Below are 72,089 nucleotides of genomic sequence, written 5' to 3' on the forward strand. Positions count from 1 at the left end.
TCATTACGTCCCATGGGACTAAGATTCAACATGGTCAGCTAGTTAACGACCTGTTGGAATCTCTAACCTTGCCGACTGAAGTTGCGATTGTGAAATGCAGTGCTCATAAAGCAATCACGGATGATGTTGGTCGTAGAAATGCTTTTGCTGATGAAACCGCTAAACAGACAGCTAGAAATATGATGAGTAGAATGTATGTTGCTACGTCTGCGAGATGGATTTCGGAGTCTGGAATGTGTGAGGACACAGTGGAAAGTGTGAAAGAAATTCAGAAAGAGGCGACTGAGGAAGAAAAGCTTGTATGGAAAGAGAGTACGGGTAAATTGGACTTGAGTGGATGTTGGATTGATTTGTCGGAACAACAGCGTTGGATGTTGCCTGATGTGTACGTACTTGCAGTAGTAACGATGGCGCATGGAGCAGCGCACATCAGTTCTAAAGGGATTTGTAAGATGTTGGCTCCAGTCTGGAAGAATGATGGAATTAGTAAGTGTGCAGAGAGAGTGGTGAAAAATTGTATGGTATGCCTGATGCATAATCCTGGCAAGGGAGTCCCAACACCTGCTGGTCACTTCGCTCCTCCTTCCTGCCCCTTTGAAGTGATTCAGTTAGACTTCATTCACATGGATCGTTGCAACAACCTAAAGTACGTCCTAGTGGTAGTTTGTGCTTTCTCCAGATGGATCGAAGCATATCCACTGAAGGACAACACTGCCCTGTCAACTGCCAAAATTCTTCTCAAGGAATACTTCCCTAGGTACGGTATGCCACGGATTGTCTGGTCAGATAACGGAAGTGAGTTCGTAGGGAAAGTTATGCAGAGTGTGTGTGCCGGTTTAGGGATCAAGCAGAAATTTCACAGTGCGAACCATCCCCAGTCTGCTGGTTTAGTTGAGGGTTACAATGGCACCCTCAAACTAAAACTTGCTAAAATACAAGCGTCCACGGGTTTGTCCTGGCCAGACGCACTACCCTTGGCTTTGTTATCTACGAGAGCGACTGTACATTCTAGAGTAGGGCTTAGTCCTTATGAGATAGTTTTTGGTCGTCCCGCTAATGTTTGGGGAGTGCCAAGGCCAAAAGAATTCTGTTCTCTGGAATATCCAATGTTGATTGATTACCTTTACGACTTGACTGCTAAATTGAGTCTTATTCACCAACAGGTTTTCGATGCATTGCCAAAGCCACCGGAGAGTCCAGGTCATCAGCTGAAACCTGGAGACCAGGTCGTCGTGAGCAACTTTGCAAGGACGAAAAATCTTCAACCCAGATTCGTCGGCCCCTACCAGGTGCTGCTAGCAACGAGAACTGCTATTCGTGTGGCTGGTCGAAAAAATTGGATACACACGACACACGTCAAACGTGTGCCCTTGCCACTTCCTTACGATAACTGGGTTAAAACAGGAATTGGTGCCTCTGAGTTTGAACGTACACCCAGGTTTATCCCTTTCAGCGATGCCGAACTAATAACTGACACATCGAACTCTGGCTCTCCTCCTGAAACTGCTCCTTTGAATTCTGAACATTTGTCCTCTGCATAAGAAACTTTGCCATCTGCGAACTTGAACATTGCAACCCCTGCTGAAAATACACTGTTTCCAGATCAAACAGCTCCTGCAAAACTGAGATACAATTTACGGTCTCGCAATATGGACAAATAAAGCAGGAAACTGCCTATTTTACACATTTGAATTTTAACACTTTTTGCCTCCAGCCAGGAAGTTTGCTATTGTTTTGTTGTTTTAAAATTGCCTTGCCGTCTGGGTAGCCGTAGGGTCGTGGCTGTGTGCCTAGTTGAATCTGCGGGGGTCAGACACTAGGTCGATCTTTCTGTTAGTTCTGGGAACTCCCAGAGCTGATAGAGGCATTTTCATCTACGTACACATCATCAGTGGTCGCGAGCGGATTGTAGAAGATGGAGCTTCCTGAGCTGCAAAGAGAAAATGTAATTTATGTTCGCAGAAACAGACTTTACAAAATTCTTCACAGCAAATGTTTTCTAATGCAATGTGCCATTACATTTTTGATTGTTTTGATAACGTTGGTGGGTGGAATCGTCTTTGGTGTGAATTTAATTTTTATGCCAGTAACTACAGTACCTCCCCTTGATCCTGCTACTTCTACTGTTTCTTCTATGCATTCTTTTCACTCGTTTCCTGAACACGAGCAAGCTCGACGCTCAGAATTCATTAATAACACATTTGTACAGCTCTTGCATCAACACCAACTGGTAGTTAACACTACAGACTGCTGGGTGTGTGGCTTGATACCCCACACTATGGATAAAGGCATTCCCTATCTAGTTTTGCCTTTTAGCTATAATGGATCATTTCAGGCCTTCCAGACCATTTTTGCCTATGCCCTTGAGACCTATCCTCCGCGTCCACCACGTTCCACTAAATACAACTCTGTCAACAAAGCTTTAGTCCAGGGAATTATTGACATGATTCAAGACGTCAATAATACTCCATCTTACCCTAGAGACGAATTACGGGTATATTTGAGTTGGAACTCTACAGAGTATCGCCTTAGTTTGGGAGAAAGCAAGCGTAAAAGCTCCACTCCAGTCTGGGTCGTACCTCACCGAGGTCAAGTCTATTTGCAGGGAAATGGGAGGAATCCGAGAGCTCAGCTAGGGAGGAGTGAGTGCGTCGAGACCTACGTGTTTCCGTCTAACTCTTCCCCTGCCTTTCTTACTGCTAGGGGTACCTACTTCATCTGTCAGGACAGAGCGTATACATGGTTGCCTGCTGACTTTTCAGGCTCATGTTATATTGCTCGACTGTTGCCTCCAACGTACACTGCTTCTTCTGATTATCACAAAACCAGAGTAGCAAGAGGTGTCTTCAGCAAGGAAGATACCGCTGGTCAGGAGGCTGGAGACTTCTTTAAAGGTTTCCTTCCGTTCTGGGGGCCTATGGCCAATAGTAGAAATCTACGTCAGCTAACACGGGTAGTTGAATCTACTATTACAGAAACTGCTGGTGCCCATAGTAACTTAACAGCTGAGCTTCAGGCGGATCGTCTCATGACGTTGCAGAACCGTATGGTTCTAGACGTAATACTTGCAGATCGAGGTGGGGTATGCAGAATGATCCAATCGAGCTTGCTGTGTTTTTATTCCCAATAATGCTCCAACTGTCTATGAGGCGATCTCTAAGCTACACAAGATTTCCGACTCTATACATGTAGACAAGGGAAACTGGTCCTTCATGGAGTGGTTTTGGACTCTGATATCAGCGTGGGGATGGAAGGTTCTGATGGTCATTGGTGTCATCTTAGTATTCCTATTCTCGTGCTGCCTGATTATCCAGTGTGGTCCAGCTTTGTGTAGTCTTTGTGCTGCAACCTGTTTCAGAAAACCACCTGCGTTTGGAGAAAAGGCGCGAGAGAGGATGATGATACAGCAACATGTCACTGACCTGATGAGCATAGAGTTAGACTCTGACATAGACTAAGTAATTGCCTATGTAAGGGCAAAAGGAGGGTCTGAGGTTCCGTGACGATTTGAACCCGTGTTTTCAACATTGTCGTAAATACATAATTTTGGTATCAGTGAACCGCAAATGGTCCATTTAGCATATCCTGGTGTTTTCGCTATGCTACGAGCAAGAGTACTTCTGTTACAAACACATTTCTCATCTACCCATGGCATCCATCTTAGATTATGGCAGCCATTTTGTGTTTCTTGCCCTCACATAGACAATGGACACGCAATGACCTCTGATTACTTCATTTCGATTAAGGACACGTAGGCTTTAGCAGGAGATTCACCTCTTGAGTAACACGTGCATCTTAGAACAGAACACGCCATGGCTGCATGACTCGACAGAAACTGCCTCCTCTGCCTGAGGCCAGTCCTGCTATACTGGTTCTCGTGTTCGTTGGCCTGATCATGATTAGGCGGCCGAAGCTGGTAGCCTTGCCCATTTACGACCTACAAACATCTCTTATCCTGTTTTTCTATCTTCTACACCTGGCTCTGCTCCTTTCCTTCTGGGCCTTTATTAGGGGGAGGTAACAAAATTTACGATGAGGCGGTCCGGCTCTTGAATGAGAAGTTGACAAGGGATTATGATGGAACAGTGGGAACCCCTCGTTCGTAATGTTGTGACATCAGATATTGTCGACGATTCCTGTGCAACGCCAAATATTTATTGTTTAGGACACAAAGGTTTGGGAATGTACTAACAAGTAAAGAATTTGCCTGAAGCCCAATTTTTACTATATAAGGAGCAACCCTTTCTGTACAAATCGAACAGGCTCCTAGAATCTGCCCGTGTGTAGTTTCTGTGACTTCTGTGTCCCTGCAGTAATAAACCTTTGGTCTTTGACGCCACCATCGAGAAGCCCGTGTTTCTGTTTATTTGTGCACCGAGACAGGTAGAACTCCGGGGTCTTCGGGTGTTATCCCTGACACCTCTGGACGGAACCAAAAAGTCCAGAACTCCAGGTGCAAGTCGGTACTTGTAGGACTGATGACTCTCTAGACCCGATACATGTCCCGGGTTTTAGGATATCGCCCAAGACATGTCTCGGGTTTCGGGATAACTTCCATCATCAGTAGAGAAAGATCGTTAGGGGTGGAAGAGAAGGCTAATGAGTAACTACTCGCACCAACTGTGGTGAACTACTTTTTACTCGTCCATCTACATGCACTACATGTACCAGAGTGCTAAGGGGCGACCCGGAGGAGAGGCTAGTGGTGTGCAATCCATCTTGGTTGTACTTAAACGGCACCCATGAGCCCTGAGCTGACGAGCTCTTGGAGACGCACCTGCGTGCCGGAGAGGCATCAGGGCCTGTGACGGTTACTTGGCGGCCTTCTCATCCACCCCAAACACTGCTCTGCTGACCAGGGAAACTGTCCCGAAACCCGGGCCATGTCTCGGGTCCAGAGAACTTGGGGATAATGAGTAACTACTCGCACCAACTGTGGTGAACTACTTTTTACTCGTCCATCTACATGCACTACATGTACCAGAGTGCTAAGGGGCGACCCGGAGGAGCGGCTAGTGGTGTGCGATCCATCTTGGTTGTACTTAAACGGCTCCTGTGAGCCCTGAGCTGACGAGCTCTTGGAGACGCACCTGCGCGCCGGAGAGGCATCAGGGCCTGTGACGGTTACTTGGCGGCCTTCTCATCCACCCCAAACACTGCTCTACTGACGAGGGAAACTGTCCCGAAACCCGGGCCATGTATCGGGTCCAGAGAACTTGGGGATAATGAGTGACTACTCGCACCAACTGTGGTGAACTACTTTTTACTCGTCCATCTACATGCACTACATGTACCAGAGTGCTAAGGGACGACCCGGAGGAGAGGCTAGTGGTGTGCGATCCATCTTGGTTGTACTTAAACGGCTCCCGTGAGCCCTGAGCTGACGAGCTCTTGGAGACCCACCTGCGCGCCGGAGAGGCATCAGGGCCTGTGACGGTTACTTGGCAGCCTTCTCATCCACCCCAAACACTGCTCTGCTGATGAGGGAAACTGTCCCGAAACCCGGGCCATGTCTCGGGTCCAGAGAACTTGGGGATAATGAGTAACTACTCGCACCAACTGTGGTGAACTATTTTTTACTCGTCCATCTACATGCACTACATTTACCAGAGTGCTAAGGGGTGACCCGGAGGCGAGGCTAGTGGTGTGCGATCCATCTTGGTTGTACTGAAACGGCTCCCGTGAGCCCTGAGCTGACGAGCTCTTGGAGACGCACCTGCGCGCCAGAGAGGCATCAGGGCCTGTGACGGTTACTTGGCGGCCTTCTCATCCACCCTAAACACTGCTCTGCTGACAAGGGAAACTGTCCCGAAACCCGGGCCATGTCTCGGGTCCAGAGAACTTGGGGATAATGAGTAACTACTCGCACCAACTGTGGTGAACTACTTTTTACTCGTCCATCTACATGCACTACATGTACCAGAGTGCTACGGGGCGACCCGGAGGAGAGGCTAGTGGTGTGCGATCCATCTTGGTTGTACTTAAACGGCTCCCGTGAGCCCTGAGCTGACGAGCTCTTGGAGACGCACCTGCGCACCGGAGAGGCATCAGGGCCTGTGACGGTTACTTGGCGGCCTTCTCATCCACCCCAAACACTGCTCTGCTGACGAGGGAAACTGTCCCGAAACCCGGGCCATGTCTCGGGTCCAGAGAACTTGGGGATAGTGAGTAACTACTCGCACCAACTGTGGTGAACTACTTTTTACTCATCCATCTACATTCACTACATGTACCAGAGTGCTAAGGGGCGACCCGGAGGAGAGGCTAGTGGTGTGCGATCCATCTTGGTTGTACTTAAATGGCTTCAGTGAGCCCTGAGCTGACGAGCTCTTGGAGACGCACCTGCGCGCCGGAGAGGCATCAGGGCCTGTGACGGTTACTTGGCGGCCTTCTCATCCACCCCAAACACTGCTCTGCTGATGAGGGAAACTGTCCCGAAACCCGGGCCATGTCTCGGGTCCAGAGAACTTGGGGATTATGAGTAACTACTCGCACCAACTGTGGTGAACTACTTTTTACTCGTCCATCTACATGCACTACATGTACCAGAGTGCTAAGGGGCGACCTTGAGGAGAGGCTAGTGGTGTGCGATCCATCTTGGTTGTACTTAAACGGCTCCCGTGAGCCCTGAGCTGACGAGCTCTTGGAGACGCACCTGCGCGCCGGAGAGGCATCAGGGCCTGTGACGGTTACTTGGCGGCCTTCTCATCCACCTCAAACACTGCTCTGCTGACGAGGGAAACTGTCCCGAAACCCGGGCCATGTCTCGGGTCCAGAGAACTTGGGGATAGTGAGTAACTACTCGCACCAACTGTGGTGAACTACTTTTTACTCGTCCATCTACATTCACTACATGTACCAGAGGCTAAGGGGCGACCCGGAGGAGAGGCTGGTGGTGTGCGATCCATCTTGGTTGTACTTAAACGGCTCCAGTGAGCCCTGAGCTGACGAGCTCTTGGAGACGCACCTGCGCGCCGGAGAGGCATCAGGGCCTGTGACGGTTACTTGGCGGCCTTCTCATCCACCCCAAACACTGCTCTGCTGACGAGGGAAACTGTCCCGAAACCCGGGCCATGTCTCGGGTCTAGAGAACTTGGGGACAATGAGTAACTACTCGCACCAACTGTGGTGAACTACTTTTTACTCGTCCATCTACATGCACTACATGTACCAGAGTGCTAAGGGGCGACCCGGAGGAGAGGCTAGTGGTGTGCGATCCATCTTGGTTGTGAGAAGTTTAGGAGCTCAGGTCCAAATGAAATTCCCGGCATTCCTGAAAGTAGTCTGGAGGAACAAAACCCATAATTTCCTATCCCCCATGAAGTTGACTCTTTTATCACTTTAATGAAAGAGAGCCCTAAGTAGGATATCTGTACGGAAAATAGATGAAAGACAAAGAGAGAGGAAAGGTAGTAGGGAGAGCTGGGGGGTCAATGATAGTATGTCTTAAAGGGAAAAAAAAAGAGGGAAAAAAGGGAAAAAAAACGAGAAAAAAAAACCGAATTGAAAACAAAACACTATCTATATCACTCTATTTTCATTGTTTGACGGGTTAGGGGGGACATATCTCTGAAATAGAAGGTAGACACTGTTTTTTTTCCACTTAGTTTTATACTTAGGTGTCTGTTTTTCCTTTAAACGGCGGGAGGGGTCCTGACCGGATCACATGAGTACCCAATAGGCGACAAGATCGCCAACGTAGGTATGGGAGGGGTTCCTTATGGGAGGTGGGTGGCTATCGATGTGGTAGGGGGTAAAAAAAGGGAAAAAATAATATTCCTCATGTACTTATTAAGGAGCGTAGCGGATATGGAAGGGAGTAGGGCAACTTATCTTAGAATTGGTTGGTATGGTCAACACGATCAACAAAATTAAGTTTATTAGCTGGAACGTCAATGGCCTTAGAGACAGGAGGAAACTGTCCAGGGTTAACGAATATTTATTGCCGTCTGGGGCACACGTATGTTTGCTCGAGGAGACTCATTTAGAGAGACGAGAGTGTGAGTCAGGGCTGGAAAAACGAGGGTGGGTACAAGATATTCTATGTTCAGACCAGAGTTCTAGCACGAGAGGTTTGGCAATATTGATCAGAGCCAATGCAGGTATCAGAGTTGTTAAATTTGATACGGATCAATCGGGGAGGTGGTTGGTGGCATCCCTACAATGTCAGAGTACCTCATTTGTATGCGCTGTATACTATGGTCCTAACCGAGATGTGCTTGGAGCACTTGTGAAGCTTAAAACTAGCCTTTTAGATCACCCGGGCCTGTAATCTTAGGAGGTGACTTCAACTTGATCTTTGATGAAAAGTTGGATCGCACATCCAGAGTTAAATTTACACCCCCACTGAAATCACGGTTGGAGCTTAAGAACTTAATTAAAGATTACAACCTTATAGATGTTTGGAGAGCCAAAAACAGCACAAAAGGAACTTTTCCTTTTACAGTCGTAGACACGGTCACCATTCCAGAATAGACTTCTTCCTCTTAGATCAGTTTACTTGCCTCTGTTGATTCTATCTCTTATACTCCTGCTATCCTGTCAGACCATTCGACTGTTGAGTTAGTGATCAGCTTTAAACAAAAAGAACTGCAGAGGAGGTGGACCCTAGATAGAGCTTTAATACTAGAAGAGGGGATGAGGCAGGAACTGATAACTCTGACCGAGGATTTCTTTAAAACTAATAACAGCTCTATTACCCAGCAGGTGATCTGGGAAACCTTTAAAGCTTTCCTGAGAGGCTTGTTGACTACTGGGTCGATCAGAAGGAACACGTTGAATAAAAAGAAAAAGGAAGAAGACCTCCTTAAACTCAAACTAAAAGAACAGGAACTTCAGGCAGCCTCTGTTAACCAGTCAAGCATCAAACCTCAATTGCAAAAAGAGCTAGATGCCCTACGGGCAGATTATCAGGCAGGACTGGATAAGGTTCTAAAAAGCAGATGGGATGCCAGCAAGCTCCAAAATTTCTCATACGGGGAGAAATGCGGTCGCCTCCTTGCATGGAAATCACGTACGGACAGAAGTAGAAACCAGATCAATAGTCTATTCCTGCAAAGCACAGGTAAAATTTCATCTGAGGATGAGCAAATCAGGGAGGAGGCCGAATCTTTTTTTCAAACGTTATATACTGCTAAAGCAAATCTTTCCCCTCTGACGGTAGAAAGCTGGTCAAGCAAAAGACAGCTTCCCTGTCTGGCAGAAGACGATAACATCTATCTTTCTTCAGACATTAGAGAAGGCGAGATAAGAACCCAGCTTATGAAAATGGCTAAAGGGAAGGCAGCTGGGCCTGACGGACTTCCTGTGGAAGTTTATAGGATAGTTCTTGATCAAATAATACCTATCCTCACAACTCTGTTTAATAAAATCTTAAAAGAGGGGGAGAGTGCCCCAGACTCGTGGGCAGAGGCTACCGTAACCTTGATCCTGAAGCCAAACAAAGATCCTACCAAAATCGAATCTTAAAGACCGATTTCTTTGTTAAATACGGACTATAAAGTCTTTGCTGGAGTTTTAGCAGCTAGATTATCTAAAATAGTTAAAACAATTATCCATCAAGACCAGAGGGGCTTTATCCCAGATAGACAACTCAACAAATTGACATTTCAAGCAATCGCAGAGATAGATGTTGCAGTCAATTAGAAGCTCCCCCTGACCTTGGCGGCGGTGGATGCCGCCAAGGCGTTTGACCAAGTAGACTGGCTGTATCTATGGAAGGCTCTGGCTGGTTTTGGTTTTCCCAAAAACTTTATAATGGCGATAAAATCTCTATACTGCTCACCGCGTGCAAAGATCTTAATTAATGGTTCTTTAACCAAGTGGGTACCTATTGCCCGTGGGATTAGGCAGGGCTGTCCATTGTCACCTCTGTTGTTTATTTTGTATATCGAGCCTTTTATCTGTTTGCTTAGATCTGATTTGGCGTTTAAATCCTTTATGATTTCTGATCTAGAGTTAAAATTTGCGTTACATGCAGATGACCTGCTTATGTTCACTCCAAACCCGGGGGATGCCCTGCCTAGATTAGTAGACTTGGCTGAAGAGTTTGGAGAGGTCTCTGGCTACTCTATTAATATGGATAAAACGGAAATCATAGAGTGGAACCAAGATCCGGGGACTGTGGGAGCCAAGTCTAAAATGAGGTACCTGGGGGTCCATCTGGCCCAAAAAATTGAAGATATAACAAAAATTAACCTAGAGAGGGTCTCAAGGGATGTCTGTGCCCTTTTGCAAAGATGGTCATCTCTTCCTTTAAACATCATTGGAAGAGTAAATCTGATTAAAATGATCATCCTCCCTAAGCTCACTTTTTTATTTAATTCTATCCCTTTAATATTTCACACATTATCTATCAAAAACTTACAAGGGAAACTTGGCTCCTTTATCTGGAATTCAAAATCGCCAAGAATATCTTGGAAAAAACTCAGGAGATCATTAAAATCAGGAGGACTGGCCTTTCCAGACCTACTGATTTACTGCCACGCTTTCCATTTTAAAAACTTTAGGCCACTGGCGGATAAAACTGATGCATCATCCCTAGGCCTATTATTTCAAGCGCTGCTGCAGGATGTACCGCAGGGCCAGGCACACTTTTTGTTTAAATATGGAGACCCGAAGTTAAAAAAAAAAATAAGACTTAAGATCTTGGGGATAGCTCTAAGGAATTGGGTTTTTGTTAGGCAGAGGCTCGATATCCCCTACTATGCAGTGCAGGCCAATATCTGGGAGTCCCCCGGCACGCCGCCTTGCCTCGAAGACCAACTATCCCGGCCTCTCAGGATAGCGGGGATCGAGTATTGGGGAGACCTCCAGGAAGACTCACAGCTTTTAAACTGGGAGGTTTTATCAAGTCTAACTGGGGGAACTCTCACCAAATTCAAATATCACCAGCTGTCTAGGTGGTGGCTATCCAGACCCTGGAATCTTAATAAACCTTATCCCAAATTCGATCTCATATTTAGGACTGGCAGGTGGAAAAAACAAATTTCGTATTGGTACGCAGCTATGTTAGAAGTTGATAATATTGCAGAACCGGAGTTACATAAACTTTGGGACAATGTATCAAATCTCGATAGTGAACTCTCCGTGGGCATGTGGATCGATTCCTTTACCATTTTGCAGGCTGTGGTAAAGCCTGCAACACTGAAGCGGAACCATCTCTACACTATGTATAGGGCATATTTAACTCCCAAAAAATTAATTAAATATTCTAACTCAGAGTATTATTGTCCTAGGTGTAGACAGTTGGCCGCAGATGATGTACATATGTTTGCTGACTGCCCAGAGATAAGAAAATATTGGGATATGGTCCAGGGTTTTTTGGAAGATGTTCTCCAACTACCGTTGGAAATTACCATCTGCACCATTCTTTTCGGGTTGAGCCCTGCCTATAATATTAACGATTCCCATACAAGATTTATTTTTTATGTCATGCTTCTTGCTAGACGCAAAATCTGTAGAGCATGGAAAGACCCAATATCCCCCACTTTTCCAAACTGCCTCAAACATGTTATTTTTACCAGCAAATCAGAAATGGCATGTGATCCTTCAAGTTTTGATAAAATCTGGGCGCCCTTAGTGGCTTGGCAGGATAGGTGAAAGGTGAAAGGTCATTTGGTCTTCCTATGATTTATCCTGGGCCCTGTCAGTTCCCTTATCTTCCTAGTAATGCAGTGTGTCAGCTACAGCGTGAACAGGAGTGGATTGGGAAAGCAGTGGCAACTTGAAAGATCAGGCACGCTTTTTTTATCTGAGAATGGTCTTCAACAACAGGGCCAGACAAGGTTGATCAACTCATTTTTTGAGCTGTCAAGTTTCCCTTCAAGAATTCCATAATGGTATATGAGGAAAACCAAGAAAAAAACCAAAAAAAAAAACAAAAGGAAATGCGGCCAGTAGAGACGTATGAGTCTGCTTCATACGGCTCGGTCATTCCAAATGCCGTCGGTTTCGGTTTGGGATATTCCTAACGTTAACTCTCATCGTACTCAGTAGATCGGAAACCTTTCAGATTCGGTCGGAAATACACGTTCCTGATCAGATTCGGACGGAGCAAATGCCGTTAGAAGGCCTTCCTAACCGCATCAGAATCGGGCCCTGTGTATGAAGTGAGCTGCAACAGAGAACTAGGGCTTCAAAGCTATCTGATCCAGCTGTGACTGCTGAATGCTCAAGTTGCTACGCAGATTATTCACTAAAAAAGTTTGTTATGATTTTTGTCAGATGCAATTCAGGTATGCCATACTTTTCGCACCTTACCGTAAATTGGAATTTTACTACGAATGAGCCCAATGCAATACGTAGCTGCTGTTTTACATGCGTGGGTGTCCGCTCAACAAAAGAAAGCAAAAGTAATATAGAGGCAAAATTTGCTAGTGCAGACAGGGGGTTTTAAATTAACCATCAGATCTGCAGAACTGTCCAGGACAGTGTAAGTTAGCAAACTAGTATTGTTAACACCTGGAAATAGCTTTGGATATGCAAACTGCAAGGAGGGCCACTAGAAAGTATTTTTTTTGTATTATCATATGTAGAGTTTGAGAAAAAGGAACCCACCACTTATACTTGTGGAAAATAATTGGATCAAAATTTACCAGCAGTGAGCTAAACTAAGTAAACACAGCTAGCAGTGATAATGAATGGCAAAAAGCTTCACAATAAGCAGAAAAGCGCCCTAATAATTGAGTAGGTAATGCAAAACTATGTATAGTAAAGGAATTGCTGAAAATTCAGACACTGAATACTAGAACAATCATGCCACTCTAAAGGATACAATATTATTAAAAAAATGCTACAAAAGGATACAATATTATTTAAAAAAGCTACTTACTGAATTTCCTATATTGGCTGCTACATCTGCCTACACGCCCAATGATGAGCAACACAAACACAAACGTGGGGCGTTGTTGTGCACACACACTAAGAGTCATGGTCCTTAAAAATAAAAAGCTCTGCTCTGAACATAAATGCTCCCAAATCACTGGGTGGGCAATGTAAACCTACATACGGTAAAAAAAATAACAGAGACTTCTGTGTTTAGGACAGACTACTAAGGGAATTATGTTTGTAAAAGATACATTTTTAGGAAAAAATAAGCTTTTTGACAAATGTCCTGTATGTAACTGGAATATTTATATTTGTATATTGGCACAATGATGAAGAGCAGTAAACAAATGCACATGCTTGCATGTGCACCTCCCGCTTCAGTCCAGAATGATACTAACTCTCTTTATCCAACTCAGCACAGCAGACCAAGGATGAGGGCCAAGTCAATTATCGAGCTCCCTACATTCTTATACGTCATTTCGGTCAATTTGACCATAAAAGCTACATTCAAAAAACACTTCATAAAATTGCCGCATACCTGATACATTACATAGATACAAGGGAAGTAGTACACAAGCACAGGGAGTTAACAATGTAATGGTTCGTCGAGTAATCAGCCTCTACACGCTCTGAATTGCTATGTCATGATTCGTTATATAAAATTAGTGTTAAAAGCAATATAAATATATCGTCATTTAAAAAAGGTTAAAAGCATACATAAGATTTCATAAATGAATTGATGTGGGTCACATACAATTTAACTCTCTTACAACGAGGTTAGCATATTTACCAACGTACGGTTTGAAACACAATTTAAAATTTAAAATAACACCTAGAATTTGAGCCCCATTCTCTTCCTAACCAGGAATACATTGAAAAAAAACCTGCTTACAGAAAAAACTATGGGTTGTGATGAGTCAGTTTTCAATATGCGCTCAACAGTACTGCAGCACCTACTGTCTAGGGCCCAGCAGAGAGGTATAATCCAGCGTTTTCTAGCTATAGTGTACGCTGGACAAAAGAATAATATGTGAGCTTCATTTTCTTTTTCTGACACATCACAAAGGGGACAAATATCGCTTCTAGGACTCCCCCTATTTCCATTCCATCTGGATGTGTTGATGCCTATTTGCAAAATACCATATTGAAATTGAAGTTATAGAGATTTCGCTAACGGAGGCTCTTTCTCGTAAAGGAAGGTCTCTAAATTTGCTACGTCTTTGAAAGCCAGAAACTTCGCGGTTAAGGACCCAACGGTCGTATTATTTACTAAATTGGACATTATGTGGGCCCAGAATATCTCTTTTAGATGTTTTTTGCAAGATACTGTTAGCTGTCCAGGGTCATTCCAATAATGGGGTAGACCCAACTTTTGCTTCCATGACATAACGTGGGTTAACCACGGAATGTCTTTGGGTCTTCTCACCTTTAAAATTTCCTCCAGGCCAGTTTTATAACGAGTCAGTTCAGGGGTTGACCAGATCCTGATCCAGAATAAGAGAGGCCTTAATGCCGCATGGTGGGATATTCGTTTTATATTCAGGTCCAGGGTTACAGGCAACAGCGGCGTCCTGTTGGGAAGTTTTAATAGTTGTCTGTAAAATATGTTTTCTTCCTGCTCAAAGTTTTTCTTGCACTGTGGGCCCCAGATCTCGGCCCCGTATAGCGCTGCCGCTTGTGCTTTAATTTTATATACCCCCAGTGCAGGAGAAATTGCCCTGCATGAGCTGACCTCATGTTTTTTTAAGATAGGTTTTGAGTTCTGAACCAGCATTATCCTGCTCTTTTCGATTTGGCCTTTCCAAGTCATTTTACTATCCAGTTTTATTCCCAGGTAATTGAAGCTATCTACATTTTCTAGTGGTTGATTGTTTAAAACAAGGTTCTTTTTAAATGTTCTATGGGGGTTTAGTGCCATATATTTAGTCTTGCTGGAGTTTATTTCAAGGCCCTTCTGCGAGCAATATCTCTCAAAGGTATCCACTAGGGATTGAAGTCCCTTGGGGGTTTGTGATATTAAAATAGTGTAATCGGCGAATAATAGGGCCGATACCACTTCGCCCCCAAGGCGAGGGGAATCATGTTTGCAGTCTAACAAAAACTCGGAGATGTCGTTGACATAAAGTGAGAAGAGGGTTGGTGCCAGGACGCATCCCGTCTTACTCCTCTTCTCACTGGAATTGGTTTGGTTAATTCTCCCCTTGGTCCCCAGCGTACCGTAGCAAAGTTTCCTGCATGTAACTTTACCATTTGTATTAATATTTCCAGTGGTACCCAAATTTTACTTAATGTCTCCCATAACTGGGACCAAGGGACTAAATCAAATGCAGCCCTTAAATCTATAAAAGCAACATAAAGGCTGCCCTTCCTATAGATAATGTATTTCCAGTAAATGCACATAAACCTAAATACTTGATCAAGTGTACTTGTTTTGATCTGAACCCTGCTTGGTATTTAGTTAAAATATCCACCTCATCCATCCAATCTATCAATCTATTTAAAATAAGCCTAGCATACATTTTCTGGAGTATGTCTTATAAACTAATTGGGCGGTAGTTTGCTGGGTCCTGTCGATTACCCTTTTTAAAAATAGTGACAATCTCCGCCCCTTTCCACGTGTGGGGAATTGGTGTTCCGGCAGCTATCGAGTTACATACAAAATTTACATAAGGACTCCAGACTTCTAAATCATGTTTTATTAGGTCGCCTGGAATCCTGTCTGGGCCTGGGGCCTTCCCAGCTTTGATAGCCCCTATTGCAATTTTTGTCTCCTCAAAACTAAAGTGCAGAACTGTATCTGAGGTTAAGTCCTCTGTTTCGTCATTGATGGCGGAGACGCCCTCGCTATAATCCTGCTAGAGGTTAGTGAAGTGGTCTACCCAGGTTTTCTCATCTAAGTAGAGATCTTGGTTGCTTTTCCCAGTTTTGTTTCCCTTGGCAATTAGGCACCAAAAGGCAGCCTGGTTCTTAGCTCTGGCAGCGACAATTAGATCTGTCCATATGTCGTTGTCCCAGGTTTTCTTTGCTTCTATTAAAATCTTTTTATACTTTTGCCTGTATGCACTGCTTTCCGTATGGCTCTTGTTTTTAATAGCATGTACAAGCTCCGTCTTTGCTACTCTGCATTCCTTACTGTACCAGGGATTGGCTAAATCATAATGCTTACTTGTCTCTGAATCTTCCTTTTTGTACAGCTTTGTCAATAACAGGAATAAATCTACTAAAGTGTAATGTAATTTTAGTATTCTTTCATCTCCTTCTTTAAATTCTTCGAGTGGGGCAGCAATGTCAGAAAATGTATTATAAAAATCTCCGATTTTGTAATCTTTAGCTAGGATGTAAGGCCACTTCAAGGCCCTTCTGTTGTTACTTGTTTGTAGCTTCCCATTTAATATAGTACCCCCTTCCACTTGTGGATTTTTGGTTTTAAATGGGCGAGGTTCTAATTGCAATTCTAAAGGGTAGTGATCGCTCTACTCCCTGTTCATAACCCTCAAGTCTATAGTAATGTACCATAAGTTCATAGACACCATTATGTAGTCTATCTGGCTTAATGAGTTACCCCTGTGGAATGTGCAACCTCTGGGTCTATCGGAGGGTAGGCGTCCGTTGCACGCCCGTAGTTCGTGTCCTACCTCAAATTTAAAAATCTGAGATGCCGCGACCGTGCATTTGACCTCGCTGCTGGCATCAAGGGTGGGGATCTTATATGCCGCGTCTTGCTCTTCAAAAAGGTCACTTATGCCAATCATGGGTTCATATTGAGATCTCAATGAGCTCTGAGATGAGATCTCTCCCGTCCTTACAGAACTTCCGCACTGCTTTAAAAACCCTTCTCTTTCAGCAAGCATATGTGTAAGGTTTCATGTCTTTTTCCCGATCAATCTCTGATCATTTTGCTAGGCGCCTTGATACCTGCGGGTTATTGTCTTGCGCATTACAAATCTCCTTTCAATTCAATTCAATTCAATATTTACAGTTGAAGTCCCCTCCACAGATTACACTGGACTCCGTCTCAACCGAATCTAGGAAAAAGTCAAGTTGTTCTATTACTGGCAATTTACTACAACTGCTATGTGGTCTATTATAAACATTAGGCAGATATATAATCCTTTTGTCCCGCGTTACAAGTTTTAATCCCAGTATATCCGGAGAATCAATATACACAGGAGTTATATCTACTTCCAAGGTAAAGCTTATCCATATGACCAGTCCACCGGAGGGTCTTCCTCTTCCGCACTGGGTGGCATTTACGCTGTATGTTTTGTAACCTGGTCTTTGTGGAGATTTTTGTGACCAAGTCTCCTGCAGGAGTACTACATCATACTGATCTATGTACTCGTTCCAGGAGCCGTCAGCTAAGTTCTAATTGAGTCCTGCGATGTTCCAGGATATCAACTTTGTGTCTAAACACGTAGTGTCACCCCTGGCTTCTACCATAACTTAAGGATCTATTGTTATTGGTTGGGTGTTCACTACCTCCTGCTCTATTTGTTGGTTTAGGTTTAAATTACCGTCTGCTAGGACTATTCTTGGTGAAACACCGTCGTTTGTTATGTTTTTTCCCGAGGCTCCCAGTGTTGTCTTATTTATATTCTCTGCTCTGGTAGGACTGTTTACCTTCAGACCTGCTGTTTCTTTTTTGTCACTTAGTCAATCCAGCTCATCTAAGGTGGATAGGTCCGAAAATCTGTTGGTTACTGCTAAATTGGGGGTCATCATGCTACACTTACCACCCTGAGCTGGTTTGTAAAAAATATCCCTGTGGAAGGGTGTGAATATCTGTGATCTGGTATGGGCTTTATTCCCGACAGTCTAATATCTTCTTTATGATTTGAGGTCTTCTAAAGTTTACCACCACACAATCCCCTCTGATGCTTTTGGGGCCTTCCCCCACCCAGCCAACTCTATGAATCATCAGTATTTCGTCTGCTTTTGTAGGGTGGAATCGTTTAAATTTTGCTAGCCAATTTACAGTTTTGTTCCGGAGGTCAATCCATGATTCTCTTTGGTTATGTCTTAAAGTTGGAACCCCAGTTAACATAGGTACGTAAGGACAGGAAGCAGGGGGGAGCTGCAACACATCTTCATTCGGTACTAGATCGGTGCCTTTGGGACTGTACATTTTTGATTTCCCCAGGTGACTACCTGCAATGTCTAGGGTTGGTGGTTAAGGTCTAGCACTTACTGTTCCTTCCTGAGTTGTCTCACTAACTGGGTGGCCATCCTTGGTTATCTGCTGCTTAGGATCCCCTGAGCTGATGTTGGGCACTGTGCTCGCGTTGGTAGTTCTACTATTTCCCCCAGCTGGTATTTTATTTTGTATGTTATTCCTAGAGGAATTACTGGATTTCTCTGTGAATGTGTCAGCCCTGCCTTTACTCTCCATTTGTTTATTCATTTTCTCGACCTTTGTTTCGAGGTTACTTAAACATGCTCTCAAGCTTTTTTCCATTTTTTCTAGTCTCTCTCTAAGTACATTTTCCATTAAAGTTGTAATTTTAGTCTCTATTTTCTCGGCCAACTGTTCAGCCCAGTGTTCACCATCACGGGGCTCTGTTTGGGTACTAATTGATTTCATTTGTGGATAGCTACCCGCGCACCAACGACCTTGTTTTTTCCATTCGCTACCACTAACTTCTTGTTTTTGTTGTTACGTGGTGGTGATCTCTTTGGTGGACCTGTGTGTCGATTCGTATTGTCTAGTGCAACCCTTTGATTATGCAGCCTAGATGCAAGGGGTGGACGGATAACGATGTTTGTTGGGTTCCTTGTATCGAGTATAAGTAAGTTAGGGGTAGTGGATAGCCTTGGATTATTGGTGATAATTATTGCGGGGCTTAGTGGAACTGTACCCGTTGTATTAATTAGCGAAAGAGATAGGTCTGTACTAGCTTCGCTGGAGTGAATAGATTCCAAAGTGCTATTAGGGTCTGGATTTGGCGCTTTTGGCTCCGTTTTCCCCTGCCCTGAATGACCAGACTCTGTGCTTGTTTGGACTAGCACTAAAGGCTTTGTTACAAGTGATATGGCTTTCCCTATTACTCCTAGGGATGACCTTTTGGCCGCAAGACCCATAGATAACTTTCTTTCAGTCAGAATCATCTCTTTCTCGAGGACTGATTCGGCTCTGTCCAGAAAAGCGTCAAGTGACTCGACCACACTAGACCCCCACCCTTGGCCCCATTTTCTGTCTTGAAGTCATAATTTGTTCCACACCTTATACTCGATAAAAGGTTAATGTCACGAACCAGTTTTCCAGCTACAGACTCCTCTTGGTACACAATGGGCTTGGAGTAGCAAGATTAAGGGGTGTGGCCCGGCCTGGCCTCCTCTGGCTCCGGATGGCGATAGATGGCCCCGCCCTTAAACCGGGCTAATCCCGTGCTCGATCCCGCGACGCGGAGTCTGCCCTCCTCTTATATACGCCTCCTGGCGCGAAAATACTGAGGTCAGCTGCCGCTGGGGAGTCTGGGATTTAGAGTCCCCACCTCCACTCGGCGGCCGCTTAAAGATGGTGCTGCAGCGGCGGGAGGGGGGACTGGATGGTCCAAAGTTTATGCTGGTGGCTCCCGTGGTCAGTTGACAGTCAAGTTTGATGCCCAGAGTTGTTTTCGCAAAAGTAAGTGAAGCGCCCGCTCTGCCGACTCTGCACTTCTATTAAATGAGCCTCCTGGCGCAGAAATACTGAGGTCAGTTGCCGTTGGGGAATCTGGGATTTGGAGTCCTCACCTCCACTCGGCGGCCGATTAAAGATGGTGCTGTGGCGGCGGGAGGGGGGACTGTGTCGTAAATCAGCAGCAATGGGTTAACGTTAGCAGAACCCATTTTGTCTTTCTGGCAGCCTTTTTTTCTGCTATGTGCTGCCATGTGCTCACCATGTGCTTTGTCCTACCTTCCTGTTAGCTGCGCCTGAAGTCTGCCCAGTAACAGGATATTTTTAGCCTCCTCCACTTTAACGCATGCTCAGAAATGCCCGGTAGGGTCTGCAGCTGTTACTGATTAGTTTCAGATAGGAATGTGTTTACTACGTTCTGAAAACTGTTAGCTCCTCCCACTTGGTTGAACAAAGAGAACTTGTATGTCCATATTAGGCATTTTTGTGTGCTCACACGAGCCAGGGCTGCCCCTTGCATTTATGCTTACTATGTAATTCTAAAACATATAAAAAGCTCCAGGTTTCTGCATTCTGCAGACTGCCTCATTCCGTTGCCACGGCTTCTGTGTGACACAGCTTCAACTCATGTGAGTTTAATAATATGTTTCTTTTGATATTTCAGTTTCTCTGCCAAATTTTGTTCAGCTTTTGAAGGACTAAGTATCAGCGAGACCCCTGAGAAGGAGTTTTGATTTCCACAAATGGCGCGCCAACGTGTGCCTCATCAGAGAGGTGGCTATCTGAAGGAGTGATCTTGTCAGGAGGCAGAAATCTACGGAGGAAGACAAGACAAGTTTCTACTAAGAAGGTACTCTGTGCACAGGAGATTCTGGGGATTCTTTGTCTGCAGCCCATTGTGTTTCTGATCTTCCTGATTTTGATCCTCCACATGATGTCACCCCTGACTGAGAACATTTTTGGCGTGAGTATTAAAAAAAAAAAAGAAAGAGACTGTTAGGTCATTCAGAACTTGGCAGTTAGAACCTGGACACTCTGGACTGGTAAGAACCGTTCTACGGTACTTGCTGCGAGCTTTTGGAAGCCTGGGTTGGCAAGGGAGGTTTAGGATACGCTTGCTGTGGCTATTTGGTTTTGTGGGACTAGTCGTATTTGGTTTGGGATTTGGGATATATGCGTTGCAACACATGTAGGCAGGTAATGAAGAGATTTTTCTCTACTTTGTATGAAATTTGAACGGTGCACGTACGAAGAGTACTTTAAGCACTACTTTAGGTATAATATTGTATATTCTGCAATTTTTTGGTCATGCCTGTTTTCAAGCTCACATCAAAGAATGTGTTGCTTTTTGGAAGGTACCATAGTGAGCTGTGAATTAAAATTAGCTAGCTCCCCTAGAGGGAATACCTGAATAGGTTTGGGTTTAAAAACATATTTCTTCCTTGGTGATTTTGTATCCCCAGGGCATTAAAATATGGACATAATACATATAAGGATCCTTTGTTCTGTGCAATTTTATGAATGGAGAAATGCAGAGCGATTGTTGGTGCTCTGCCAGTCAAAATTAGTGAATTGAGTGTATTTTGGCTTCTTGGATACACAGCAGTCTGTTGGACTGTTTTTTGCAGTCATTTGGAACACTATTGAGAAGCGTTTCTTGTAAATATGACTTACAACTAGTATTTACAAATGGTTTGGTTTAAGTACAGTCTGTGGGCTGTCCTTTGTTTCAGTCCTATGTGTTCATCTGTGGGTTAAATGTGTGTTTAAATGTCTATGTGGTTTTTCCCATTAGTGTAACTTCTGTATGTGAATAGCGATGGCGCAATTTATGAAACAAATGGCTAAAGCGCTGTATTGTGTTTCCTGAGTGTTTGAAACCTTTCTGTTTATGTTTGAAATTAGCTCAATGTGTGTTTGTGGGTTCTTGATGTTTCCAGTCTGTTAAGTAAAATGTTAGATTAATTAATATTAGGAAGAAATTAAATAAAAATGCAGCAATTTACCATGTCACATGCTAAAATCGCTATATGTTGCTATTTAATTTATAGACTAAGCAAAAACGTATATGTGCAAAATGTTAAGTGCTTAAAATGGATAAAGTTAAAATTCACATTCACTAGGAATGTGAAAGGCCTAAAAAAAAATTGTGTGTTTTGTAGAAAAACGAATTTATAGCATTTTTTACCTACATGCATTGTACTACATGTAAAAAGGCAAACACTTCAGCTAAAGTGAATCTTTGCTACATTTAAATGCATCTTATTGCACACGCATTTTAAAACTCAAAATGTCTGTTTTAAGTAAGATTGCCAGCGTGATCAGATTTCAACACTGTGCAGGGCTCTGACTGCCGTAAGGAAACAGATGTTGTTTTTCGAAGGCCATGAATAACATCGGAATGTTTATTTAGCCAGGACTTAGCCGAGGTTGGAATTTTGCATTTCAGAATAGTGTTTTAGAGGGTTACAAAAATAAGGTTCATTATTTTGTATCACAGGAAGACGTTTCAATTGCGGTTTTCCTCTCTTTAAGCATTTTTTTTTGTAAGCATTCTTGGTTCTCCTGCTAAATAAGAAAATCCTTTTTAAAAAAGTGGCGCGAAAATCTGTCATGTTTTAAGTTAGGCTTTTGTGCTTAGGCTCATAAATGACTGCGTCTAAAAATGATAGGCAAGAAATGCAGCTTGTTTTTATATGTGGATTTATCACAAATGATTGGGTTTAGTAAAAATATTTATTAATTATGAAAAATAATTATTAAAAAAATAAGTGCTTCTAAATTCGTTTTTTAATATTTATAAAGCTTAATACTCATACTATGACCTCCTAGCATTAATATTTAATTTAAGTTGTGTGTTACTGCATAATCAGGACATTTACATGTTGATTTTCACTTGGCGCAGGCGTGAAAACTCATTTTTCTAAGGAATTACATGAGATATGTCTAATGTCCAATCTTTGCAATCTGTAAAGAACATTCTGAGGATGCTTAATAAGTAATGCAATTGTAGGATCTTTATTTTTAAGTGCCCCAGATATCAAAGTCGAAATTGAGTTAAATACACTTTTAAATAGTATTCTTGCCATTTACAATAGCTTTAAAGTGTCTCAGGCTTCAGTGAATGTATACATTTGTGTATAATACAAACTTGCAGGTTGTTATTATTTGAGGTTGTTTTTCAAAGCTCAGTGAGCCAAGTTCCCGGTGCAGAAATTTTTGTGTTTAATATCAGGGTTGAAGGTTCTAACTTTAGCTGGGCCCATTTAGATGTTCATCCATTTAAGGTTGATAAAATGAGTACCATTGCATAGGGTGGTAGCAAACATTTGTTCTAAAGCTGGTATGCTATGTTATTATGTTCTGCGAGTTATTCATAGTAAATGTTTTAATAATCTAAGAATAAATGAATTTTAGACCCTAAAAGAAGTCATTTATATAACATGTGTTTTTCAATAGGGTTGATTATTGTAGGTTAGAAAGAGTTGGGAAGGCTTTTTGTCTTTGTCAGCTCAAGTGAGGGATTAGGAAGGGGGCCTGAGGAGCGCGGAGTGCGCCAGGCAGATTTTGACCTTAAGGTCAGTGAGATGGGGGTTTAGAAGTAAGTGAAAACAGATGGAGAAATGACTGCTTGGTAAAGCTTCTCTGACTAACAGAAATTAAAGCTCGCACATTAGAGGATTGTGCGAGGCTTTCACATCCACATCTGCAGCTTATTACATTAGGGCTTTGTCTCCAAGAAGTGCATACCTGACCAGCCTCGAAGAGAGAAAAATAGCAGGGCCTTAAGGGGGTTGGCACACGGGGCACGCAGAGCGTCTGTAAAAGAGTTTTATTTTTGGACAGTCAAAATTAAGGTGGTTTAGCATGTTTAAAAAAGATGTTTGGTTAACAGTTGAGATTTTGTGTATTATGTGCTGTGTCAGCAGTATGTTGAAAGGAGATTATGGGCCCGATTCACAGAATGAACTTAAGACTCAATCCTAAACTTACTACTGTTTTGGTATTCACAGATTGCACTTACTACTTTTGGTATTCACAGAATGAACTTACTACTTTTGGCATTCACAGAATGCACTTACTACTTTTGGTATTCACAGAATGAACTTACTCATTTCGGTATTCACAGAAATTGGGACTCCTAACTTTAGGACTCCTAAATGCCTTCTGTGAATACCGAAAGTCCAAAAAGTTCGATTTTTCTCAATTTAGTAGTTGTAAAGTTAGGACTACTAACTTTAGGACGCCTAAATGCCTTCTGTGAATACCGAAAGTCTTAAAATTACGATTTTTCTCAATTTAGTAGTAGTAAAGTTAGGACTACTAACTTTAGGACTCCTAAATGCCTTCTGTGAATACCGAAAGTCTTAAAATTACAATTTTTCTCAATTTAGTAGTAGTAAAGTTAGGACTACTAACTTTAGGACTCCAAAATGCCTTCTGTGAATACCGAAAGTCTTAAAATTTGGATTTTTCTCAATTTAGTAGTAGTAAAGTTAGGAGTCCTAACTTTACTACTACTAAATTGAGAAAAATCATAATTTTAAGACTTTCGGTATTCACAGAAGGCATTTAGGAGTCCTAAAGTTAGTAGTCCTAACTTTACTACTACTAAATTGAGAAAAATCCTAATTTTAAGACTTTCGGTATTCACAGAAGGCATTTAGGAGTCCTAAAGTTAGGAGTCCTAACTTCTGTGAATACCGAAATGAGTAAGTTCATTCTGTGAATACCAAAAGTAGTAAGTGCATTCTGTGAATGCCAAAAGTAGTAAGTTCATTCTGTGAATACCAAAACTAGTAAGTGCAATCTGTGAATACCAAAACAGTAGTAAATTTAGGATTGAGTCTTAAGTTCATTCTGTGAATCGGGCCCGTTTTTTTTTATTATGACTTCTTTGAAAAGAAATGTTGGTGTATTTTTTCATGATTTTGCATTTTATCCTTTTATGAATTGTTCTTGCTAGTCCTGTGTGTCAGAAGCGACACAGTGTTGTATTTGACAGCTGATCTCCATTGACTGGTGATCTGCTGTCAAACGGCCGGTGATGAACGTAAAGGAAAGTATTTTTGGTGTAAATCAGATTTTAAGCCTGACAAATTAAGCAGGCCAGAATATTGGGTTTTGGGCTGCAGGTTCACAGTGTATAAAGTGCATGCAATGGTGTTGTGTGTCACCGCTTATTTACATATGCTATTGTACTTTGTCTATGCTTTTTGTGCTTGATATACAGCGCGTATATCTGATGGCTTAGCATGTGTGTGTTTTTTATCTTATGCATGTTTTGGTTTTATGTTGTTGCTTTTGATAATATTACAAGTTCCCTTGTGTTGTGAAGGGATTTTTCATGATGATGCATAATCGCTGCACAACAGTTGGGTAAATGTTCGCTGATACTAAATTTCACTGATATGATTTTTCATGTTGTGATCAAGACAGACAACACTTTACCAGTGTATGTCAAATTTGGCTATAAGTATTGAGGAAAAATAAAAAAAAGATATACAGGATCAAATTGTGTCACCTGTAGTCACGTTACTGCCCTCTCCCTCAAGGAATAGGCAGGCCTAGATTTATGTATCCTTGATTGGACCTAAGGAGTAAATTATAGATTTGTGGCTCTTGCTAAAGGTGACCTAAACTTTTCATTTTTTTCCCTTGAAGAAGGAACTGGACCATTAACTGAGATTACCGTATCTGGTGTAGGGGCCAGCGGTAGAGTTCAAATTTCTGCACTACTGTGACTTTTGTGTACTACCCATACTCTTGGTATTATGTCACAAACTTGACTATCACTTGAGTAATTTTTTTGTTCTTGCTATAGATTTTCCTTTTGCCGCTTCTCCCCTGACTGATGTTGCATTGTGCGTAGTTATTGGGGATTTTAGCTGTGTCCTACTCCTTTTTCCCTTTTCCGTATTCCTTTCACCAGTCAACTCATTTTTTTTATGATTGATGTATTGTTCAGGTTCACACTTCCAGACTGCAGTGATGTAACAGGGACCGCCATATTATGTATAATTCCCTTTTGTATGACCAGACTGGTTTTCAAGAATTTTCTTTAGGCCTATTTCGATGTTTTCCAGTCTGACTGTCAGGGTAGTGATAGGCTGGTTAACTGACTTAATAGTATAGTAAGACAAGTTTTCCATCTCAATAGGAGATACCTTATGTTTATATATTTTTTTGAATATGACAAATTCAATGCCTATTCTAATTTGGTTCTCAGTTCTTTTTTCTGCTGCTTTAATTTTTGATGGACCAGATGTGTTTTAATAATGGAAACACAGGGGGGGCGTGGCCGAGCGAGAAGCGAGATGGCTGCTTAGTCTGCGAGCTCCGCTCACCATGGCATGAATCCTGTTAAAATCCTGCCTTCCCCTGCTTGCACAAGCTCAGAGCCGACTTGACGCGACGTCGGAAGAATTGGGGAATAGCGGGCGGCAACTTTGGAGTCTGGACGTGACCGGCAACCCTTTCTCTGAGTCGGGCTGCTAGCTGAGGGGCCGGAGGTTGACGCCGGCCGCTGCTGCTACTTGAGGACGCGGCTGTGCGGGCCAAGTCGCCATTGCTCGGCGCTGCGGGAGAAGGCACTGGACCTGCACTGATGGAGGTGGTGAACGAGCGCTGCCCCAGAAACGAACGCACACACTGGAGATTCCACTCCGCCAGCCCGTAAGACTGTTTCTTTGTTCTGGAGGCTGCTTGTGTGGGTCGACTGGATGGGGGGGGTCGCCATTTTGGATTGGGCACAGCATCACGAACACTTTTGGGCTTGGGGCAGACCTGTGCATTATGTTTCTCGGACCTCGGTGACATGGAGGTCAGCGATCTTGCACGCGTTTGGTGGGTCTATCCTTGATATTATGACCCCGTGCCACACAGCACAATTATTGCCTGCGCTTCCCATAAGTTGTCCAAAGACTGAGTGACCTGTATACGGCCATGGTGGAAATGGCGGATTGCCCCTAACTGCTGAGTTTGTTGCCGGCCCCCGTTTGGTGGACCTACTAATAGCTCTTCGGCTAGGTGGAATTGTGTGGGCTTCTAGTGCTGAGTTGGGGAAGGAACTACATTGAGTGCGAGAGAGATTGGACCGGACACGCAGGATGGAGCCCACGGTCCGGGACCTCTTTGTTGCTCTGGGCTCCCTCCATACTGCTTGGGTGGGAGGAGCCAGAGAACTTGGACGGAGACTGGATGCCATTATTGCCCCACCGATGGATGAGAGCCCCGACGATCCAAGGAAGAGTGGTGCCGCATGCGGCTCTGCACTGGCACCCGGTGGAACTGCTATGCATCTACAGGTGGTTCCGTGGGGGGCCCTGGCTGGTGTTGGAGACGGGTTCAAGTCGACCGATCGCGTGAGTGCGACATTGGGGCCTGAAACTGCAATGCAGGCAGATTGCTTCCACGGAACGGTTATTTTGCCCACCCAACCTGCGTTGCCCTTGTTGTGTCGCGATTTGGGAGGATGGCCCGGAACCTTGCTGTTGCGCCTGCATGTCTGGAAGGGCTGTTTTTTCAGCCCCTTGATGCTGGTGTCTCCCATGGAGTCGGCTTTGCCTTGCTTGCCTGGTTACCCTGATCGTTTGAGGTTGTACTGCATTGCTAACATTCAGCTGCCACGTACTGATGGAAGGGTCAAAGTGGGTCAGGGGTGAATTCTTCTTCCATATGTCAAAGGACGGATGCCCGGCCAGCTACTGCGATGAAGATGCTTTATTGCTCTGTATTACAACGCCACCATTGATTGTTGATTTGTGGGCTTATTTGTGATCGAGCCTGAGCTATTTGGTGCGAGGGGGGGGGAGGGCAGGGGTCTGGTTTTAATGACTCTCCCCCGTCTTTTCCCTTTCTTTGGGGTTATTTCTGGGGCGACAGGCACGTTGGTTGGGGGGTGGGCCATAGCCTCTTCAGACGTGCAGGGTGGGGGGTTGGGGGGGTGGGGTTCTTGGTTTCGTATACTCTTTACTCTATGGCCCTTTTCTTGATTAAGTCTTTTCTTTCTAAATTTCGGGTATCCGTTTTGAGGGCGACAGGCACGCTGTCAGGGGAGGTAGGCCGTAGCCTCTGCAGGGGTGCAGGGTGGGGGGTTGGGGGCTGGGGTTATTGTTTTGTTTTCCCTTAGTTACTATGGGCCCCTTTTTTTTTTTTTTTTTTAATTTCTTCCTCTTTTTCTCTTGTGTTTCCTATCTTTTTTCTTTTCTTGGATCAATGTGCTGGGTCAGTGGGGTACCTCTCGTTGTCTTCCGCTTATTGCGGTCCTGTGGGGGGTACTAGGGTTGTCCTACGTTCATGGGATGGGCGATGACTGGTGTGATACTCGTATAGCTGCCTTTTATCTTGTTGATAGATTTAGCACCGGTATCCTGAATATTTGCTGCTTAGCTGCCCTGTTGTACGCATTGCCCACTCGGTACTTATTGTTAGACTGTGCAGCATTTGATCCTTTATATTTTATCAATTTAAAAAAATGAACCTTATTTCCTCCTGTATCTTAGTGATCGCTTTGTCTCCAGCGCAACTTGACATGCTTGCTGTTTTTATTGGTGTGCTACTGAGTTACCGTACATTTGCTAATGTGCTACATACTGTAGCCGAGGCCGGCCAGGTAGTTGTAGGCCTGTAACTGTCCGCTGATACTGCACAATAAAGGTTTTCAAAAAAAAATAAATAATGGAAACACAAGGACTCTCTAGTTCTTGTCTTTTGTTTCCACATTTTGATAATTAGCCTTTGTCTACATGTCCCTGATAATCTGTATTATGTGATTTCGCTTTTGAGGTGTTCTAGATGAGGAATTTAGGAACACTTAGACTTAATCATTGAGAAAAATGTTTACCCAATTAGACGATGTCACTATGTGTGAAGACATCCATTCATAAATTCTGATGTAGTTATCTACCCTTAGATGATAGAGGATATGCTCTCATATGGAAACCCAATTGAAAAGGCTAAAGTCATTATTTTGCCTTTGCCTTTGTATTCTATGAGAATGACAGTGTATTTTAGATCATAAAGTTCCATGGCGTATGGCCACTCTTTTGAAGATTGCAGGCCACCTGTTTGCAGTCCCCTTGTTAAATATTGAACAGTTTTTTGTACTAAATTGAAGGAAACTAACAACTGTGTCACATTTCCTACATCACTAGGTTCTGCAGGATTTTCCAGAGTCAAAGGGAGAATGATGCCCTGCAGAACAAGTGATCAAGACGAATCCTAACTCCTATTATGGACAGCTACAGATGAAAGCAGGGGGTCTTGGCCTACAGTCCCAGCACCCAGAAAGTAGCAAGGCGCCTGCACGCCATCAATGGTATCTTCAAAGTATTGTGTTTGCTTCATCAGACAGCGTTGGACATCAGAGAAAAAGGAGGATCTGGTTTTGCCACGGTACCAGAGTTTCAGTGCAAAAGAGCAAAAGCTATCTGTCATGTGCTGGTAACCTCTGACAGTGTGCAGTCCCTTGAGCCCCTTGGCCTGAGTTTTGGCCACACACTTCCCCTTTTTCCTTTGCTCCTACGGAAGAGCAGTGCACCAGAGAATCCAAGATTGGCAAGAGGCACTACATTATGGTGCCCATGAAAGAGCAGCCTGAGCGTCCTCTGACACTGAATAATGAGTGTTGGAGCTTGAGTATGTAGACCTGAGCCTGCACGAGATGGTCTGCACGAGATGATCTGTGCCCATGATCAATGAGGAGCACACCTTCTGTAGTGTCTGCCGCAGAGGAGAGACACTGGTGCACTGCATTGAGACATTGAGACTTTCGACTGAGCTGTGAGTGTTTGCCAGGAGGGCACTCCAGTGGATATTTTCATGGAAGGCCTGAATCAAGAGGCCTATGCAACAATGGAAGAAGATTTGATGGACGATAGAAGCCTACCAGAGAGGCTTCAAACGGACTCTGGGCACAGTTGTGGTTACACGTGATTTCTGTGCGATTGCATAAGATGGGTGTTAGGAGACTGATTCTTATTGTTTTGCTGGCATTGTTTTAGAGTAGTATTCTGTTTAGTAAAGGCAGAATAAAGTTCATTCTCTGTGAAAGAGTATCCCTATTCAACCTGAGAGCATTGAAGGATTGCCACTGTTTCACCTGAGTATATAGTGTTTACTGAAAGATTTTAGGATTTGCTTTTGGTTAGAGTTGTGAAAAATGCTAACTTTGTCTGTAATAGTGGTCATTACTTTCTCCTACTGTCTGTATGCATGTTTATGACCCAAAGTCCCGTTCAATTTTGTAGTCCTGCTCATACCCTTATGTTTAGAATGGAAAATGCTCATCTAGCAATGAATTAGGAAATTGATCAAATTGTGGAAATTAATGAGCACATGTTTTCTATGTTCCTACTGGATCATGGGAATGTCTTCTGCTAACGCTAAAACGGCCGTCTGTCGTAAATTAGCAGCAATGGGTTAGCGTTAACAGAAGCCATTTTGTCTTTCTGGCAGCCATTTTGTCTGCCATGTGCTGCCATGTGCTCACCATGTGTTTTGTCCTACCTTCCTCTTAGCTGCGCCTGAAGTCTGCCCAGTAACAGGATTTTTTTAGCCTCCTCCACTTTAACGCATGCTCAGAAATGCCCGGTAGGGTCTGCAGCTGTTACTGATTAGTTTCAGATAGGAATGTGTTTACTATGTTCTGAAAACTGTTAGCTCCTCCCACTTGGTTGAACAAAGAGAACTTGTATGTCCATATTAAGCATTTTTGTGTACTCACACGAGCCAGGACTGCCCTTGCATTTATGCTTACTATGTAATTCTAAAACATATAAAAAGCTCCAGGGTTCTGCATTCTGCAGACTGCCTCATTCAGTTGCTACGGCTTCTGTGTGACGCAGCCTCAACTCATGTGAGTTTAATAAAATGTTTCTTTTGATATTTCAGTTTCTCTGCCAACTTTTGTTCAGCTTTTGAAGGACTAAGTATCAGCGAGACTCCTGAGAAGGAGTTTTGATTTCCTCAACTGGATGGCCCAAAGTTGCTGCCGGTGGCTCCCGCGGTCAGTTAACGGTCAAGTTTGATGCCCAGAGTTGTTTTCGCATAAGTAAATGAAGCACCCTCACTGCCGACTCTGCCCTCCTAGCTCCCTACAAGCAAATGAGAGAAAAAAAACAACAGGGACAAAATGTTAGTGCAAAAGCGAATTGCTGATTTGAAACGGCTCATACCCATGAGGCCTCCAACTTGAGCAAACCTCCCGGAACACTACCTAGCCACCGAAACAACCAATGACAACAAAATAACGACTTATGTAGTGAGCGCGTCAGCAAAATCTTCCCAGCGTAGTCACACATAAAGTGACTAGAGTAGTAGAAAAATATGAACACAACGCAGCAGAGTTAGGAACGTTTCATTGGGAGGAATGGCAGGATTCCTGACTGCACTAGGGGTACTGCAGGGAGTAGACTCCATGATCCTATAGCAGCGGCCCCGAAGTGTGGGAATACCTGCAGGCATGGGACTGGGCACAGGAAAGCGATATGACTATCCCTGGACTGTGACGCTGGCATCCCCCAGAGCTCTCCAGGCCTGCAACCGTGGCACACAGATCAAAGCTGCCTCTGAAAGGGAGACCAGGAGCGAGCACACACAGTCAGGGGCTGCTTGACTCACTCCTAAATTCTTGGGGGAAATCAGGGTCATTGAGCATGCTGGAAAGATGAGGCGTCCCAGTGTGGTGGCAGCCACCTCCAAGGGGGTCTGTGAAGTGACTGTCGAGTTTGGGCAGTGGGGGAGCATTTCTCCAGATCTACAGCTGGTCAATTCGCACACAGGGTGACATAGAGGGGATAGCATCCTAGTGTTGCTCCCCTGCTACAAGGGTGGATGAGCTCATGGGGCCACCGTAGAGGAAAAGGAAGGTCATACCCTCAGTTTATGGCCGGGAGTGTCAGGAGGGGAGAAGTAGACCAGGAAGGCTTATAAGGGGTCACCTCCTAGGGCAGGGCCTCGTTGGGGGTCAGCGTTAGGACACTGAGGACCTGTGGCAGACAGCCGGTATGTTCGCTGTTATTGAGAGGTGAGCAGATGTAGGGGGTGGGGTAGGCCGCACGCTGTCTGGTGCGCTGCCAGTCTGTCAGTGGGGTGTCAGAATAGGGAAAGGAGTGCCAGGCGGGAACACACCCAGCGCTTCCTATAACATAAACCAACGCCTAACCAACCCCCGCCCCCACCGCAATGAATTACACCCCCAACATTCCTGGCACCAACAAACAATAAAAAAAAGTGGTTTACCTCTGATCAGCAGTGCCACAGGATGTGCTCGGTCACATGGGGGGGGGGGGGGGGGGGGGCAGCAGTTCATATCCGGGGGCCGCTGTCCTGTGTGATCATTGATGGAGCCACCATAGTCAAATGCGTCGATCGACTGCTGCCCTAAAGACTTTTTCTAAGAAATTAGGTACTAGACCACTGTTGGACCTGGGCTTACCAATCCACATAGGGTAGCTTGGCACAGAGTAGGTAAGGTCTAATCCAAAGGCAAAATTGTTAAGCTTGCGTCAAACCCTGCAGTAACTCAGCGTCCATCCATTCAAAAACAACGCTACACCAATTTTAGGAAAATACGGTTTGCTTTATAAAAATTCTCTGGTTCCTCTTTGTTACTTTAGACTTTAGATTCAGTACATAAAATAGCTTCGCATGAAATTAGCAACAGGACAGTTTCATAAAAAACATTACTGACATTTTCCCCCCCTTCACTCTGAAAGGAGAATTCTGTATCAACTCCTGCATCTTAGTCCAACAAAATATGCTACATAGATCTAGAATTCAGCAAGCATACATATTCCTTACAATCAGGTTAGACTGTTCATTCACCATGTGATCTCACTGCGATAATGAACCTGAGGTTACAGGCATCAGCTCCACTAGTAGCACAGTAATACCAAGGTTTATGGGGTTGGAGCTCTGAAAACCCAAAAGCAGAATATTCTCTTGTTCACCACCAGCCCTTTTAGATCGTTTGGTCCAGCGTGAGAGTGCGAACTTTCACAGTCCCATTCTGCTACACCATTGGTTTGGCCTTTCAGTGGTAACCCCGTCTCCTTTAAGCTGCCATCTACCCTTCCCACAGTAGAGTGCTCTCCTGCAGGAAGCCTCCTCTAGTAGGTACGATAAGATATTTAAGGAGGCACACACTCGTGGCGTCTGGATTATCTAACCGCCAACACAGTTCGAAGGGAAGTTGCACCAAACCCGTTGCTGTTTGACTGGCCCCTTTCCGACAACTGTTAGCCTGTGGCCTGCAGTCTTTGATGACGGGTTCGGTGGGCTCTCCCCTCCCTCCTTTACTCCTTCCAAATCCGAAGCCCTCTCAGACCCGGGAGCTCCGCTCTCCCCCCTCACGGTCTTATCGTGTTGTCAGGGGACTCGTCCTTAATCCACTCTCGCTCCTGCTGGAGCCTCGGTACACAGAGATCCCGGCTCTGTGATGATTCCGACCCCTGCGCTGCAAGATGCAAAGCAGCTGACGGGGCCGGAGCTCCTCCGCGACTTCCTCTGCGTTCCTCACAGCTCAGTGTTTCGCCCTCCTCTCGTCCGTCAGAGGGGGAGGGAACTACGCAGGCCGGCCTCCTTCAGTTTCTCGTCACCATCCTTCCGGAAACTCGCTCGCCTGCGCTCGCTGTCCTCCGCAACGCTGGCTTCTCAGCTCACTGCCCTGCTGACCCCAGACAGGTCCGCCCAGCTAACTTCCCACCACAGGGGCCCAGGAATCAGCAGCAGTAGTCCAGTGCCGGCGTCGTCACACGCCAATCGCTACCGGGTAGGTTTAATTTCTTTTGGCCAAGAAGTCTCTCGGGTAAGGAGCGAGGAAGTGTTTAACCCCACAACTTCTAAGCGGACAGTTCAGGCAGGGTCACCCAAAGGAAAGGGGGAGCGAAGGCGGAACAATCTCCTATTTAATCAGGAACTGTCCCCACTGACTTCCCCAGCCAATTAACTACGTTTTCATGAAGGAAGTTTAATGGCCTCAGGAGCCTATACATGAAGTAGAGCTGCCAGGGCTCAGTCAGTAGGCAGGGGGCTACGTCGGCAAGGTAGAGCAGCTGAACCAAAGGACAGTCTATCTCCTAACAGTGCGCTTGCCTCCCCACACTAACGCTTCACTCCTCGCTAGGCTCTCCCTGGCTCTCTGGTCACTCCTCACCAAAAGCTAAAATGGCCACCCTGGTTCTGGCCTTTTATAGGCTGGCTCTGGCTACCAGAACCCTCCAGAAGGTTCTAGTACCTTCCTAGTGTAATCTGATGGCCCAGGTCTCTGAGGTAAAAAAAATGTGGCAGTTACCAGCCACCATTTTGTGTATCTATGTATTCAGTCAGAAAGGCACCTAGGCCTCAGGAAAAAGACTATGAGGGCAAAGAGCACCTAACCCCTAGGTCAACACCTGAAAAGCCCAGTGGACATCAAAAATAAACAGATTGAGGGGCAAAAAGGGGACAAAAATAAATAATTAAATAGGAGGGACCACCCAGAGGGCTGACAGGTCTAACAACCAACAGTGGAGCTAATTAAGATCTACAAAGCCATATGTGTTTCTGGTGCAACTTATGATAGCCGGGTAGCGGGGTATGGGGCTTTGCAGACCCTATGCCCATCGAGGTAGTTGAGAACTCCTTTCTGAAATTTATCCTCGCAGTCCCGAAGAGTACTCCGAATTATAACTGCCACGCAGAATTGGGACTTGCTTATATATCTGACCTGATTAAGCTTGAGCCAGTGCTTCTTTGGCACGGGCTGTGGACTAAAGAAGAAACCAAGCTGAACAGAGATATCTTGACAGATATTCTTAAATTAAAAGGGGCTATGAGGATACCATGGCTGAGCTATGTACGTAAGTTTCTAACAGATATAGGAAAGTTGGAATACTTTGTAAATCCTCTTACTATCTCAGGCATCTCACGTAAAAACTTGAAGAAGGAGGGTTTGGCTTTTTTGGATTCTTTAAGAATGACATCGGAGGTTTTAAAACCCACTGTCCTGCAACATCAATTGTTATTAACAACTTTTAATATTCAACCCAGCTGATTCATGTCCCTGGCAATTATGATAAATTGTTTCTATCCTGTTTTAGATTTGGAATTTTCCACAGATTGGTGAGCTTTCCAACACTAAATGATTGGACGCATGATTTATCGCCCTGTCCCTGTGATGGTGTTTCGACCCAAAGTACCATGCATGTTCTCTTATTTTGTAAATTTTATAGCCTAACCAGGCGTAGTGTTTTTTTGCCCTTATTGAGAGAGATGGGTCTTCGGCAATGCCGCTTGGCTTTTCTAAGCACTCAATATTTGGATAATCATCTATGCGTTGCGACAATTATATTGTTTCTGAAAAAAGTAATGTACAGTAGAAAAACTCTGACCGTGTAATGTATTTTACCTAGAGAAATTGTACCTTGATACTGTGAATTCTTTTTTGTATGGCTCTGATAAACTGTAAATGAATTGTTATGAATTGTAATGAAATGTTTTTATGTATTCTATTATGATTGTCTTTTAACAATTGAATAAAGATATATTTGATTGATTGATTGATTGATTGATTGAGAGTGCAAGCCCAAAATGTAGTCTTGTACTTTTGGGTACAGGAGGGCAATTCCAAGTGGCTGTCTTTAAGGCAACCACTGACCCTGGTGACACATATCCGTGCACACAATGGTAAAGCTGTCCTCTCCCAATTGCAGATTAATTTGCTCACCCCCACACATGCTCAGATGGATGGAGGACCACGGTACCCAGTCCTTATGTTCCCCAGAGGCTAGCCACGAAGGCGCTGAAGTATGGGTAAAGTTCATGGCCATGGGACAGCTAAAAGGGCTGGAGTGGGCAAAGAAGTTGACGATGCAGGAGACGCACAATCAGCAACGCTCACCTTGACAGATGCTGAGGGGTTGAAGCCAACGGATTCCGGTCTTGAAGTCCAAAGTGTTCAATCTGCCAAAAAGAACCGACCAGCGAGAGCGGTGGCTGGGGGAAAATTGAAGAAAGCAAAAAAAGGAAATAGTGAGCATGCAGGAGTGGAAGCTCCGTCAATCTCCCAAGGAGAGAGCGGCACTAAGAGAGGCAGGAAGGACAGTGAAGGACAAAACCCAGATACTGGGATCAGCGGTAACTCCACAGGGGAGGAACATGACCCACAAACTAGCGTGCCCGCGAGGCAGACCAACCAACCCGCACGGGAGCAGGTTCCCACCCTAACCCCGGGAGCATTGGGTCTGGCCTGCAAGAAGGACTGGGCAAGATGATGGAGCAATGCACAGCTTCATGGCATCTGCAAAAGAGCTGGTTGAGTCAGGCACAGGGGGGCTGGGTCCCAGCATCAATCAACCCAATGCGAGTCAGGCGTGGGTGCAGGGCAGCAGCCATCCTCTGGAGGTGCGAGCAGAGTCCTCCTTTTTGGCAACAGGGGTTTAGGAATGGTTGTTGCAGATATTTCTGCATGTGTGAATAGCAAGGGGTCTTTGGTTAGGCCTGATCCGCCGGTGCTGAAAGGAAGATCATCTCTGGCATGGAGAGTTCCATCAGAAACTGGAGACAGAACTTGGAACAGGGAGTTCATTGACATTTTCCCATTGCTTACGTTTGCCAAGGAAGGGTCAGACATCACAGTGTCAATTAAGGATGTGGATAAACATAAGAGGAAGAGGAAAGTTAAACCAGAGGAGACAATAGACAACTGGTTAGAGGCATTTGCCATGTTATCCACTGTCATCATGGAGAAGTCCCCAGAACAGGGGCCGGCCCTGTGCAAATATAACTGGGTAATTTATGAATAATACAATCGTAATGTGGGCACGGGGTGGATGAATTACGATAGAGTTCAGGCAAAAGATGGAGCATGCGCTGGAGATGTCATGGGATTGTCGGGAGATTGAGCTCTGGGTGCAGTACATGGGAATGGCAACAGCCAGACAGGCACGGACACCCCCTTCCTGAAGCACAAACAGACAGATTCATATTATTTTAAACAAAAGTTTAGGCATTTGTTTTGGGGCAGGGGCTCACAGAGGGCGAGGGGCAGCTATCAGCATAGGACCAATAACTCATGCAGGCTATACAACAATGGGGCATGTTCTTGAGTCGCCACATGCAAATTCATCCTCACTTGCTCCAAGTGTGCTGGGTGGCACCCGACAACCAGTTGTAGAGGAGGCATGACCGATAAGCCAATGGGTGCCAACGCCAGTGCAAAGCAGCCTTAATTGTTCTCAGTTTCAACATGCCATTCTAGCACAATCTCTTATTTCCGTTTCAACCTTGGCCCTTATCCTTAATGAGTACCCTAAACCAGCAGAGCGGGAATTGTTGTTCAAGGGTTTTAGTGAGAGCTTTAGGATTCCTTATTCTGGACCTGCAGTTACGAGAGAGGCAAAGAACCTGCGCTCAGCCAAAGATGCACCGGAAGTGGTCACAGAAAATTTGGAGAAGGAATGCCATTTGGGGAGTGTGGCTGGGCCTTTTGCCCAGTGACGCCTTCCACATTTCATTGTGTCTCCTCTGGGAATCATGCCCAAAACAGAGCAGGGCAAGTACAGGATGAATCACTATCTCTCTTACCCCAAGGGATCGTCAGTAAATGACTACCTGGACAATGGAGCGTACTCCGTTTGTTATGCTTCGTTCGACGAGGGAGTCAATTTGGTGCTGTGCTATTATGGCAAAAGCAGATATGAGTCTGCCTTCCACCTCCTCCCAGTCCAACCTGATAGTTTTCACCTACTTGGCATGCGGTGGGACGGCAAGTATTTCTATGATAAATGTATGCCCATGGGCTGTGCAGTGTCATCTGTCCTATTCGAAATGTTTGCATGCCTCCTGGAGTAGGCATTAAGGCAGAGAAACCCCCCAGGGATCTCATTACTATACCAAGATGACTACTTCTTCATCGGTAAGGCAGGTTCTAGTGAGTGCAGCAAGACCCTCTGTGCTTTTGAGCAGCTTAGCCAGTCACTAGAGGTGCCCTTGGCTCCAGAGAAGACTCAGTGACCAACCGAATGTTTGACACCTTGGGCATTGAAATTGATTCTACGGCAGGGATGTGTGACTGCCAAAAGATAAGGTTGAGGCCCCTCAAAATGACATCCTGCAGGTCCTGGGCAGGGACAAAGCAATGCTGGCCACAATTCAGTGCTTGCTGGGAAGGCTAAACTTTGCAGCTAGGATCATACCAGCTGGGAGAATTTTTGCAAGTCGGCTTGCTAGGGCGACAGCAAAAGTAGAGAACGTCCATCACTTGGTGCGCCTAAGTGTGGGACTGAAAGATGACTTGTGCATGTGTCTGTCTTTTCTGAATGAGTTCAATGGGGCTCTGTTGTGGTGCACACCGTGGGTCAACAGTCAGTAGCTTCAGCTGTTCACTGATGCGTCGGGGAGAGAGGGTTTTTGTGCCATTCTGGGCAGAGAGTGGTGTGCATCTAAATGGTCTAATGCATGGAAGAAGCATGGGCTTACAAAAAACATCACTGTTCAGGAAATGTTCTCAATTGTTTTGTCACTTCATCTATGGCCTCAAGTGCTAGCTAACAGACGGATCACATTCTGATCGGACAATATGGCTGTGGTGCAGGCTGTTAACTGCCAATCTGGCAATTGCCCGGTCTTGATGGGGCTGTTGAGGGAATTGGTGAGGGGGTGCCTTTTGAGGAATGTGGAATTTTGTGCAAGACATATCCAAGGGGTGAAGAATGAGGCAGCTGATGCTCTTTCTTGTTTTCAGTGGGCAAAATTATCATTGCCCCTTGTACACCTGCCAGATACCAGGTATGTTACAGCAAGTTTATGTCAGTGATCCTTTCCCTGGGATCAGGGGAGGGCCACCACACTGTCGCAAGAGTGCAGAAATTTGTTGAAGGTCGACATGTTTCAGCCCTTGGTTGCCTGGTTAGGTCAAGTGGGCTTTCATCAGGACTGAAGTGCAGGGTATATAGAGACCTAGGGCGTCTCTGTGAGTGTTTTTAACAAATAGGTGTTTTATTTGGCTACCTATTTGGGATGGTGAGGGAGGTGATATATTAATCCTTCTCCCTGTAGGTCGCTAGGTACCTTGCGTGATGTGGTTTTGTGCCTCATCGGGGTCCCAGTGAGTCAGGGAGGCCTACTGCGGTCTCGCGCATCACAACTTGTGCTGACTATGTCACTCTGAGCCCGGGATCACACATGTCGACCTTCAACAATCACTAAACCGAGTGTGTGAGAGTCCTAATCACTCTCTACCACACAATTTAGATTTTATCATCTCGAATCCAGATTAAATAAATATTATCACTCTGGCTGTACGAGATTTTAACCTTTCAGTTCACACCTTCACATCACTGATCACTACTGTTTTTAACCAAGGGTAAAACCTCCGGCTGGAGGATGCATAACCACTAAACCCTATGATTATGCAAACACGTGTCTACAGTAGCGGAGAATAAAGATATACCACTCTAATTACTAACCCTACACGTGCATGAGGGTTTTTTATTTGGGACTATTCGGAACGTAACCTGCATACCCTGGTTATGCAGGACAAGTGATCCTTCCCCCTTGATTTTTTGGTACTAACATTATGCATAACCTTTTATGCCACTCCTGAACAGCAGCCCCTTTAAAGACCTTCACCACAACAATCCAGAATTGGAATATCAAAGTCCATTATTGTCCCTAGCATAGAACACTCATCCTCTTTTAAATGCTGCTCCTGTTCAGATAAGTGGCTTCAATTATTCAACAATGGTTGGGTGCTTAATGTGTCTTTGATTTGTTAAATTTGGTGTGTTGTGTTGTGTTAAGCTTCTAATTTATAAAAGCAGTTTGTGTAGTTTGAAAGATTGTTGGGCTAATTGTAGCTGTATTACTTGTGTGTAGTATGATTAGTAATTTGTGAGAGTTTTTTGTTTGGAAAAGTATTTGGCGCAGTTTTAGAAAACGATGTATTTATTTTGTAAAGATTTAGACAGTTTAAATGTTTAAGTTACAGCAAGTGCCCTTACCATGTCAGATTGTTAGATGACAACATGCTCGTGTGCGAAGTGCAGCTGATCAAGTATCAGTGATCTTGCACATGAGTGTCGGGGTTGCGCAGCTGTGGTCTTCTGTGTTTAGAGGTGGCTTGCGCATCTCCTCGAGGATCGAGGGACATTGCGGCTGGATGGTTGAAGGAGTTTAGAGGAGTGTGCAGGGTAAAGGTCTGATGGCGTGATGTAGTTAAGATCACGCCATCAGAGAAGTTTCAGATTGGCCGCCGTAGTCTCGCGTGAGAGCGGCGGCCATTTTGAGTTGGGCATAATGAAATGTTAAGGCCTGTTTTACAGGAGCATGTGCACGAGAGTAGAGACTAATAAAAAAAAAGAATTAAAAAAAAGGAGAAATATGATCGAACAGCTGTTTGCTTGAAAGTTTGTTAGGGGTTCAGTTGCAGGAGTTCTCAGGTGTGATATAGGGCATTTTACTTGGAATTATTTGTTAAAAGGGTATTTATTTGGTGAAGCAAGCAACCCTACTCCTGAGGCGGAAGCCGGGAGACGCAAGGATCTTAACTTAATTTTTAAAAATTGTGTATTTTGATTGTGCTCTTAATAACATACCTCCTTCTTCTGGGGAATTGTATTTCCGCTCTAGGCTTTCCCGCGCAGCAGACTACTTAGCTGCAGCGGGCTCCAACTTGATCGCCGCCATCCTCCTGAGGCCACGCCCACCTTCATTAGGCCCCGCCCCCCGCCGAGGGCTTTAAACTCGCGCTAAATACCAGCGCCACTTAGAAGCAACCCTACTCCTGAGGCGGAAGCCGGGAGACGCTAGGATCTTAACTTAATTTTTAAAAATTGTGTATTTTGATTGTGCTCTTAATAACATACCTCCTGCTCCTGGGGAATTGTATTTCCGCTCTGGGCTTTCCCGCGCAGCAGACTACTTAGCTGCAGCGGGCTCCAACTTGATCGCCGCCATCCTCCTGAGGCCACGCCCACCTTCATCAGGTCCCGCCCCCCGCCGAGGGCTTTAAACCCGTGCTGAATACGAGCGCCACTTAGAAGCAACCCTACTCCTGAGGCGGAAGCCGGGAGACGCTAGGATCTTAACTTAATTTTAAAAAATTGTGTATTTTGATTGTGCTCTTAATAACATACCTCCTTCTCCTGGGGAATTGTATTTCCGCTCTAGGCTTTCCCGCGCAGCAGACTACTTAGCTGCAGCGGGCTCCAACTTGATCGCCGCCATCCTCCTGAGGCCACGGCCACCTTCATTAGGCCACGCCCCCTGCAGCCTTATCTCCCTATAAATATGTGCTTTCCCCGTACGCGCAGCGGACGGGCGCAGCAGGTGCGCCGTCAGCGCACCGAAGGCGCGCCAAAGGCAAGCCCGTCTGCGCCCGTCCGTGACCGACAGGGACCAGGGGCCTCGGACCCTGGCCCAATCCTCACTTACACCCCAGCCCAGCTTCTTCCATTAAACACAGCACAGCCCATCACACCGTCCTTGTCTATGCACGTTGCTGCCCTGGGCATCTCCGCTCCCTCTACTCCCTCACCTGAATCTGCACTGCTCTCTCCCCGATTACAGACTTCCCGTCCCCTCACTCCCCTCTCTTTCCCCACACCCACCATGGCCACTGCCTGCCTGTTAAACACCAGATCAGCAGGCAAGCACCAGTATGAGCTTTTTAACTTACTGGATACTGACGCGCCGGACTTTTTGTTTCTTACTGAGACATGGTTTTCTGCTGATTCCCTTCCTGATCTGTTGTCCGCCCTCCCCGACTCGTACTATGCTCTTAGGGCGGACCATCCAGCTGGTAGGGTCGGCAGGGGTGTGGCGATGATCATTCGTTCCCATCTCCAGTTTCAGATTCTTCCCCAAATTCCTATACCTGATATAGATTTCTTGGTTGCTCGCTCACTCAACCTCTTAGCCCCCATCACAATAATCTTAATGTATCGTCCCCCTCAGAATATGCCTACTTTTGTACCTGTCTTACAAGAATTACTGGGCACTCTTGTGGTCAACAACTCTTCACTACTCCTTCTTGGAGACTTTAATTACTGGCCAGGTGATCCTAGGGAGGACCTGTCCTCCAAAGATTTTTCAGCCACTCTCCAGTGTCTTAATTTTCTTCCCCACCTCCATTCCCCTACCCATATTCACGGTGACACCTTAGATCAGATATGGTCAGCCAGCTGTACTATTACCCCCACCACAATCGTTCCCCGTACCGGGTCCGACCACTGTTTGATCTCATTTCTTATTGAGCGCCCAAACCCCCCCCCCCCCCCCCTTTGACTAAGAATATCACAGCTCGCGATTGGAATCGGGTTGATCTTAACCTCCTTTTCTCCTCTCTTGCTGCTTCTTCTCCTGATCCAGGTGCCCTGTCCATTGATCTTCAAGCAGACGCTGTGAATCAATGGCTGTCTTCCTCTTGTGATCGCGTTGCCCCTCTTAGAAAAGTCAAGACCTGTCGCCCCCATGACGCCCAAAAATGGTTCACAGATGAATTGAAAGCTCTCAAACTGTACCTTAGGCGTTCTGAACGCCATTGGAGACGCAATTACTGTCCTCCTCTCCGAGCTAAATATAAACTTCTTTTGAATAATTACAAGAAGGCTATTCTCTTAGCCAAAACTCAGTATTTTTCGGAAAAGATATCTCAATCAGCAAACAAACCGAAGGAAATATTTTCCATAGTCCGCAACTTTGTCGCCTCGGACAGAGCTAACTCCAATCCTGTCCCCTCCCAAGAGCTTTGCTTGTCCCTCAATTACTTCTTTTTAGACAAAATCGCGAAGATCAAATCCAACATTCCTTCAACTAACTCACCCCTTGTTTCCTCTCCCTCCCTATCACTTCCCCCGTCCTTTTCGCTCCTTGACCAGTTTCCACCCATCACTTTAAGCCTTTTTGGCACTTCTTCAGAAATTGAAGTCAGGTTCCCCAGCTGACTGTGCCCCTGCACACATCCTGAGAGAGCTCCTCACTCACTGTCCTGATCCCCCTCTTTCGCTTCTTAACTCTTCTATTTCCTCAGGTCTAGTTCCCAAATGTTTCAAATCCGCAATAGTTCGCCCCATCCTAAAAAAGCCTGGTGCAGACCCCTCCCTTCCTTCCAATTTTAGACCTATTTCCCTCCTTCCCTACCCTGGGAAGATATTGGAGAGCCACATTACCTCCTGTCTCTCCTCCTACATTGAGGATCACCATCTCTTGGACTCCCACCAAGCCGGTTTTCGCCCAGCTCACTCTACTGAGTCAGTGGTCCTGTCCATCCTAGACGAGCTCAAGAGCAAGGCGGAGTCCAACTTGCCACAAGCTCTGGTGCTGCTTGATCTGTCCGCTGCATTTGGCACGGTCGACCACTCCATCCTTCTCGACCGGGTCAGCGCAGCGGGCGTTCAGGGTACCGCTCTCTCTTGGCTTGCCTCCTTTCTTAATGGACGGACTCAGGCAGTCCATCTGTCTGGCCACATTGCCCCTACCCGCTTGGTCCCCTGCGGGGTCCCCCAAGGTTCCTCCCTGTCCCCCCTTCTTTTTAATCTTTACATTCGTCCCCTTATTCTTTCTCTCCTTGATATGGGGGTCTCCGTATATAACTATGCGGATGACCTCCAACTTGTTTTTGACCTTTCCTCTCCTTTGCACTCCCTACCTAAATTTCATTCCACTCTTGTCTTCATCTCGGAGTGGATGAATTGTAACCAACTTAAGCTCAATCTGGACAAGACGGAGTTAGTCCTGACTGGCCATTCCATCTCCCCTGGGTCGTCTGCTTTTTGGCCCCCTATGTTTGGCCCTCCGCCCATACCATCGGCCTCTGCAAAGACCCTGGGCATTAAAGTCAGTGGGGACCTCTCCATGCATGCCCAGATTAGCTCCGTAGTTTCTTCTTGTTTTCTTTCTCTCCGTATTATTCGGATAGTGTCCCGCTTCTTCTCCTCCGATGCCCTCAAACCTATCATGCTAGCAATGATTCTTTCCCGTCTTGATTACGGGAATAGTCTCTTCGAGGGCATCCCGGCTTAAGAACTGCGCTGATTGCAGGCCATCCAGAACCAAGCTGCTCGAATCATTCATCGCCTGCCTAAATCTTCCCACATCACGCCTGTCCTGAAATCCCTTCACTGGCTTCCCATCTGCCAAAGATCCCTTTTTAAGATGGGCTGCCTGGCTTTCATGGCCCGCATTCATATGGCCCCAGCCTTCATCAATTCACTCATCATCCCTTACACTCCCACCCGTACCCTCCGTTCTTCCAACCAATTCCTCCTCAATGTCCCGCGGTTTCGCAAATCTAAAACGGGAGGCACCAGATTCTCGGTACTGGCTCCCCGTTTCTGGAATAGCCTCCCTCTGTCAATTTGGTCTATCCCAACCTACCCCCAATTCCGTAAAGCCCTCAAGACACATCTGTTCTCCATAGCGTACTCCGGCTGAATCACATCTCTGCCTTAGCCTTCTACTCCAGCGCCAGGAAGCCGCTTGGTCACAGTGCGCTCTATTAAGAACCTTCTTCATTACATTTCATTTCATTTCATTTCATTTCAATCATCAGACAGTTGAGGGAAGAATTAATGAGGACAGTTTAAGAAGACTAATAAAAAGTGAAATGAAGAGTTCAATTAGAGAGGTGGTAGAAATTGTAATGGATAATAAAAGAAAGGAGGCTTGATCAGAGGAAGATTTCTGGTCTTTTTCAGAGGAAGAAATTGGAAGGAGAAGACCAACAAAGAGGGCTAGGAAAACTAAGCACTTAGATAAAAAGGGGAAGGATAGATTTAACTCCATTAAAAAGAGTGGGGTCCTTAGCGGCATACAAAAGAAGGGTGTCCATGGAGGCATGCAAGATTGCTCTGATGACGAGTTTAATACAGAAATAGAGTAAAGAAGTGGAGAAAGAGGTGGGAAAACGTATGATGAGTACGTATTTGACTTGGATCATTATGATGATCTTAATGATGACTTAAGAATTGATCAGCCCTCTACTTCTAAGGGAGTTATTAAGGATCCTCTAGGTGAGGATATATTTTGACCTTACGAGTTAAAGCATCCTTGAAGTTCTAATTGGTGGCCATTGAAAATAAGGCAAAGTTTATCAGACAGTGGATTAGAAAATCTCTGGAGAAAGAGGCTAGGGGTGTGTTGAGGACAGAGTGCTCAAGACCTCAAATAGATAATATAGTATGCTACACACAGAATGTGGATCCTGATTTGATTTCACATTTATTTAAATTAGGGAAGTATTCGCGTAAAGGTCTGGAGTGCTCACTGAAGCAATGCCAAGACCATTTATTGGATGTCTTGGGTCCGTTAGCTAAAATAATGGACATGACAGAGGAGGCTTACATAAATAGTGAACAAGTTGATGTACAACTGTTACACGGATGGAGTCAGAGGGTTAGGGTCTTCTTGGGAAATGCAAATTCTGGTTTATTAGCAGCAAGAAGAAAGACCATTGTATTGAAAATAAGTCCTAAGTTGGGAGACACAGCAGACAAGGAGGTATGTGAGGAGCCAAAAGGCTTATTTTTGGGAGGTGGATTTATAAAAAGTCTAGGAAAACACATTTCTACTTTCACTGCGCTGGAGAAGGCACAAAGCAACATGAGAAATGTGTTTGGAGGTGTTTTAGGCAGGGCGGGTAGATGAGGAAAGTATGCTGACCGAGATTTTCAGAGGTCCCAATAGAATTTTACATACAGAGGAACAGGAAGAGGTTTCCAGGGTTCCTCAGGATTCTTTCCTCAGAGAGGGAGGTACCATAGAATGAGAGGAGGAAGAGGAAGGAGTCAGTCGGGTCAGAACACAATAGGTGAATATGCAAATGAATTCTGGTTCTTCCCTAGAAAAAGTAGGAGGACTTTTAAGGTTTTTTTGGCAAAATTGGCAGAGGATAACAAGGGATCACTGGGTCTTAAACGTGGTTAAAGCTTTCGAAATAGATTTTGTGCAACAACCATTTCAAAAGTAGAGCCAATGGCATTGGTTTTGTCAATGGATCAAGAAGAGATAGCAGTTTTAGAAGGGAAGGAAATGTTAAAGAGGGGAACGATCTGTATGGTATTGGATCATTCGAAAGGATTTGTAAGCATGTTATTTTTGGTGGAAAAAAAGGACAAGGGTTGGAGACCAGTGATAAATTTGAGGAATCAAATCGGTCATTAGTTTACAGGCATTTCAAAATGAAAGGGGTACATCTTCTGAGAGACATGTTGCAGTCAAAGGATTGGTTGGTGAGGTTAGATTTGAAGGATTCATACTTCACTGTTCCTATGGGGGAAAACTGTCAGAAGTATCTTCAGTTCAGGTGGAAAAGCAATTTATATCAGTTCCTGTGTCTACCTTTTGACCTGTATTCAGCACATTGGTGCTTCACAAAATTGATGTGTGTATTAGTGGTATTCTTCAGAGAGTGGGGTTTCCGAATGATTGTATATTTGGACGACATTTTGTTGATGTCACACTATGCTGTGGAATTGGAGAGTCAGTTGAGATTTGTGATAGGTGTATTAGAAAGTTTGGTGTTCTTGATAAATCAGACGAAGTCAATTTTTATACCAGGACCAAGTTTGGAATTTCTAGGTTTTCAATAGATACATTACGAAAAGTGTTGAGATTACCAGAAAAGAAGGTGAGGATGATAAAGGAGGAAGTATTAAGAGTTCTCCAAAAGATGTCATTCAATCAATCAGGGAATTATAAACAAGCTACTCACCCGTGAGGGTCTCAAGGTGATACAGTGTGGCTCCGGAAATTAATTCTAATCATTACTCACCGTTTCCCTGAAACCTTTAAACACTCAAAACATGCACCAGTGGGGCCCATAACACTGCGCATTTACCCTGGTCACTTACACTTGGCTTCAAGGCTTCTGGTGAATCGCAATGGAGAAGTGCTGTAACATTTGGTGGAGCGTCTGAAACCTATTTAATATTTACACTAACAGTTTAAAACAGTTTACCATGGTTTCATATTAAACACTTTTATTCAGACACACCACCATAATGGCAATGTATCTGCTAGAACGAAAATTAGGCGTAGGAAGAAACAAAGACCAGCTTTTAATTCTTCATTTCTCTAATTTTTATTCACAGAAATCTTTAGTATGTCTGACATTACACATTTATTGATTCTTTATTCAGTAATTCTTAAACTTTATTTAAAAAACATGATCATTTTATTAAGAGCTCAGAAAATTGCTTTATTATAGAATTCAGTAAAGTTTTAGCAAAGAACAGATAGTTCCAAATTCAGTCTCTCCTAACATCCCTAACTAATACCCTCATCTTATCCTAACAGTCCTGCAAAGCAAACAAATAAGAAGTTCATACATTTCTTACATCCAGGAATCGGTCAGCAAACGGGCAGCATCTCCGATAGAAATGGAAAAAGCGACCCCAACCTTACAAGTCCAGGGGTTTTTATACCCTATTTCTCAACTTAATCTATCTAGAAAAGTAACTAACATCACCATCTTGTGTTCTGATTGGATAAATTTGAGTGGATGTGCACTTCCTCACCATTTGTAATTTACATGATTCAGCCAAATTAATAAATGACCATTGTTTAGGCAGTCCGTGGCCTAGGCACATTGCATTTTAGCAACATTGCCATTCTTTCCCATAGCTTGGCTATACTCTTATTCATGCTTGGCACTCATCCTAGGTTCCGGATAGTGAAACCTTGAACATCTCCCTCAAGCACAGTCAGCTCACTTGCGCTGGCAGAAATCTTTGGCGCACCTGCGCAGACCAATACCCACTCGCAATAGCTCAGAGCGGCCATTTTCTCACGAGGCCACATTCGGAACTATCATGAAAACAAACAGAAATCCATGTTAATTTTAATAATGAAACCCATTCTGTTTACCTCCCCCCATGCTAATGTTTCCCATTAGTCATTACCTAGCAATATGCCACATAAATGCGTTTTTATACTTACATAATCGACCCTCTCCTTTCACAAAACATATACAAAAGCACATTTAAATAGCATTTTATTTATACTAAAGCTATGCATTAGTCCACAACACAACAACAATACATTATTAGCTAGTATTATTGCAACATATAAGCAAAATTAGTATTCCCCGTGTGTAATTAAAAACTAAAACAAAAATAACGTGTGCATCTTATTCTATGGTTGGTTATTTTCACAAAACATGCAATTAATAAACGTTATGGTTATGGGACATTGATTTCATGAGGGGGGTACACAAAACTTTGTGTTTGCCACCTCACTCCATCAATTCCCTCATCTGGTGATTTTATCACCAAATACCTCCCAAAATTTTGTAAAATTTACTTGAACATGTTTCAGTTCCCTTTCTTGTTAATATCATCTATACTTTTGTCTCTTTCTCTTTTGAATCTTTGATTTTTTTTCCTTTATTTCTTCCATTTCTATTTCATTCTTTTCTGTCATTCTTGCCTGCTGTGTTTCATTTATTTTCTTTATTGACCTTCTAAAATATTGTCTACCTTTATATATACAGCACAATCTTATCATAAAAATCCCTATTACAATGACTGTTATTGGAATTAGTATTTTACCTATAATTGAACTACCTATTTCTTGAAAACAATGTTTAATTGCTGTTAAACTTTTACCCAGTTTTTCGAGGACACCCTCAACCTCCAGTGGTTCAATTTCTCCATGCAAATCTGTAATGTTTAAAATATATTTTTCAATATTCTGACTTTTATCTGGGATATAAGAACAACAATGTTGAACTTTCAAAATCCCACAGACTCCTCCCTCTTTTGCTAAAATTATATCAAGAGCAAGTCTATTTTGCAAATCCATAGTTCTCATAGCAATCATTTCAGTATTCACCATCAGGAATCCTCCTGCAGTGTCTGTTGATAATCGATCAACAATCGTGGACAATTTTCTAATTCTATTTGCATTGATCAAAATTCCCACTGCTGGTATCAGTGCTCCAAACACATCACCTATTATTTCTAACACAGTTTCTCTTCTTTTTCGACTTAGAACTTTACCTATCTCATGCTTTCCATTAATACCTCTATCTACATGAAAATTTTTAGGAAAGACCAAACCCACATAACATGTCCCATACCAGTGGTTAGGCAACCTATAATAGGCTCTATTCCCACAAATAAAATAAATTCCAGGAAAAACAGGATCATTTCCTCCTTTAAATCTCCAACCCCCTAAAATTCTATAGGTATCTTCACATTGACTTGCACCCACAAAATAATTGTCATACATGGTGTTATCTCTTCTGATACAAAATTTTGCCATCATTGACGCATCTATATTTATTGCTACATTCACATTTTTATCCCCAATATTCTCATCATCAAACATATAGGGCCCGATGTAGGTAAATCTACATTTACCACTTCATAAATACCGAATCATACCGAATCGGTATTTATGAAGTGGTAAATTAGAGGGGGGGAGATGTAGGTATTTCAGATTCGGTAAATACCGAATCTGTACCGATTCGGTATCCCCCATTGCTTCCTATGGGCCTTGAAGCCCATAGGAATCAATGGGCATTACCGAATCGCTAATTACCGATTCGGTAATTACCTATTTGTGCAAGGGTGCAGGGGGTGTCACTTTGACACCCTCCAGCACCCCAAAAAAAGGCATGTGAGCCATGTGGCACACAGACATGCCCTAAGGGCATGTCTGTCTGTCACATGGCATAGGTGTGCATGCACTCATGTGCATGCACACCTGGATTCGGTATTTTAACACCCAATTGGATTGGGTGTTAAAATACCGAATCTGAAGGGCCTGTGGGACTGAAAGTAGTCCCACCTACATCCCAAATTTAAAAAATCGGTAAAATTACTGATTCGGTATTTTTGCGATTCGGTAATTTTACCGAATCGGTAAAATACTGAATCGGACAAAAAAAGGTCCCCTACATCTCAGTAGGCCAAATACCGGTCGGAACGGCCGAAATCGGCCGTTTCCGACCGGTATTTGGTACCTACATCGGGCCCATAATATTTTGATTTTTTGTGCTCCATTCTCTCCTTTCGTTTATAAGCAGTTCTTCTTTCCTCAACCATGCCTAAAAAAGTTTTCTCTTCAACCCTCATTTTACATGTCAAATTATGAGCAATAGCATATTCATGTGTTAATTCATCTACTTCTGAGAAATATTCTCCCATCACCTCTGCATGCTTTCCCTTATTAATTTATTGCCAATCTTTAATGTTGCAAATATTTCATCTACATTGGAATGTTGATATTCCAGCTTTCCAGTTTTATAAAACAATCTTGCAATTACACTACAAGTTACTTTATATGTAAGAGGAAGATGGTGATAGGTCACCCCTTCTGACACTGATGTTGGTAATTTTACACACACATAGCAGTCATCTACATTCATAGTTTTAATATATTCAAGCAGTAATTTCGAAAAACTGTTTTTACTATAATCACTAATAGATCTATCTTGATGCAATTCTGGGTTGCATACATGAGTCTCAGGTACTTTTTCTTTCTCAACTTGTTTACTTGAGCTTGCATTCGGTTTTAATTTTGTCAAATTAGTTTGAAAAGGAATCACAATAGCTAATATTACCCATATTACTACTAACAAACTCATACAAATAGTAAAACACCTACACCATTTTCTAAAAATAGAGCATTTCGTACGATGGTTATTCATTGCCATTTTCCCTAACAACGTTTCTTCGACCTTATGTCACCTATAAGTTTCACACTATTCAGCACTCTAACAAATTTTCTTCGACCTTATGTCAGTTCTATTCTAAACTAAGTTATATTTAAGTTTTATCACAAGTTTTCTTCGACCTTGTGTCAACTCTGACCCTTTCTATATTTACAAATCCGTCTCACAGGACTTCAGGCTTTTTTTACTTTAATATCATATACTTTGAGCACCTAAAATTTCATTTCTTAATCAACCCTTTTACTCACTTTTCCCAATTGGCTTTGGGTCATACAGATTTTCTTGACTACTATTTACTTCAACAGTTGGTGGCAGAACAATGTATGTCCATTCAGGTGATTTGTACTTCTGATTTGGACGTCTCACTCTTTTTGGCCTTTGAATAGTCTCTATTTTCTTTCCCAGTGTTTCCTTTTGACTGGTAATCTCATTCACTTGATCTTCTTGCTCTTTTGCTGTATTCACTATTTTGAATCTCAATCCTCCAGCTGCTTTAGGCCAATTGTATCCTTTGCAGACTTTCTTAGTCTTCGGCTCTATTATATTATGCTCCACTCTCCAAGCTCTTTTTCTTGTGCTACTTCTTAATGGAGACTCGTCTGCACTGTCATCAGTTTCACTTTCAGTGTCTTCTGCTGTATCATTAATTATGATTTTAACAATGTCTTGGTCTTAATTAGGTTGAGTTTTCTCTACTGTTACTCTGTTAGGAACACCTTCATAACTGGTACTTGGAATCTCATTTTCTTCATGAGTTACTTCCTCTTCCCTTGTTTCAGGATTTTTGTTCCTGTTTCCAGAGTCTTCAGTTTGCGGTTCAGTTTTCTCCTCTTCAGCAACTTTCTTTTCACTTTCTTTTGCGTCTTTACTGGTGCTTGTTTCTACCGATTCTCGATCTTCAAGTTGATCTTCTGAATCTGGTATTTCAACAATCTCCCTGTCACCTTCACCTTCAGACGCAGAACTGGCTTCTGATACATCCAGATATCGACGTTCTTGTCGATCTTCAGTATCTGGATCCTTGTCTGGTTCACCTTCAGAATCAGAGTCAATTGTACTTTCACCATTGTATGGGTATTCAGGTTCTGGCACACGGATTGCGTGACTCGCATGAACCCACTTCTTCAGTCCAGCACACTTGACTGCAGTTGTACTGACCAAGATAACTTGACGTGGTCTTTGCCACCTTGGTACCAAACAATTCCTCCTACGGTGAACTTTCACTCTTATCCAGTCCCCAGGGACTAAGTCATGAGCTGGATTTTACTCTTTGGAATTTGCTTCAGTTCCCACCTGGTGAAGCACAGAAGTTACCACATCAGATAGATTCTTGCAGTAATCCAGTATGATGTCATCATTAATAGCTAACAGCGTATTAACTGGTACAAAAGCCTGTCTCATCACCCTCCCCATCAAAATCTCGTGTGGGCTTAATCCAGTTATTCTGTCAGGTATGCTCCTCAATGTTATCAAAACAAGCGGTAATGCGTCTGGCCATTTCATTCCTGTTGCCAAACACATCTTTGCAATTCTATTCTTAACTGTTCCATTCACTTGCTCAACTACCCCTGAAGCCTCAGGTCTATATGTACAATGCAGTTTCTGGCGAATATCCAGAGCTTCGCAGATCATCTGCAGAAGTTCATTCTAGAAATGCGGGCATCTGTCCAATTCAATCGTGACCGGAAACCTGAACCTTGGCATTCTCTCACGTAAGAACAGTAATTCCATAATTTCTCCATGTAGGAAAAGCTTCAAACCATTGTGAAAACAAACAGATTATCACAAGAACATATCGGAGTCTGTTACATAGAGGTAGCTCAATAAAATCCATCTGAACTCTTGTGAATGGGCCACCCTCCCGTCCTATGGTTCCCAGACTTAGAACAGTTTTTCTGTTTGGGTTAAATTGTTGGCATACTAAACACCTTTGGCACAAACTTTCAGCAATCATTCTAAATTTGGGATTATACCAAGTCTGTCTAAAAAGACGGATCATGGCATCTCTTCCAATATGGGCCTGACCATGGTACATTCGGGCCATATCTGAAATCATGCTATCGGGCATTACTGGTCTTTCATCTTTGTAAACCCAAATTTCATCATCTTCCCTCTGTCTACAACCTGATTTTATCCAGATATCTTTCTCCTCTGTTCCTGCCTCTTCCTGTATCTGCTTCACTTCCTACCAGGTCTCAACTACAGTGGTTAGCATCAACGGACTTGGAACATGTTTTTCAGCTTTTCCCCGATTTATTGAAATTTGTTTTTTAGCACAGTGTTTGGCAATTGCATCTGCGTAATTGTTTCCTCTGGTTATATAATCATCATCTTTTATATGAGCAGAACATTTTACCACAGCCAGTTTCTTAGGCAATTGAATCACATCTATCAATGTCTTCACAAATTCTGCATTCCGTATAGGTGTTCCTGCAGAGGTCAAATAACCTCTTTGGGACCAGAGCTGCCCATAATCATGAACAACTCCGTAACCATATTGACTATCTGTCACTATGGTTACTCTCACTGAGTGGTGTGGCTCACTGATTAAAGGCGGCAGACCCGTAAGCAGAGAACGGCCCGGGACCAGGGTTCAATTCCTGACGCAGCAGGGTCGTGGACCAGGGTCAAAACGGACTTAATAATTCTCGCCTCGGTGCCTACTCTAACCAGGGAACACACTCAGCAACTCTGGACATTAAGCTTGCCTCATCTCTACAACGGCCCTTCGGGGATGCCTGATTTCACCTTGGAGATACCCAGAAAGGGACCATCTCATAGGGAAAACCAGGACGGGTTCCCCAGCGGTCTTCAGCGCCAGGATACTCCATGGAGTTGCAGTGCGCTTTACAAGTACACCCACATTTACATTTTCCCAACTCACATGCTCGTATCAAAGCAATCAATTCCGCTATCTGAGCAGAATGAATTCCTTTCAGACAAGATGCTTCCAGCACTTCTGCTACTATACAAACAGCATATGCAGCACTTAGAACACCATTCTCTGTTCTTAAACATGAGCCATCCACAAACATTACATAATCTGATTCAATCAAGGGCTCATACTTAATATCAGGGCGAGGTTTGGTACAGTATTCCAAAACGTCCAAACACTTGTGATCAAGCTCACCTTTCACTTCTGCTTCAATGGTTTCAGGTAACAATGTAGATGGGTTTACATTCACACATCTTGCAATTGTCACATTTTCAGCCCCTAAAATTACTTTCTCATAATGTGTCAATCTGCTGTTAGTCATGTACTGTGTTTTCGCTCTTGTGAGGAGAATCTCTACTGAATGAGGTACATACACCCTCACAGGAAATCCCATCACAATTCCTTCACTTTGTTCCAGACTTACACTTGTTGCTGCTACTGCTTTTAGACATCCTGGCAAAGCTTTTGCAACAGGGTCCAAAACAGCTGGTCGGTGAGGCATTCTTGGGGTAGTTTCCATGTTGGGATCGGGGGATGGTGCGGTCTCCATCTATGGGTCACGGAGTGCGCATCGTGGTCCGACACTATCCTACTATCCTACCCAAGTAATCTGCGTGCTGCACTTTGGGAAGGAGTTCTGCGGTGCACATAAACCTGTCTAGTCTAACTCTCAGATCATGGGGGATGGAGTGAAAGGAGTAGAGTTTGGTGGTTGGGTTCTGTGCTCTCCAGGCGTCCCTCAACACCCATCGATCTGCCCAACTCCGGAAACGCTTGGTTTGTTTGTGTGCAGGCGATTGAGCTGGGGGGGATGCGACCTGTCTAAGTGTACGTCTAGTGCACAATTATAATCTCCCCCTAGGAGCCACAGGATTGCTGTGTGGTGGGCCAGTACGCCTGTGAGTCTATCCCAGTATTGATCTTGCTCTACATTGGGGGCGTACATACTCCCTATGAGCAGTGGCTGACCCTCTAACAGCCCTGTCATTAGTGCGTACCTCCCATCCTTATCTATTAATCGTGTTTGCTCCTTGAAATGTACCCCCGGAATGATCCATATAAGTGCACCTCTGGCAAATGCTGAGTACGTCGTGGCGCAGATAATGCCCCGCCATTTTTTGCGCAGACGGTCTACGTCCTTCTCTGTTAGGTGTGTCTCTTGCAGGAGGGCTACTTGGACCTGTTGTCTCCTAATGTATGCATAGACAGAGTACCACTTGTTGGCTGAATGCATCCTCCTGACGTTTAATGTGATGAGTTTTATGTCTGTGTTAGGGATCTTGAGTGTCATGTATCATGAAGTTGAATCGGTGTTTTCTCAACACAAATTGTCTCTTTTACCCGCCGCTCATCACTTATAGGTAGTCTGTATTGTCCGTTTCTGTCTCCTGGCCTACTTGGGTATACTTGGGGAATAAGGGAGAAGGGGGGGCAAACTGAAACTCTGGGGGACATTCCCAACTCGGGGGACCTATCGCTCGGGGTGATACGTCCAAACTGGTTTTCATATGTAGACTTGAGTTTTTTGCTGTGGGGTTGTGGCTTTTCGTCCTCTCGGTCTCCACCACTGCGGCTGCCCGCCTGTATGAAATGCCAGGAAGGTGCCTACTAACAGCATTTCTGTTTTTGGCTGTTTGTTTCAGGCTGAAGTATTGTGCACTGTTACAACCATTGCCGCCAGCCTGGGTGATCCCGACATTGCGCCGCCAGGATTGGATGTCGCCCGCCTGTGAAGGCTCCGGTTCGAGGCCGTTTCACTCCCTCTGTGCGGCTCAGGTCTCTATTGTTTCATTATATCAATGTGTCAGCCATTTGAGGGGTGACCATTGGAGGGGTCAATGAGCCTTGTCGAGACATAGGTGCATCACTGCCTTCATCGTCCGAGCTGAACAAGTGCGGGCCTCCTTCTATGTCCGATCTCCTCCCTGTGGGGTTCGGGCAGCTACCGCTTGTAGTGCTTTCCTGCTTTCTGTGATAATTTGCATGAGATCTGGGGAGCCAGTGATGGTTGGGCTGGGCCGTACACTGAGCTGCATTATGGTGACCCTTCGGAAATGCTGTCCTGATCGCCCGGGTCGTCGTCCACCTTGTGCGCCCATGGCACTCGTGGGGTGCGGTATGTGTTGCTCCACCCAGGTGTCCGCATCCTTCGGGTCCGTGAAGAAGTGAGTGGCGCCTTTGTGAATGATTTTGAGTCTAGCAGGGAATGGGAGGGAGTATTGTATGTTCTTTTGGCGCAGGGTGCGCTTAACTGCTAGGAAGGTAGTCCTCTGCTGTTGGACAGCTCGAGAGTAGTCTGGGAACAACATGACCTGTTTGTCTTCTACTTGTAGCCATCCATCATGCCTAGCTGCACAGAGAATGGTGTCCCTATCTTGGTAATGCAGTAGTTTCAAGAGGAATGGCCGAGGTGGTAGGCCCGGCTTTGGTCTGCGAGCTGGGACCCGATGCGCCCTTTCTACAGAGAAGTAGGGGGTTAAATCTTTTGTGGGCGTAAATGATGCGATCCAGGATGTGACGTATTTGATCGGGTCGGTCCCTTCTGTTCCCTCCAGGAGATTCATGACTCGAATGTTGATCCGTCGGGAAGGTCCCTACAAATTGTCCGTCTTGGCTTCCAGGGCTTTAATCCGTGATTGCAGGCCCTTTATAGCGTTGTGTTGTTGCTGCACTTGTGGTTCCATTGTTTGTATTGTTTTTTCACTTTGAGTAACTTTGGCTGTCATTTCCTATGGTCGTCCTGGAGGATATTGAGGTCTGTAGCTAAGTCGTCAAATTTATGTTCCATCGCCACTCTGGATTGCTCTATGTCTGCGAGGACCTGGTCTTATTTCCTGGACATGGAGTCATCGCCATAAGGCTCCTCTCTTGATCTGGTCACGACAGGTGTTGCAGGTGTTGCTCCTGCTGTTCCGGGGCGTGCGGCATCCCCACTGTACATTGACGGCCCATGGTGGGGGATTCTTTTCTCCTCTTGTGGTAGTCAACATCCAGTATCACTCAATTTTGATCCCAGATCCGTGGACAGCTGCTGGGCGAATGTGCCCACCCAGAGGCCACAAACACTCCCTGGTCCGCTATGGCCGCTCCTCGACCGTTCTATGTGTCTCCCGTGTTATTCTGTCCCACGGCACGTGCCACGCGTAGTTCGACGATCCCCTTAGCACCGTCTGCCACGCGTCTTTTTGGTGCATCCCACTATGGCTCCCGCAATTCGAGCGCGGGAAGAGCAGTCAGTGGTGCTCCTGTGAACTGTCCCTGCGCTGAGATGTAGTACTCTAGTCTGAGTGGCGATTCGTAGTCCCGCCGAGGTCGTGGTGATTTAGTTGAGGCTCAGTCTGCCCAGCCTGTGCCGGGTCTGATCTGTAACAATGGGTGTTGTGCCTTCGGACACACCACTATGCAGCAGGCATGTGTGTAGGGAGTCGCTCCTTACAACGCTGGTAGTGGGTTAGATGCGTACATGCCCCAGGTCCCACGGCTATGCAGCGAGGGAGTGATGCGTCAGGGTGGGGGTCTGTTATAATGTCCTTTTGGCCCTCAAGATAGGGGCTCAAAGATTACCACTTGCTTGATTCCTTGAACTGAAACTGCGGACCTGTTGCTCCGTTTTCCAGGAGGGAGCTGAGGGCGGTCGTTGCTGCCTGCACAGCCTGTTGTCTGCTCCCGCCGCTGCCTCTCGCCGGACCCGCTTCGCGGGTCCCGCTTCGCGGCAAGGAGCAGCCTGTAAGGCTTCCAGGTGTGCAAGCTTTCTGTCCGGCAGGGCTGCGAGCCACAGCGGGGGACTCCAAGCTCCAGGAGCCCCCGCGCGCCCGTGGTGATCTGGGCTGCTCTCCCTGCCGGCTCCGCCCCCAGAGTCCAATCAGCAAGCAATAAAATAGGAGTGGCATCCCCGCTGCACGTGAGCGCGCGGGTGTGCGCCGGGAGAAGCCCGGGACAAGGGCGGGACCGTCTGTGGCCGTCCGGGACCGGAAGAGGTCGGGCTGGGCCAGGACATTTCTATTTTACATCTAGTAAGCAGTGTCAGTGATCTTGTTTTTCGGGATTGTCATCACTGTATTTGTGTAGTTCTTAACCCCCTAATTCTGTTATTCCACTGTTACCATGAGCCATTCTGCCCCTCCAGGTGTTAGTGTCTCTGTCTTGGGTCCCCTTGATAAATTCTTCAAGAAACCCGTCAAGGAGGTCGGTATGGACCTGATATTGGCGGAAAGGAGAGCTGAGCGTAGACGCTCAATCGAGCAGCTTAAGAGTATCCCACTGCCTGTCCTTAATTCCACCAAGGATCTCCCAGCCCATGGTCTGAGCGTTATTGACGCCGACATGACTAATCTAAATCTTACCCCCAGCATATTTAGGTTCCCTGATATTTCTCCGCCGTGTAGTGGCGCTATCAGTGGAGGCCAGTTGATCTGTTCCCCTATAAACCACTCGAGCGTAATAGACTTAAATATCCCTGAGTCACATAGTACGAATGTAGATCCTTCCTCTATGCGGTCCACCTTGACTCTGGGTAATCTAATTTCAGGTGAGACGGTGCCGGAGACGAACGGCCTATCACCAGGTCGATCGCCCATCTTAGTTTCAGGGGTGGTTAACTCCCCTCCAAGGAAGAAGAGGCGTAAAGGGGGGGTTAAAAGGAAAGGACGTAGTCACCATATCCGGCCTCCATCGAAACCTACTACTAACCCTCCCCCCACAGCAGAGTCCCACCCCATTATCACTGATGTGCCTACAGCCCCTGTCGTAATACCTTCCGCGTCAGTGCCCACAGGGGTGGATGAAGTGATTGTAGACATCATGGGGAAACTCATTAAATCATACATGCTTCCCCTGTTGGAACGTGTAAGGGTTATGGGGGAAAAATTGGACCGCCTTGTGGCGTCCTTTGAATCGTCTCATTCCTCAGGCATGGTTAAGATCAATAACCCCCCCAGTATCCCTGCTAGCCTATCTCATACTGCAGGTGTACCAACCAAAGCCACTGGTCTGTCTTCGTCCACTTCCACCAAAACACTTACCTCTAACCCTTCCAAAACTGTCTCCATATCTAGCAAAGCTACGTTAGTGGTTGCAAATTCTACATCATCTCAACCTTCTGTGGCAGCTACCCCCAGTGTTGCAACTACCAAACCATTACCTAAGAGGTTAGTATCAGCAAAAAAGAATGGGATGGGCAAACCTGTCGACACAAATAGTAAACAGAAGAAATCCCTACCCTCGAAAAGGTTTGTTGACCTGCCGCCTGATTCCTTAAACTTTGTTATTGTTATGGCAGGTGTGCCACCTTTACAGGAAGGGGACAGGGAAAATGACGATAGTCTAAAAAACAAAGTTATCTTCTGGTTAAAAACAAATAGACCCCTCCCTCCGAACCTTAACGGGGATATTGTAACGGTTAGAAGATGTAAGTGGGTTGGGGTGCGTCCTAAGGATATTGAAGGGGATATTATTATTATTAACTTTAGAGACCACAGGGTTGTATCCCACCTCTCCGACTGGTATGTGGGGAACAACGAGGGTGGGATTTCCACAAAGAACCTAGGATATTTTTACCCTGAAACCCTGACTAATCCACACAAAAGTCAACTAGGTGGAGGTAGCAAAGCCAAAAATCTACCTAAATGGTCCAACTTTACGTCAAGTTTTCATGTTCCCCACTTCAACCCTGAAGCTTTGTATCGTTCTTACATTGAATCCACCTACAACTGCCCTCCCCAAACACCGGGCTGGGTTAATCCATATATTCAGCCGTCAGGCCCTGCTGTACCAATGGGATTGCCTTTTATCAATAATCCTCCGCATTCCTTGTTCCCCCCCACACCTGCTTTTAGACAGGCTCTGCAGCCTTCCAGCCTATTTCCAGCTCTTTCTAATCCCAACAGGCCCCCCCATCCCAAGGATTTGTGGAATTTTCCGCTAAGAAACTTTTATGAGCCACTTTCTGGGCTGTCGACGAACGATTGACAAACTAGGGGGTACAGAACAGACGCCCAGCTTATATCTCCGGTAGGATTGTTTTCATGTTCCCCCCCATGTAAGACTGTATGTGTTAAAGTTCCTGCTGTTGGTTGTGATGAAGGTGTCCATGCTCTATCAATTGGGCGGGTTACCACCCCCCCGTCTCAGGAAATTTTGCCCTCCTGTGTGGTTTCTGCTACAGGCCCACTCCCAGCACAGGCATTGCGGGATGGGGTTTGTAGGACGTCTAATGATGGGGTTCCTACGGAGGTTGTCGCTGTCATGGTTGGTTCTCAACATCCCTGCAGATCCTCCCCCACAGCTGTTACAGCTCCGGGTGTACAAGCCCGTCCCAAGGGTACCTTATTGGGTTGCTGGAATGTTGCGGGTATAGATTCCTGTATATGTATTCCTGATTGGGCAGACTTCATCAGTCAAGGTGATGTCTGGTCCTTCCAGGAGACTTGGTCAACTCATCCAGTATACTTCCCAGGTTATCTGAGCTTTAACAAACCTGCAGTTAGAGGGCAAAGAGGCAGGGCTATGGGGGGTCTTACTGTTTGGGTGCGTCAATTAGCAGGAGTCTCTGCTAAAGAAATCCACATAGACTGTCCTGATATTCTCATTGTTAGCCTGAAGCTTAATAGTGGACTGGTTATATTGTTGTTTAATGTGTATGCAAGAGGAACTCAGGGTGGTCGTGTTTCATCTACCCTACTACTTTTAGATGAATTCCTTGGTTCAGCACAACAAAAGGGTCATATGGTGGTTACGGGTGATTTCAACACCTGTTTTGAACCACTAAGTGTGGATGATGGGATGTTATCGGTGGACGAGGACTCGACCTGGGGTATTCCACAATTGGAGCTACCTCCGATCACTAAATGGTCTCAAAGTGCTACTTTCATTAAAGGCCTATGCCTGAATTGGGGACTGCGTGCCCTAAACGGCCGTACCAGATCGGACAGATCGGGCAACCCAACATTCTTTAATGGAAGATTTAGTAGTCGCATTGACTATATCTTAGTTGATGTAACTCTGTGGCCCTTAGTTTTGGATATGGAAATCAGCCCTCGGCCTGAAAGTGACCACAAACCCCTCCTTGCGGAACTCAAGGATTTTAGTTTCTCCAAGCCCTCTGTGCATCTCGCTAATGCTGTTCAAGAGGCCATGGTATTAACTAATGACTTGAGGAGGGTCCGGTGGCCAAAGGTTGCTGTCGATTTGGATGCTCGCACCAAAATAAGATCTTTGGTCTTAGATTCCCTAAAATTAATTGAGCAATGTGATGACCCAAACCAAATATCTATTAAAATCTCAGATATTCATGCCAGCCTGTTCACATCTCTTAAGTCCCTATTCATTAAAATAGTTGCTAAAAAGGGCATTGGGAAACCGAGGAAGCCAGCGAACTGGTTCAATGATGAGTGTGGTACATCTCATCAAAACCTGTTCAAAGCTCTAAAATCTAGAAACACAGCTCTTATTAAATCCTCCAGGAAGGCCTACAATATAGCCAAGAGGCGGGCCAAAGCCACCTGGGATCAAGAACGCTGGGCCCTCCTAGTTGAGGCTTGCGGTTCTAGGAATCTCACGCATTTCTGGCACCTCCTCAAATGGGGTAAGTCCATGGATGATCGTCCGAGCCCTGCTTTTGTCGACCAAGAAAAATGGGTGTCCCATTTCGAGGATCAGTTCAGGTGCCTTAGTGAATGGGAAACTCCTATTGGTTGGCCGCTGTCCTTTGACACCCTTGTGTTTTCAGCCAAAGAGGTTGAAAACGTTTTGAACTCCATTCCTAGGGGCAAAGCTCCCGGCCCGGATTGTATCCCTGCGGATATGTTCCAACAGGACCAAGACCGATGGGTGCCCTACCTACTGTTTCTGGCAAATACGCTGGCCAGTGGAGCAAAGGTGCCTGTCTCATGGGCGGGTGCGGAGATTTTGCCCATCTTCAAGAAGGGTGATCGGTCGGTTCCTTCTAATTACCGGCCGATCAGCCTTATTGACGCGGTTCAAAAGATAGTGTCACGTCTTGTCCTATCCCGGGTTCAGGCCTGGATTGAGGAATTTAATATACTTACTCCTCTCCAAGCAGGGTTTAGACCACATGTTAGTACCCTGGATCAGGCCTTTCGGTTTATGCTCTTACATTGGAAGACGGTCACTCTTGGCAAAGGTAACCTTTATGCGGCCTTCGTAGACCTTAGGTCTGCGTTCGATCTTGTACCAAGGGTTGGGCTTTGGAACAGTCTTTTGGAAATGGGTATGCCATCCTCTTTAGTTCGCATCATTGTCAACCTTCATGCAGAGACTTATGCCTATGTACGGTGGGGAAAACCTGGTGAGGTGACCAAAAAGTTTCCTGTGCTGAAAGGGGTCAGACAGGGATGTGTTTTGGCTCCAACTCTGTTCTCCCTATATATAAACAGAGTCACCAAGTATTTTGAGGGCTGCCCCACAGATGCGCCAAGTTTGGCTGGCATGAAGATCCCTCTGCTCATGTTCGCTGATGACACTCTCTTGATTTCAAGAACCAGGCAGGGATTACAGCTGCTCTGTCGAGGTTTGAGAGTTTCTGCAGCGAGCATGAGCTAGAGGTGAACGTTGCAAAGACCAAATTTATGGTCATGAGGGGTCACAAGCAGGTCAAGGCTAGGGTACTAATGGGGAATACCCCCCTAGAGCAGACCAAGTACTTTACTTATTTGGGTGTTTCATTTAGCGACACACTCAACTGGTCCCACCAGATCGAGCTCCTGACTCTGAAACATCAACAGTTGGGGGGAGCTCTGATTAAAGAACATAAAAGCTCTTTTACTAAACCCATGTCCCCGCTGTTGAAGATCTATGGTGGGAAGGTTTTGTCAGCAGTGCTATATGGTGCTGAGTTATGGGGAGGTAGCAACCTGGACTCCTTGAAACATTCTCAAAACAAATTTCTAAGGATGGCAATTGGTCTGCCACAATCGACACCTTTAATTCCCCTACTCTACGATCTTGGGTGTCACTCGGTGGTCGATTGTGCACGATTTCGACCGATTTCCTTCTGGAGGCGTCTGTGGACAACCCCTGACCTACACCACTATGCTGAAGCCTGCCTTGAGTTAAAAAACTCTCCGGGAGCACTAAAAATAGGATGGTTTAGAGATCTTAAGGCTACTCTCCTATCTCTGGGCCTCTCTGAGCTGTGGTTGTCGCCTGAGACAGCCTCTTTTCCATCTAAAAATGAGCTCAAAGAGTGCTATTGGGCCTGGGTGATGCACAATACCTTTATAAAATCAAGCCCAAGTAGTCTCACAGGTTTATTTTTGGTGCACAAAGATCTTCCCAGGTTAGAAAACTACTGGGAGATCATTACCAAACCCCTGGATCGGAAACTCTTTTTCCAATTCAGATGTGGCACACTCCCTATTGGGGACTTTACCACCAAGTGGGGAAAAGCTAGTCAGGGGTTTTGTGCAAAATGTCAAGGACTAGGGGAAAGTCTATCTCACATGTTGTTTGTGTGTCCCCAATACTCAGCCCCCAGATCTAAGTGGCTAAAACCTGTCTGTAGCCAACTAGGTACACGCTCGTCTGCTGAGGCCCTGAGACTGTTAAAAACTAATTTGGATCCGATCATTGTGGTGGGGGTAGCAAAGTTCCTAGGCTGGGCCTGGATTATTAGAAGTAGGTTTAGTAATCTAAATTAGCTGAGATTGTTTTATCCTGTACTACTGTGGTAACCAGTATTTGTATTTTTTTAAATTTTGTATACTATTGCAAGAAGCTATTCGATGCCAACGATTTAATACTGTTTTTATATATGTTATTGTGTTATTTTGCATTTATGTCTTTTATGATGAATTAATCGAATAAAGACTTCTTGAACTGATTACCACTTGCCACCTCTCAGCTCGTCAGTCAACTCTCTTTCTTCCTCCCTCCCTGCATGTCTCGGGTCCCGATGCAGGACGGGGGGAAAAGGGGCTTGCCGTGTCTCGGGTTCCGGTCACTTTGGGTCGCATGCAATTCGGTCAAAAACAAATTGCCAGCAAGGGATTTGTTACACACTTTACTAAGCAGCATTAAGGATCTCTATTGAAAAGAGTATTGGATCCTAGCTGTAGACATCAGTTGCTGTGTTGTATTGGAAAATTCCAATTATTTGGGACAGTGCACAAAGTCACAATGTAAAGCTACCACACTAGCCAGACAAATAAAGAGAAGCAACACAAAGAGATTATGTATCAAACATTGTTATTATTTAGAAGCAATTTATAAGGGTTATTCATCAGTTAAATAGAATCAAACATAAAAATTCTAATGTACAAGGAAAACATTCATTAGTCCAACAGTACATGAGAATACGTCCCAGCTGTTACATATGTTAGAATGTCTACTACTAAATTCGCAGTAAGACACTGAATGCAAGGTGTCAACAATAGCAGGAGTGGACGTGAAGGTCGATGTTTCGGTCTTATCAAAATTAGTTACAAGACCATCATCAGGACAAATTGTTGGGTATGAGCTGATGACCCTTGTAAGGAAAAGAAAGAAAGCCTGCTCTAGCCCACAGTCACATTAGGGAATTCCGTAATTTGATTTCCTTGATGGCAGGTTTTCACTGATCAATTTCAATGGACTTTCAGGATCGGAGTGTTTCGTTTCTAGATTGCCCTTAGATTCATGGAGAGTCTCTAGAATATTCGTATGCCTGTTCGCAGGGGTCAAACAAGACATGCTTATGCCAGTCGATTCACGGAAAAGCATGCAATTCGGAGCGCCCCCGACTCAGGTGCAATGTCGTGGTCTTCAATGCCGGAGATCGCCAGCTCAGTGGATGCTTGGGTGAATGGGTGGTTGCGCCTCTCCCACTCCACCGCCACCTCCTTTACTGCGTGCCGCAAAGGAAATGGAGCATGCGGTCGCGCTCCTCGGCAGCACGAGATCTCAGGACTGCAGGGCTGGTGTAATGGGCTAGACGTTGAGGCCCAGCGCCAATGGACGTCCGCCACCCCTGGGCCTGCTTATGCACCGCTGTGCTCTCACCCATTTTCTCTGGCGGCATTAGTGTTCCCGCCACCCAGTCTGCCTCGTCTACTGCAGGAGGGCTGGAGCTTGTCTCGCACCCATGCTCGGCCCCAGCAGAGCTGTCTCCTCGCCTTCATTATAAAGGATGCAGGCGGGCCTCGTGAGGTGCCGGGGCTCCTTTGATGGGCTCGGACCCGCCCCGTGGTGAGAGGGGGGGAGGCCCATGGATCACCTCCTCCTCCCCTCTCGCCACGAGCCCAGATGCCTCTCAGGAAACAGGGGGGTGGGCTCAGAAGGAGACCCCACGCCGAAAGTCTCTATGCTGCGGGGTCTGTGCTCCTCAGTGCCCCGGCGCGTGGCGATGTCTGCTCCCTGATGGTTGTTCGGGGGCAGCCGTGCCCTCACCTGGTGCCTGCAGTTGCTGCTTCACTGTCTTTCACTTGTGCTGACCTTGCACTAGGATGCTGGTGTCTGCTTTGCTTCTCGGCGGGTCGCGCCGTCCCGCATGGGGTCTGCCATTTTGTCCTGCTGTCTCCGGGACCCTCCAAAGGCCTCTCCAGGTGTGCCGTCATGACCCGTGCCGGGGATCTGGGTGCACCTGAGCCGTCTCTACTTCATCTAGGCTCATGCACAGCCCAGTGTGTGACTTACAGGTGCATGAGGCAAAGATTTGTGACGATTGCACGGGCTCCCGGCCAGGGCCTCAGGAAGAAGAGTCCACCATGTTGGCTGGTTTGGCCACGCCGATTGAGACATTAGGGATGTGTTGAATTCTTCTGTGAAAATAGTTAATTTCACAAAGGCTACCCCCACTAGAGCTTGTCTGTTTGCAATTTTATGTGCTGAAATGGGAGCTGAACATGATGGTTTGCTTTTACATTATGAAGTCCAATGGTTCTGAATTGCATTTTTGAATTGAGAACTGAAGTATGCCAATTCCTCCTTAGTTTGGACCCAGTGGAGTAACGAAACTTGAGAGGGCCGCCCTGGCCCACCACCTATCTCCTTGCCCCACTGCCCAAAAATATGGTATATTTTTAACTGAAACCTCCACCATTTAATGAAATGCCTCCATATTGTCTGGCTCAAAGTTCTAATAAGAAAGTGAGAAATACTCTTAACATATAAGTTATGCCATTTGTAACATCATTGTCAAGAGCAGATTATTTAACTGAGAAAGCTATCAGAACAATGCCAAGGAGTGGTCCTATTGTCTTAGGAACTGCCCATGGCTGCAGAACAAAGAACAACTACATAGGGTCTGAATTAAAATTGACTTTGATGAAAAATAACTGTAAAATTAGAAAGACAAACCCAAACCTGCAATTTCACAGACACGACCGGCAGTATACACAAGAAGTACATAAGATAGAACTCAGTAACCTGCCAGCTCCAGGAGAAATAAACTAGTGTGAATGATCTGCATGCCACACACTTGCGACTGTCAGGGGTTGTGCATGATAATAACCACTCTATAATATTTAAAATGAACTGAGGAAGCAGTTTCAACCATCATTTCTTTTGTAGTAAGCAGGACAAAAACAGGCAGGCAAACAAGGCTGAGGATGAAAATTGCTTGGATGCTTCAGAACATTGGTACAGATGTTTGTCTGCTTGTATTTAACATATCTGTTGTGCAAATAATGCTAATTACAAGATTTAAGACACACATAGACAGACAATTGTAAACAACACTGTAAATAACATATCATGTAGAATTAAAACAAACAATATTAGCAAGTACCTAAAGAAAGAATGTACACTAATTGTAGTCGGTGAAGCAACAGAAAAAGCGCAAATGCTTTCGAAGTTCATAATAAAACAATCACCAGTCCAGCAATATACAAAAATCAAGTGCATTTTGTAAAACAATCCCCTTTTATACTTGCATCAAGGGGAAAATACTTTCAAAGTAGTTTGTGATAAAAACAAGTTCAGCAGTATGCAAAAATAAAGCAGGGTTAGTCAAACAATTCCCCCTTTGGTTTGTGCATGAAAGCACAAATATTTCAAAGTGACTTATCAAACAATAACAGATGCAACAGTTTAAAAAAATCAAACCAGTTTAATCAAACTATGGCCCTTTGGTTTGTGCATCAAGGTGCACATATTTCAAAGTGACTGGTAAAACAATAACAAGTACAGCAGGCAGCAGCATACAAAAATAAATCCAGTTTAGTCAACCTATGCCCCTTTGGTTTGTGCATGAAGGTGCAGATATTTCAAAGTGACCGACAACACAATAAAAATTTAGCAGCATAAAAATCAAACCGTTACACAAACAATTCCCTTTATGAAGGCACACATATTTCAAAGTAACTCTTGAAACAATAACACGTTCAGCAGCATAAAAATCAAACCAGTTTAAGCAAACAATTCTCTTTTTAAGGTGCAACCTTTTAAAGGGACTGGTGAAACAACGAGTTCAGCAGCATACAAATCAAACCAGCATATGTGAAGTCTGTTTTTATCTAACTTAAACGTTTATGGATGTTGCATGAAACATAAAGACAACATTGTGCTTCAAAATGCATGTAAGAGACTCTCACACATCACCCACATTAAGAATATATTCGAGGAAAACAGTATTTAAACCACTCTGTTTATAATTCAAGGTAATCAGGGCAAGACTCTGTGACTCTGCAGACCCCAGCTGACTCTATCAGGGGGTCCCTGGAAAGCTGGGGTTTTGGACTGGAGCCCACTTTGCCCATGCCTTAAAACGTCTGAATGTGACTGAAAAGAAGATTTGCCCTCTCCCTGCACCACATTTCTGCCATGTGGCCAGTAACTGGGCCCTGCATAGGGAAAGCAGCCTGCCCTAAGCCGCTATGTTTTCATGATATTTATAGGGAAGGCCGGAGGGGCGTGTAATGAGGCATCAATAATACTGCTACCGACCCAGTACACTTCCCAGATAACTTGCATTGCCGTCAGCACCATTCAATAGTTCTTAGTCGTAATAGCAGGGTGAGGTGACTGAAAATACACTGTACATCTGAAAATTGGTGGGTCATGTGCCGGTGTAGTAGTACCAATTGTATTGCAAGTTGCGCTGCTTCTTTTCGCTTACTGCGCACTTACTACCATGGCATTAGCAGCAGTCTGATTAGTGGCAGGGTCTGGTTCAGTTTCGAATTCCACTGCGAGGTGAATGCATACGAATCAGCACGTGACTGATCCACCTTCCTGTGCCCCACCCTGAATACCACGGTGTGTGTGGCCACTGTCATCGCGCAGCAGCGGCAAAGCATTGCATGCACGCCTTGCACAAATGTGATTGTGCGGTACTGTGTGGCCAAGTGAGCCGAACGTCTGTTTCCAGGCAGGCCCAGGGGCACGCATTTTAAATTAATAATGGCCTGCCACCAGGCCCATTGCCATACTACAGCAAGTGTGGTGCACGGGCAGGCAATTAAAATGTGGTGCAGAGACTGTGCGTGGAGGCTGAGCTTCAGACACTTCTCGTGTCACACAGTGACAGCTGCAGTGAATTAAACTAATTAGCACCCACCGGGATCAGCCCTGTTTTATATTCTCAATGACTTCCTGTGCTCTAATGGTTTAAACTGGGACAGCTGTGATTGGATCTTGAGATGGTGGTCCTTCCATGTATGGGGCTAGGGCCGGCTTAAAATCAAAAGTGTTAAAAGTATCTCCTTATGGTCTATCGACCCACTGTATGATACACCGGGAAGCCCTTGGATAGAGACTTTAGGGATGTGTTGAATTCTGCTGTGAAAATAGTTAATTTCACAAAGGCTCACCTCTCTCAGGAGACAAATAGGCACACTCATCACATTCGTTCAGAAAGGTGTTATCATCCAAAGAAGTTTTGCCAAAAGATGTTTTATTTGGGAAAAATAAAGTGATATTGTGCATTTCTGGGCAATTCTTTTAGGAGACTTTTTGTTTGAACTGTGTAGTAAGCCTCTGACTCCAAACAATGGTAACTCACAAGCCTTTGATTTTCTAAATATTTGTCCTTGGGAATTGGGGGCGTTTCTGGTTGTCGATGATGAGGACTGTCAAGTTCCAGACATTTTTGTCAGGAGGTGGTCCTTACGTCTGAATATTTTGACGGGGGTTTCGACATCCAAAGTTTGGGACCTCTGGTTAGAGTGTACCTCAGAGTCAAATATTTGGTTACTCCGAGTGAGGTAATTCAGTTAAAGGTATTGGAAACTCAAAGTATTTTGAAACAGGCTGATATTCAAATTAGTAGGGAATATGGACCTTTTTTCCCCAAGTGGCACTTAAAGATAAAATTGAATTGCAAAAAAGGGAGATGCTCACTGGAGATTTTATGGGGTTCTTTCTCCAGGGAGAAAGTTAAGAACTTTGAAAGGGTATTATCCAGCTCCTGAATGTATGAGACTACAGTTATGTATAAAAAGGATTAAAGTGGTTGGTACACACAAGGTATGTACATATACATGTACATAAAAGCAAGCAGTAGTCAGCTAAAAATCATTACTAAAGTGCTTAAGGCAGTGTCCTTTCTCCTCTTAGAGTGACTCAGCCTTAGAAAAGTGGTGCAGTAAGGCTCCGGATGTGAAAACTACTTTGAAGGAAAGTCGGATCTGCTTCTTATAGTTACCCCCACTTTTTACTTCATGTTTTACTGTGATTGACTAGTCTGACTGGGATCCTGCAAATCAGGACCTCAGTTTATCTGATTTCTCCCTAAACTGTTGTGTAATGTACCTAGGTACACTTCAGATGGGATACTGGGGTACCCTTATCAGTCCCTAGTATATGGTACCCATGTACCCAGTGCATAGGTAAGCCAGAGGCCTCCCATGGGCTGAAACATGTATTATGCCATCCATGAGAAGTCTAGAAAAATGGAACCTACACGTCTGCCATTGCAGCCTGTGTAAGTTGGTGCATGCACCACTTACTTAAGATATAGGCTTACTATATCTAAGGGTCACTACACTTAAAACCTATGTCACCCCATAGCAGGCCTGGACAATCCTAAAGGCAGGGTGCTTGGTTCTAACTGAGAGGGTGCCACTGCATGAGCATAACACCCCTGCAGCCTACAGAGTCCATTTTCCCGGGTTGTTAGTGCTACAGCCATTTACGACATATAGAGTGGCATTATGCAATCGCGTGATGGCCAACTCTAAAACGGCTGAAAGCAACCCTATCGTGTTTGGTGTCAAACATTGTGGAATCACATCCCCACTCCAGTAACCAGTGTGGGAGGTATGATTCCACCCTTCAGAAGCAAGCTTTGCGAGGCCCCAGGAGTTCCCGGTTCCAGGCTTCTAGTCCAAAGCAGCCCAAAATAGTTGCTGCTGACCAGAGACACATGCCCTCCTGCTGCTGAGCCAAGCTCGAGCAGGGGAAGGCAGAACAATAGACATCCTGTTACAGGGATGTGTGACCACCTCCCAGACAGAATTTAATGTATTAGGCCTGTGTGGGTGTGTTTGCCAGCAACCGAAAGTCTGCACATTTGGTGTCCCTGTGGATAGTCCAGTTCAAACCAGTCCTGGGAGCTGTTGGCTCCAGCTCTGGTGCAAAACTGGACATATGACAAGGGAGTACCCTCCCCACTGTCCAGACCCTCCCCAGGGAGGGTCCCCTGAATCTGTCCAACCCTCTCCCGTGGGTTCAAAAGGTCTTAGCTGGCTGTAGGACCCTAGATTCAAAGTGGACAAGCTTCTGATCAAGAATCCACTGGCCTTCGGCAACCTGGACACTCTGAACTTCGCTGGATTCCGTTTGGGCCCAACTTTGCCTCCTTCTCTGTCCAAAGCATCATCTGTGCCTGTGCACCATACAGGTTCCGTGTAGGTCCTGTGGAGCATCAAGGACTACTGAAGAATCTCCCTTGGAGTGAAGGAGTCACTCCCCTACAACCACAGGCACCACAACTTGATTGACTGGTCTGCTGCTCCTGAGCTCCTATGGACTCCAAAGGCTCCAGCAACACATGAGGTGGGTTTTCAAGTCCCTCAAGGTCCAAGCTGCCCTCTCACCATGTTTGAGGTCAGAATCCCTCGTTGGGGCTGCAATACCCATACCCCGTGCACTGGGCACTTTTGCAAGTGCATATGCTTGTTGGTGTTTCCAAAACAAGTGCACTGGGCTCTGATTAACCCCAACCTCTGGCACCATTTCCTACAAAGAACTCAGGCCTCCTCACATCGAGTGCTCTGTGGACTGTTGCTTTGTGAAAAGGCTCAAGGTCGCCTCGCGACTCCCATGCGTCTGGCCTCTGGGTCCTCTTGAGGGTCAACACTGCTTTTTTGTGTTCTCATGTTTGCTCCAGGCTTTCCTTGACTCCCCTGTGTTTGGTGAGTCTCCTGGACCTTGCTTGTCTGAATCGTAACCTTTCTTGACCTTCTTCATGGGTTGCGCTACCAAGGCTTGTTGGTGCTCCCAGTGGACACCGACCCCTCACAACTCGTCATCCTTTGTGGGACAGCTTGTATCCGGCTCCTGTTCATCCTTGACATCTCCTGGTCCCGGTGGCTACAGAGTGAAGAACCCCCTCAACGCACCTGAACCACCCGACATCGGTGGGCATTCGTCTACCGAGCCCCTGGTCACTTCTTAGTGACCCAAACTCTGTCCCCTCTGCTTTCAGACACTCTTCATCAAGAATCCACCTTTGGATTCTGACGGACACTTTTCTTCTTCCCAGCAGTGGCTCTTCTTCGAAGTCCTCCATTGAGTTTGATGGCGGTTTCCGATACCATTTCAGCCCTACGCACCCAGCGACCCTGGAATAGGTAATTCTGGTTCTACGGTATCCATGGGTGGGGTAGCTCTCCAACCTCCTAAATTCCACAGGGTTTCTTTGAAGTCCACTCAGAAGGGTCCCTAAATTTTAAAACTCTCCCATAGAATGTACGGATTATGCAGTTGTGTTCCCACACTGCACCCGTCTTCCTTGGGGTCCCTACTTACTCACTTTGGTGGTTTCTTGGGGTCCTGGCGAGTCTGCATCCTCTAGACACTGTCTGGACTCGAGTTGTGGTTCTTATACCACTATTTTAGTATATGGTGTGGTCTCCCACTGGAGCCCACTGTGTATTAGTGCTATTTGCTATTGTTTTTGTGCTACAGTATTGTATGCTTTGTGAGTATATTTGTGTAAAAGATACTGGGTCGTACTTTTAGGGTGTTATATTAATAAATACATATTTTAATAACTACTATGTGGTTCTCCTTTTATTTAACCAATACTATCAGGTTGCATTCTGGTAAAACAAGCTGCTTAACATTCCTTCAAGACAAAGCCTGAGGCTGCTCTCCACACCTACCACTTGAATAGCTTTCTAAGGTTATCTTAGACCTTTTAAATCACCATAAGTGTTGTTTGGACTGGTGCACGGTGCCCACTTTAATTAGTGGACAGCATATGCCAGGCCAACTTCTCACATCCTTCTTCCCTCCACAGCCCCCTTTTGCTGAGAGTCAAACACTAGGAATGTGCGAAAAGACACAGTGTTGAGTTCTTTGTCAAAAGTAGGACGAGTGCTTGATTCATGAAGTTCCCACAGCCTGGAACAGTTCTTCAAATTGCAGTGAGTGATTACACCATTGTATTCAAAATGATTGAACCCTGAAAGTGAGGCGCCTTCTTCTGGGGAAGCTTTGATCAGAGCCTGTAGGCATTGCATTCTGTCTCGGTTGCTTGAAAACCTCAGCTGGGAAACATTTAGGTTCTGAGATTTGTATGCATTTTAGCTGACTAATAACCTCAGATATTTCTGTGCCCAATATCTACACCTCTAACATGTCTCTCTAGGCCTGCTAGAGGTACAACATAGAGATGTGGGTGACAAAGTTATTTAATGTATCCCCGGGGAGCAAGTCACTCTTTGAGTATACACATATTGCAACTAATCAGACAATATTTGTGAGATACCAAGTCTGTTTGTCATCTCAATCCCAATCTGGGGCACAAGACATCCTATAAATCTGTTTGGCTCATCTCATTGAGATTGGTAGATGGTAGTTCTGTGAGGAAAAACCGAGGCATTCAGAATGACTGCTTAAAAAGTGATCTAACTAAGCCTTTCGTTTTTTTTTGTTTGTTTCATAATTCT

General features: G+C 44.9%; 1 pseudogene; it reads left to right on the top strand.

Moving 5' to 3' along the window:
* Window positions 1-35,235: 35,235 nt before the first annotated feature.
* LOC147663508 (uncharacterized) lies at window positions 35,236-36,657 on the top strand (annotated as a pseudogene).
* Window positions 36,658-72,089: the final 35,432 nt, after the last annotated feature.

This window comes from Lissotriton vulgaris, unplaced genomic scaffold (assembly GCF_964263255.1).
Source record: "Lissotriton vulgaris unplaced genomic scaffold, aLisVul1.2 SCAFFOLD_1060, whole genome shotgun sequence".
NCBI lineage: Eukaryota > Metazoa > Chordata > Amphibia > Caudata > Salamandridae > Lissotriton > Lissotriton vulgaris.